The sequence below is a fragment of the Nannobrachium achirus genome, assembly GCF_963921795.1.
Source record: "Nannobrachium achirus genome assembly, chromosome: 14".
Classification (NCBI taxonomy): Eukaryota; Metazoa; Chordata; class Actinopteri; order Myctophiformes; family Myctophidae; genus Nannobrachium; species Nannobrachium achirus.
In genome coordinates this window covers 9362282-9434370 of record NC_137821.1, presented here as the reverse complement: position 1 = coordinate 9434370, position 72089 = coordinate 9362282, and the positions used below count along the sequence as shown (strand labels likewise).

At 40.7% G+C, this 72089-nt stretch overlaps 2 protein-coding genes across 6 annotated transcripts; both read left to right on the top strand.

Moving 5' to 3' along the window:
- The first annotated feature begins 13685 nt into the window (after positions 1–13685).
- On the top strand, positions 13686–27056 carry LOC308298490 (uncharacterized protein). Of its 2 annotated transcripts, none has more exons than XM_080742104.1 (6): positions 13686–13979; positions 20747–20800; positions 22761–22843; positions 23495–23624; positions 23937–24152; positions 25995–27056. In XM_080742104.1, exons 2-6 carry the CDS (start codon positions 20770–20772, stop codon positions 26198–26200), a joined length of 666 nt encoding a protein of 221 aa, XP_080598230.1. In that variant the 5' UTR covers positions 13686–13979; positions 20747–20769; the 3' UTR covers positions 26201–27056. The 2 variants fall into 2 exon arrangements, with proteins under 2 accessions (XP_080598230.1, XP_080598231.1); XM_080742105.1 differs by lacking the exon at positions 13686–13979 and adding an exon at positions 19205–19304.
- A 12510-nt stretch (positions 27057–39566) lies between these two features.
- On the top strand, positions 39567–70619 carry LOC308298565 (GTPase IMAP family member 8-like). 4 transcript variants are annotated; one of them, XM_080742206.1, is made up of 9 exons: positions 39567–39705; positions 44057–44206; positions 47093–47180; positions 50757–50851; positions 57726–58424; positions 63041–63144; positions 64687–64779; positions 66150–66876; positions 67036–70619. In XM_080742206.1, the coding sequence occupies exons 5-9, from the start codon at positions 57728–57730 to the stop codon at positions 67251–67253; spliced, it is 1839 nt and encodes a 612-aa protein (XP_080598332.1). In that variant the 5' UTR covers positions 39567–39705; positions 44057–44206; positions 47093–47180; positions 50757–50851; positions 57726–57727; the 3' UTR covers positions 67254–70619. The 4 variants fall into 4 exon arrangements, with proteins under 4 accessions (XP_080598332.1, XP_080598330.1, XP_080598329.1 ...); XM_080742204.1 differs by having other exon boundaries at positions 47086–47180; positions 50764–50851; XM_080742203.1 differs by having other exon boundaries at positions 47086–47180.
- The last annotated feature ends 1470 nt before the right edge of the window (positions 70620–72089 follow it).

Sequence of the window (72089 nt, the reverse complement as noted above, 5' to 3'; positions counted from 1 at the left end):
GTTATAGCGCCACCAGCGGGTCAACTTTTGCACAACACATTTTTGGAACAAAATGGACCAATCTTTGACGTCAGTAACGTCAAAGAGAGCACTGCCTGCGATCTTGACATTTTGTGCTTTTATAGCCATTGTTTTCTGGCTTGAAGCGAGCCCACAATTGTTTCGAAGGAACAATATTTTTCTAGTTGTGGGCTCGCCTATAAGGCGAGCACACTTTAGATATTGTCATTATTTCTATACTAGTTATACTAGGCAGTCAGTGCAAGTATCAAAAAACTTCAGTTCCTTTCTACTCCTACATACTTAGTGAGAAAATGAAAATAAAAACATCAATGTGTTCGGTTTACAGTGGCGAAGTGTGCTATTATTTTTTATAGCAATCGGCCAAATGGTGGCGCTGTAGGAAGCCTTCGAAAGTGCGAACTTTAAACAGGTATAGCTCATGCTGTGTTTGAGGTCCAGCCATGAAACCTGTATACACTTATGCGTCTCCTCATGCCGAACAACTTTTACCCTCTAACTTTTGACCTCTGACCTTTAGGTCTCCCACAATTCGGAATTATATGAAAAACAGTAAAAATCTATCTCCTCCTGGGATTTTCGCGTCAAGTGCACACAACTTTTTTCACATGAACTTTGGACCAATACGATCAGATTGATCAACCAGATTTTTTTTAAAGTGAAATATAACTTTTTAATAATTCAATCAATATTGCGGTTTTATGCAAATTATTCTTCGGCCTCTAAATCATACATGCAAAGTTACACGTTCATGGCATTTGGCAAAGATGTGGAGGGTTAGTCAAAGTATCACTGAAACCAATTTTATTCCAATCGGCCAAAGGGGGGCGCTATACGAAGCGTTTGAAAATTCAAACTTCAAACGGGCATAATGACTCGTTTCGTTTGAAGACATGCAACTTGTTACACGCGTGCTTTGACTCAAGTGGAAGACATCTGTGTCGTTGTTAAGTAAGCTCCGCCCTTTGATTTTCCGCCATTTTGAGCAGTTTGTAAAACGCGTAAACCCGCTTTTATTCTGGAATTTTCGCTCCACGTGCACAAAACCTTTTTTACGTGAACTTTGGACCGATATCTAAAGATCTGTCAGATCGGATTTCTTTAAAATTGAAACATGCTTTTTAAAATAAATTCAATGAATATTGCAGTTTTATGCAAATTATTCTTCTGCCTCTAAATCATACATGCAAAGTAACATGTTCATGGCATTTGGCAAAGATGTAGAGTGTTAGTCCAAATATCACTAAAACCAATCTTACCCCAATTGGCCAAAGGGGGGCGCTATATCATTTTGAGCAGTTTGTGAAACGCTTAAACCCGTTAGGATTTTTTTTTGCAATTTGCATGAAACATTCTACACACAATCTAAGGACCTTTATCTAATATGCCTATGAAGTGCACACACACACAAAAAAAAGAAAAAATAATGAATATAGCTGCAAGCAGCGATAAAGTGGCCAAAGCCAAAAACACCTCAAATCATGAACACAGCCTGCAATGTGCGTGAAATCTTGCAAGCACATTCCCAATAGGTCAAGGAACAGATACCACCCTTGTTACATTGGCCTGTTATAGCGCCACCAGCGGGTCAACTTTTGCACAACACATTTTTGGAACAAAATGGACCAATCTTTGACGTCAGTAACATCAAAGAGAGCACTGCCTGCGATCTTGACATTTTGTACTTTTATAGCCATTGTTTTCTGGCTTGAAGCGGGCCCACAATTGTTTCGAAGGAACAATATTTTTCTAGTTATTGTGGGCTCGCCTATAAGGCGAGCACACTTTAGATATTGTCATTGTGGGCTCGCCTATAGGCGAGCACACTTTAGTTCTTGTCATTATTTATCTATCATGCATACTGTAGACGGGAACTTCGGTTCCGTTCTACTCCTACATACTTAGTGAGAAAATGAAAATAAAAACATCAATGTGTTCAGTTTACAGTGGCGAAGTGTGCTATTATTTTCTATAGCAATCGGCCAAATGGTGGCGCTGTAGGAAGCCTTCGAAAGTGCGATCTTTGAACAGGTATAGCTCATGCTGTGTTATACATACAGCCATGAAACCTGTATACACTTATGCGTCTCCTCATGCCGAACAACTTTTACCCTCTAACTTTTGACCTCTGACCTTTAGGTCTCCCACAATTCGGAATTATATGAAAAACAGTAAAAATCTATCTCCTCCTGGGTTTTTTTCGTTACGCGCACGAAACTTTTTTTTACATGAACTTTGGACCAATACGGTCAGATTTATCTCGGCGGATTTCTTTTAAAGTGAAATATAATTTTTTAATAATTCAATGTATATTGCGGTTTTATGCAAATTATTCTTCGGCCTCTAAATCATACATGCAAAGTTACACGTTCATGGCATTTGGCAAAGATGTAGAGGGTTAGTCAAAGTATCACTGAAACCAATTTTATTCCAATCGGCCAAAGGGGGGCGCTATACGAAGCGTTTGAAATTTCAAACTTCAAACGGGCATAAGTCATGACTCGTTTCGTTTGAAGTCATGCAACTTGCTTACACGCGTGCTTTGACTCGAGCGGAAGACATCTGTGTCATTGTTAAGTAAGCGCCGCCCTTCGATTTTCCGCCATTTTGAGCAGTTTGTAAAACGCGTAAACCCGCTTTTATTCTGGAATTTTCGCTCCACGTGCACAAAACTTTTTTTACGTGAACTTTGGACCGATATCTAAAGATCTGTCAGATCGGATTTCTTTAAAATGTAAACATGCTTTTTTAATAATTCAATGAATATTGCAGTTTTATGCAAATTATTCTTCTGCCTCTAAATCATCTTGCAAGCACATTCCCAATAGGTCAAGGAACAGATACCACCCTTCTCACATTGGCCTGTTATAGCGCCACCAGCAGGTCAACTTTTGCACAACACATTTTTGGAACAAAATGGACCAATCTTTGACGTCAGTAACGTCAAAGAGAGCACTGCCTGCGATCTTGACATTGTGTACTTTTATAGCCATTGTTTTCTGGCTTGAAGCGAGCCCACAATTGTTTCGAAGGAACAATATTTTCTAGTTGTGGGCTCGCCTATAGGCGAGCACACTTTAGTTCTTGTCATTATTTATCTATCATGCATACTGTAGACGGGAACTTCGGTTCCGTTCTACTCCTACATACTTAGTGAGAAAATGAAAATAAAAACATCAATGTGTTCAGTTTACAGTGGCGAAGTATGCTATTATTTTCTATAGCAATCGGCCAAATGGTGGCGCTGTAGGAAGCCTTCGAAAGTGCGATCTTTGAACAGGTATAGCTCATGCTGTGTTATACATACAGCCATGAAACCTGTATACACTTATGCGTCTCCTCATGCCGAACAACTTTTACCCTCTAACTTTTGACCTCTGACCTTTAGGTCTCCCACAATTCGGAATTATATGAAAAACAGTAAAAATCTATCTCCTCCTGGGTTTTTTTCGTTACGCGCACGAAACTTTTTTTTACATGAACTTTGGACCAATACGGTCAGATTTATCTCGGCGGATTTCTTTTAAAGTGAAATATAATTTTTTAATAATTCAATGTATATTGCGGTTTTATGCAAATTATTCTTCGGCCTCTAAATCATACATGCAAAGTTACACGTTCATGGCATTTGGCAAAGATGTAGAGGGTTAGTCAAAGTATCACTGAAACCAATTTTATTCCAATCGGCCAAAGGGGGGCGCTATACGAAGCGTTTGAAATTTCAAACTTCAAACGGGCATAAGTCATGACTCGTTTTGTTTGAAGTCATGCAACTTGCTTACACGCGTGCTTTGACTCGAGCGGAAGACATCTGTGTCATTGTTAAGTAAGCGCCGCCCTTCGATTTTCCGCCATTTTGAGCAGTTTGTAAAACGCGTAAACCCGCTTTTATTCTGGAATTTTCGCTCCACGTGCACAAAACTTTTTTTACGTGAACTTTGGACCGATATCTAAAGAGCTGTCAGATCGGATTTCTTTAAAATGTAAACATGCTTTTTTAATAATTCAATGAATATTGCAGTTTTATGCAAATTATTCTTCTGCCTCTAAATCATCTTGCAAGCACATTCCCAATAGGTCAAGGAACAGATACCACCCTTCTCACATTGGCCTGTTATAGCGCCACCAGCAGGTCAACTTTTGCACAACACATTTTTGGAACAAAATGGACCAATCTTTGACGTCAGTAACGTCAAAGAGAGCACTGCCTGCGATCTTGACATTGTGTACTTTTATAGCCATTGTTTTCTGGCTTGAAGCGAGCCCACAATTGTTTCGAAGGAACAATATTTTCTAGTTATTTATCTATCAGTCAGTCAGTCAGTCAGACAGTAGACGGGAACTTCGGTTCCTTTCTACTCCTACATACTTAGTGAGAAAATGAAAATAAAAACATAAATGTGTTCAGTTTACAGTGGCGAAGTGCGCTATTATTTTTTATAGCAATCGGCCAAATGGTGGCGCTGCACGAAGCCTTCGAAAGTGCGAACTTTGAACAGGTATAGCTCATGCTGTGTTTGAGTTACAGTCATGAAACCTGTATACACGTATGCGTCTCCTCATGCCGAACAACTTTTACCCTCTGACTTTTGACCTCTGACCTTTAGGTCTCCCACAATTCGGAATTATATGAAAAACAGTAAAAATCTATCTCCTCCTGGGTTTTTTTCGATACGCGCACAAAACTTTTTTCACATGAACTTTGGACCAATACGGTCAAACTAATCTCGGCGGATTTCTTTTAAAGTGAAATATAATTTTTTAATAATTCTATCAATATTGCGGTTTTATGCAAATTATTCTTCGGCCTCTAAATCATACATGCAAAGTTACACGTTCATGGCATTTGGCAAAGATGTGGAGGGTTAGTCAAAGTATCACTGAAACCAATTTTATTCCAATTGGCCAAAGGGGGGCGCTATACGAAGCGTCTGAAAATTCAAACTTCAAACGGGCATAAGTCATGACTCGTTTCGTTTGAAGACATGCAACTTGTTACACGCGTGCTTTGACTCAAGCGGAAGACATCTGTGTCGTTGTTAAGTAAGCTCCGCCCTTCGATTTTCCGCCACTTTGAGCAGTTTGTAAAACGCGTAAACCCGCTTTTATTCTGGAATTTTCGCGTCACGTGCACAAAACTTTTTTTACGTGAACTTTGGACCGATATCTAAAGATCTGTCAGATCGGATTTCTTTAACATTGAAACATGCTTTTTTAAATAATTCAAACAATATTGCATTTTTATGCAAATTATTCTTCTGCCTCTAAAACATACAAGCAAAGTCACATTTTCATGACAAAATAGTGTAGAGGGTTAGTTCAAATATCACTGAAACCAATCTTACCCCAAATGGCCAAAGGGGGGCGCTATATAATTTTGAGCAGTTTGTAAAACGCTTAAACCCGTTTTTATTCTAGGATTTTTTTTGCAATTTGCATGAAACATTCTACACGCAATCTAAGGACCTTTATCTAACATGCCTATGAAGTGCACACAAAAAAATTATAAAATAATAATAATAAATATAGCTGCAAGCAGCGATAAAGTGTCCAAAGCCAAAAACACCTCAAATCATGAACACAGCCTGGGATGTGCGTGAAATCTTGCAAGCACATTCCCAATAGGTCAAGGAACAGATACCAACCTTCTCACATTGGCCTGTTATAGCGCCACCAGCGGGTCAACTTTTGCACAACACATTTTTGGAACAAAATGGACCAATCTTTGACGTCAGTAACGTCAAAGAGAGCACTGCCTGCGATCTTGACATTTTGTGCTTTTATAGCCATTGTTTTCTGGCTTGAAGCGAGCCCACAATTGTTTCGAAGGAACAATATTTTTCTAGTTTATCAGTCAGTCAACAGTAGACGGGAACTTCGGTTCCTTTCTACTCCTACATACTTAGTGAGAAAATGAAAATAAAAACATCAATGTGTTCAGTTTACAGTGGCGAAGTGTGCTATTATTTTTTATAGCAATCGGCCAAATGGTGGCGCTGTAGGAAGCCTTCGAAAGTGCGATCTTTGAACAGGTATAGCTCATGCTGTGTTATACATACAGCCATGAAACCTGTATACACTTATGCGTCTCCTCATGCCGAACAACTTTTACCCTCTAACTTTTGACCTCTGACCTTTAGGTCTCCCACAATTCGGAATTATATGAAAAACAGTAAAAATCTATCTCCTCCTGGGATTTTCGCGTCAAGTGCACAAAACTTTTTTCACATGAACTTTGGACCAATACGGTCAGATTGATCAACCAGATTTTTTTTAAAGTGAAATATAATTTTTTAATAATTCAATCAATATTGCGGTTTTATGCAAATTATTCTTCGGCCTCTAAATCATACATGCAAAGTTACACATTCATGGCATTTGGCAAAGATGTGGAGGGTTAGTCAAAGTATCACTGAAACCAATTTTATTCCAATCGGCCAAAGGGGGGCGCTATATGAAGCGTTTGAAAATTCAAACTTCAAACGGGCATAAGTCATGACTCGTTTTGTTTGAAGACATGCAACTTGTTACACGCGTGCTTTGACTCGAGCGGAAGACATCTGTGTTGTTGTTAAGTAAGCTCCGCCCTTCGATTTTCCGCCATATTGAGCAGTTTGTAAAACCTGTAAACCCGCTTTTATTCTGGAATTTTCGCTCCACGTGCACAAAACTTTTTTTACGTGAACTTTGGACCGATATCTAAAGATCTGTCAGATCGGATTTCTTTAAAATTGAAACATGCTTTTTTAAATAAATTCAATGAATATTGCAGTTTTATGCAAATTATTCTTCTGCCTCTAAATCATACATGCAAAGTAACATGTTCATGGCATTTGGCAAAGATGTAGAGTGTTAGTCCAAATATCACTAAAACCAATCTTACCCCAATTGGCCAAAGGGGGGCGCTATATCATTTTGAGCAGTTTGTGAAACGCTTAAACCCGTTAGGATTTTTTTTTTTGCAATTTGCATGAAACATTCTACACACAATCTAAGGACCTTTATCTAATATGCCTATGAAGTGCACACACACAAAAAAATTATAATAATGAATATAGCTGCAAGCAGCGATAAAGTGGCCAAAGCCAAAAACACCTCAAATCATGAACACAGCCTGCAATGTGCGTGAAATCTTGCAAGCACATTCCCAATAGGTCAAGGAACAGATACCACCCTTCTTACATTGGCCTGTTATAGCGCCACCAGCGGGTCAACTTTTGCACAACACATTTTTGGAACAAAATGGACCAATCTTTGACGTCAGTAACGTCAAAGAGAGCACTGCCTGCGATCTTGACATTTTGTACTTTTATAGCCATTGTTTTCCGGCTTGAAGCGAGCCCACAATTGTTTCGAAGGAACAATATTTTTCTAGTTATTTTTGTGTTCATGCTTTTAGAGCAGAGCAGAGTGCTGGCTGCATGGTGTGGAGGCTATAAGCAACCTGTGGTGACGTCCCTTCACTGGTTGCTGCGGTTTAAGCCTTGTATCGCTAGTCTCCTTTGCTCTGCTTCCTGTTGTTGCTGTGAATGCATGAGTGTAGTAGCTACAGTGTTGCACCCCTGTACACACACCATGCCCTATGTACCGGTAGCATGCCTAGTCCTCGCCGTTGCTTCGCCATTAGTTGACAAATAGGTCTCCTGTCAATTTGAGTACTGGAAGTAGGCCTATTGTTGATTTTATAGTAAAATACTGTTACCCTTTTAAAATACCACATAATACTATGGCAAAACATTTCCTTAATATACTTACCTGGTCCTTCCCACAGTTACACTTCAGAAATTCCTTAGGATGGTGTAGTCTAGTTCAGTGGTTACCTTTTAGATCGAAACCCAAAAGAGAACTGTGATCTCTCCCCCCAGGACCCAAACAGTGAAAATAGCAGATCAAAGATCTGCATTTTTTTTTCTCATGGAATTCCTTTGATTGACAAATGACCCAGTGTTTTGGAACCAGTGGTCTAGTTAGTGACCTCTGTCACTTAAGTTATACAGATACTAGGTTGGTGTTTGCTTTACTTGCCTGTTATGTCCTATAGTGTTAAGGATAAAGCTTGTCTTTATTGTATAAACCACATGGTGTGGTAACGGAAAGAGAAGAAGGAAGTTAAAAACCTCACAGTCAAGCAGTACCTCTGCATGCTTTAGCAGTGAGTTTTCCACACAAATACACATTTTAGTATACTTAATGCATATATTTTAAAGTTGCTTATCACCAACCTCAAAAACAATATAACAATGTAATTTAGAAAGCATGTTACAATAGACCTCATTGTAACTCCTACTTATTTACAATGAGGTGCTTTCTAAATTACATTTTTATATTGTTTTTGCATAAGCTTGCAAAAAAAAACATTATTTTGCGGCATGCAGACCTTTTATTGATTTATGCTTGTTCTTTTGCATATCTTTAACTTGGGTCTGGCCGACAGTGGCCATAATGCTCTATGTAGTTTGTAATCAGCTAGTCTTTTTCTTTTCACAGCTGTCCTGCCAAAGGGCAGCGGGTTGAGGGACAAGTTTGGGGCCGACTTTCTTTCCAAGCGACGGGATGTTACAATGCATTTCAATGAACTGTGATGATTTCTAGGGGGCTGATGTTGATGGAGGCCCAGACAGACAGACACAGCACACACGGGAACGGGCCAGGGGTGCAGGAAGTCAGGTACCTCTGTCGGGAGACTGACCGTGGCTTTGATTGATTGAATATTTTATTAGACATCACATTAGACATGAAATGTCCATTGCTGAATACTCTCAAAGTGGGGTCCAGTAAACATTCCTACAAGCACTTTCAGTGAGGAGCATGAGTTATTTTTTGAGAATGAACATGTCAGGGTTTTGTGTTACTCTGAGCCACAAAGTGGTAATTGGGAAATAACAAAGTTTGTATTTTCTAATAGTATAGGCCTGCCCTGCATGTGCACATTGTTTGATACAGAGAGGTAGGCCTATTTAAAACCAAATACATCTTGCCTATAGAGGGCACTATAATTGTCAGAGCTGGTCTATGATATTACATCACCACTGCACACAAGACAGAGGTATCACAGCTGGGATTAAATGGCCAGCATTTATAAAGACAAATGGAGGTCAATATGTTATTGTGTTGTTATCTTATCCTGCCCGTTAGTGGATAAACCTCTATTAGCCACTTGCATTAATGCAACTTATTGAGGTTGCAAATTGTAATGCACATGGACAGGCAGCTATATGTTGGACCAGACAGCTATGCCCGTCACTATTGTATTTCTGATCTAACCCGGAAATTCCTCCCCATGCATGAAAATAAACATATGGTACATAGGTCGAGTCTGCTCAACATCCTCATCGTGGGCTCATAGTCCTGATGGTGGCGCTCCAGCAACCATCTTACTCTAAATTATGATATTGTTTTTATTAAAAAACAAAAAGGTGTGGTGCTATCAGTTTGCAACTTTTAATCAAAATGTCCTCGCACATTTGTCGCTCAATTGACATGCTTTGTGTGAATTAGGTTGAATTCTGCCTTAACCCTTAAGTTCTGTTCAGATTCACTACACCTTCGTTCTGTTCGGGTCATTTTGACCCGGGGGGTATTTGGTTTTAAAAAAACAACACTAATATAAATTTTAACTTAACAAATCATCATGATACATTGACTTTGACTCAATACCAAACAATTCATATGATATATATGGTAAATGTTTGCATTCTTGCTTTGCTATATCACATTAAACACTGAAAGAGCTAGGCGTTTTTAATGATTTAGCTGAAATTCATGTAAAACAACTACTTTATTTAATACTGGGCAATATTGCTCATGCTTATAGGACAAAATGAAAATCAGACAATATTTTTATGAACAACATGCCCATTAATTGAATACTTGTGGTTCAACAGGACATCATTCTCACATAGAGCTGAACACACATGTGAACACACATGAACGTCACATATGAATATACACTTGAACGTATACACTAGGACAGAGGTTTTCAAACACTTTGGTCTCAGGGCACCCCTGTAAACGACATTTTCATCCACAGCACCCCTGAAATACAGTGTTACTTTACAGCACCTTATGTTTATGTAAAATAATGTAAAATTTCCCCTAAGATACAGTACAGTCACAAGGAAAACTTCAGATAAGTGAGGGGTGAGGGGTGAGGAGGGGAGGGGTGAGGAGGAGAGCGGGTGAGGAGGGGAGGGGTGAGGAGGAGAGGGGGTGAAGGGTGTGGGGGGGTGAGGGCGATAGGAGGGGGGAGGGGGGGAAGGAGGTGACTGTGTGTCTGTGTTAGTATACATGCTTTCTTTTATTTCTGTGCATCTGGGGTGGCGGGGGGGGGGGGGGAGGGAGGTAGGGGGGGGGTTGGGTTGGGGGGTTTGGAGGGGAGGGGGTAAGGGCGAGGTGAGGAGGGTTGGAGGGGTGGAAGGGGTTAGGGGGTGATTGTGTATCTGTGTTTGTACATGATTCCTTGCATTTCTGTGCATCAGGGGTTAAGTGTGGGGAGGGGGGGCGGTGCGGAAAGGGGGGGGGGGGGTTCGGAATGGGGCTTCGGAAGGGGGGTGTTAGAAGTGGGGGTGACAAGTGGGGGTGACTGTGTGTCTCTGTTTTGGCATAATACTGTGTATTTCTGTGCATCTGTGCTTCCGGGTCAAAATGACCCGAACAGCACTTAAGGTTCAAAAAATATGAGGGGGGTGTAGCATGGGTGTAGTGCAAAAATATTTTTTTTACATGTTCATCTCAGAAGAATCTTTAAGGCCAGTGAGTTTCAGGTGGAAACAATTTAAACTTCTACCTTTGTTTTCCAAATGAAAATGTTAAACGGGTCAAAATGACCCGAACAGCACTTAAGGGTTAAGAGATGCTCACTCTTGCAGGGCCGTATCCCTGGCTTCCCAGGTGGTGGGGGGGGGGGGGGGGGGACATATTTGGACCGGCCCACCTTCTGTCCGGGACGGTGTGTGCACGCGCAAAGCACACAGGCGAAAATTTGCTTTGGTTCAGTCTGGTTGGGGTTTCTTTGTGCAATAGTACAATAATGTAACAGTAATATGTTAATTTAGAATCATTTGTTGGGCTTAGCCAGAGTTTATTTACATATATTTTCTTGTCACAGTGTGAGGCAGGATTGTTGGACCCCTGAGCAGAACAGACAGGCAGGAGCAGAGCAGGTCAAATGTATTCTCTTAAACACACATTTACAGGACTGGAACACATGACAACACTTAAGATCTTTGACAGGGAACAAAGAAGCTGTGGGTCTATATATACACTCAGGGGAAACTGGACACTGGTGAACACACAACTACAATCAACACACGATTGGCTGAAGACTAAAAGGACACAGGCGGAGAACAGAACTAATCACAGGGATGTGAGACAGACAGGCAACACGTAGGAGACGGTGGAGGAAGTTGCGCTTCTTTTCGGTTCACTTCACCCGCGTCGGCTACTCGCCAGCGTCAGGGTTACTGAGGTTAAGGCTAGGTTTGGGCATCGTTTTACTGAGGTTAAGGTTAGGGTTAGGGTTAGAGTTAGGCATAGTTTTACTGAGGTTAAGGTTAGGGTTAGAGTTAGGCATAGCTTTACTGAGGTTAGGGTTAGGCTTTGGGTCAGGTTTAGGCATAGAGGTTAACATTCACACCCGCGCGGTCCAAGTGACCGCAGCCGAGCGCTCTAGACCTCCGCTCCAGCCAATCACAGGCCGTGCCTTCTAATTTATGTGGCACAGTCTCCTACGGTAGGAATAACCGCCAACACCAACTAGGCAAAAACTGGAAACACTAAAATACATCACTACACAATAAAGGTATTCGACGGACAGTTCATGATATTGACCTTGGATGAAATTCCTCTGTTACCTCTGTCAGCTGTCACTTAAGTTATTTATACCGACGCTAGGTTTGTTGTCTACTTCTGTCTGTGTCCTATAGGATCTAATGCTTGTCTTTATTGTAATGTAACTAAACCCCAATAACGGAAAGATAAGAAGGAGGTGGAAAAACACTGAGTTTTAATCAAATGTTAAGAATACTGTATACATTTCTACATTGTTTATCATCAACCTCAACCCTCTCGAGTTCTACAGTTTACAAATGATGACCCTTGGGGCAACAGTCATGAACACCTGGCGCAGGGACCTTGAGACTGACATCAAGCAGTGTGGATTGATATGGAAAGAACTGGAAAAGAAGGCCCAGGATAGAGGACTCTGGCGGACTGTGATCAACGGCCTATGCTCCGTAAAGGAGCGATAGGCGTAAGTGTGTGTGTGTGTGTGTGTGTGTGTGTGTGTGTGTGTGTGTGTGTGTGTGTGTGTGTGTGTGTGTGTGTGTGTGTGTGTGTGTGTGAGTGAATGTATGTGAGTATATGTATTGTATTGTATGTTTATTGTATGTAAAAAAATCTATAAAAATCTATTTAAAAAAGACAATATAGTGTAATGAAAGGGAGAACAGGTGCAGACGACTCACAGCAAACAGTATATCTACAACTTTCCAACATCCCATCGTGCATTGCGCAGAAGGCGAGTGGTATTTCCGGCGTCGCGCGAGGTGAGCTTGTATGTCTGCTGTTAACCGGAACCGGAAGTGTCCCGCAGATAATGCTACAAAGTCTTGCGGAAACAGGTGGATAGGCTATACGTAAAAGAAACAGCACGCACAGATTTCTTTCCCTTTGACAGTCAAGATAAGAAATAAACTAAACTTATGATTCACATTTTAGTGCTAACTTAATACGTTTTCATAATTTTAAGATTGAATATGTCAGTAGGCTATGTAATTTCCCAAAAAAATCTATTCCTAAAAACTCTCATGCCTTTTTCTCAGAACTACAATTTTGATTTAGAATGCCAGTGAACTGAGCACTAGAACAAAAATCTCGCCATAAGATAGCGCTGGTTACCAAATAATATGGTGTTCTTTTACAGGAGGCTACCGGTAATAATGTTTTACACACATTAAATGCAACTGTCAAATGCAACTGTCAAGCTTGGCACGGTTATTATAGTTATGTTGCATGTTATGTTTTAATGAATTTGTTTATTTAAGGTTAAGCACTGTTTATGTCTGGTGGACAGTAAGCTAAATAAGTAGACTACACATCTGTAGGTTTACTTCAGTAGACTATTTGCCTTTTTGGATATTCAATGTTGCAGCCTGAAACAGCCTCTCTCTCTCTCTCTCTCTCTCTCTCTCTCTCTCTCTCTCTCTCTCTCTCTCTCTCTCCTGCATACATAATTCCTTCAGTCCTCAGCACATCTGTCGTCTGTCATTTAGCCTACCCGCTTTCGTTGCAGTGTGTGTGTGTGTGTGTGTGTGTGTGTGTGTGTGTGTGTGTGTGTGTGTGTGTGCGCGCGTGTGTGTGCGCGTGCTTGGGACCTCGTCCTCGGGTGACCTCGCTTCACCAGACTTTCCTCAGTAACTAGTCTGATCCGCTCTACAGCCCGCCTTCTAATCCGGCAATTTTCACTCACACATTAGTGCAAGTACTGTTTCCGTATCCGCTCTATACACGGACAGGATCAGCAACCTACAGAGCAAAGATCTGTTTTGCAAGTTCTAGCAAATGGTGGAAAATCCCCAGCCCCACCTACTGTCTGCTCAGGCAGAGCTGACGGTTGAACTTTATGCGTGTCTATTATGCATCTAGCTTAAGGCAAGACCCAACTTTTAACTAAAATCTTTGCTTCTGCGGTTCCCTGGAACAAAATGAAATGTACCTATTTGGCCTCGGACCCCCATCTCAAAATATTTTGTTCCAGGGACCCCCAAAAGTAAATATTTGCGTTAAAACTGTTCACTCTGAATTTGGGTCTTGTCTCATGCTAGATGGAGAATAGATAACCGCTGCTCAAACCAGTTGGAAAACGAAACGGTCGCGAACTAATCTTTAATATTTCTACATCCTATATCTCCTTTGTACAGAGTCTCGATCCGGATTCTCTCGAGTCTCGACATTATTCGGTGAGTAAATAAAACGTAGAACATTTAGGCTACCAATTTTAATGAGCTGTTATTCCTCTTGGATTGTCTGTGTGGGTGAATCAAAAAAAGTAAGTGCGTAGGTTGCCTGCATTTCTGTTTGCCACGAAGCCGCACAGCTCCTTTCACAAATATATTGAGAAACAAATATACCGGTAGGCCTATGTTATGTGCGGCAGTAGCACACATTTCTCCAAGTTCTACAAGCTAAATTACCAGCTATTAAGTTATCTAATTTGACCAATATCTAGGGTGTTGCAAGGAATTAAGTGTGTCCACCCGCCCGGGTGCACATTTTTTCGTGTTTTATCCGGTTTTGGGTGCTTTTTATATCAATTTCTGGTGTTTATTCCCCACACAACAGTCTAACAAGGAGCTGCAGATAGTTGTTACTCACACACACACACACACACACACACACACACACACACACACACACACACACACACACACACACACACACACACACACACACACAGACACACACATATGATTATTATTATTAATATTATTATTTAGAAACACTACTCCGAGTCCACAGGTTATTAGCCTAATAATGCGCCAGTATGAATAAGATAGTGAAATATGAAATAATTAATTGAAAGACTACACACTGTCGAAACGAGTGAGAGAGAGAGAGAGAGAGAGAGAGAGAGAGAGAGAGAGAGAGAGAGAGACGAGAGTGAGAGTGTGAGAGAGAGAGAGAGAGAGAGAGAGAGAGAGAGAGAGAGAGAGAGAGAGAGAGAGAGAGAGAGAGCGCGCAAGCGTCTGTGCGATTAGGCTCATTGAATGAACATGTGCGCGCACAGACGTTGCGCACCAAAAATAGCCAATCTAGCCTACAGTAGACCCTATACAAACTTCTAGGTAGAGATGCAGTAGGCCTACGTACGACATGGATTTCTACACGGAGGGTAGGCCTAATTCATCTGTGTACTGTCCTGCAAACGTTTGTAGTGGAGAGAAAATGCATAATTGACAAAATTATATTTTTTATGAAACACCCTGGAGGCCCAAATGACGCCCCTGCTTATAGTCTGGTTGTTGATTCTTATCTAACACGGTGGTCCAACAGGCCCAAATTATAACTAACCGACCCAGGACCCGAAAATACCTGAAAATCCACTACCATAACCTCACACTAACCTGACGCCTGACGGTCGAATTAATGGGAGGATTTTGAGCGAGCGGACCCCTTATATAGGCTGGATGAGAACAGTGTAGTTTAGGCCTAAAGATGACTTCATGAAGTTAACACCCCCTGGCCCCCTCCCCCATCCCCTCAGGTATAAGGGTGGCTGTGGGGGGAAATTAACCCCAAATAGACTATTGTGGGCTGGATTAAGCCAATGGTTCAACAATATAACCCTAATATGAATAACTATATTATTACTGTAATAATAATTATTATTATCACTATGCCTCTTATTTGGATTTCTTTTTTACTCAGACGAATGCCCTCATTTAATGGATCTTTTCAATATTGTCTACAGATTGAGTGGCATAATAATATGCCCATTGTGGGCATATTATTATCATTATTATTATTACCCTTATTATTACCCTTATTATTATTATGATTTATTTATTTTCGAAATGTGGAAAATAAAGAAACATTTAAATCATGCTTTGGAAATGGATTGTAGAACATAATGTTGAAAGAATACATGATTTAACATGCAAGTTACATCATTCAATATCAGACAAATGTACTTCATCTCTTTATTTCCAAAATGACTTGATATATCCACAGGTTTTGTAGCAGTTGCAGAAATATTAGGCCTGAAATGTCATATTGTTAGTTACATGTATTTGCTCCGCCATTCATACAATAAATTTAGGCTTTTATATAAACATAAAACATAAAATAATTAATTACATAGGGATGGAGCTTGTTAACTTTTGATAATGAGCACCTTATTGGTCCTGTTTTTTGATCCAGGCTTTTATGGAGTCCACTATTGAGCGTTGTTCTAATATTTTGTGATATTATTGTGAAGAGAACTGGTGTCTTTTTTTATTGGCCAGTTGTGAGTGACTGTGAGTTTGAACTATACCTACAAAGAAGACAGGTCGTTGTCATTATTTTCAAGACTAAATCTAGTCTGATTAGCAGTGGTGAGTCAGTCACACACGCACACGCGCGCACACGAGTCTATTATCACACTGTGACTATGGCTCTTCTAAACCACCATTTGATGTTTATTACCGTACTACTACAATACAATATAAATGCATCATACACAGTTACAGGCTCATGAAAAATGAAGTATTGTCAACTGAAAATGTAACACTGTCGACAGTGAAAAACATTAAGAGATAATCTATCTATAAATGCGAGAAGTCTCTGTCTGTCTGTGTGTGTGTCTGTAATCCGCGTATCTCGAGAACCGTTCATCCCACTGGCTTCAGATTCGGCACGCGCGTTCCCCGCCGCGGCACGGAGTGCAGTGCCGGGTCTCGACCCGACCCGACGCGCGGTTTTCCCGAACCGGCGCGAAACGTTCGGAATCTCCTTATGCGGGGTTGATTGTTGACATCAGGCTGTTCCGGAGGAAATCGGCGAAAGCTCTGACTCATTGTGACATCACTTATAAAAGGCTCTGACATCACGTACGCCACATGAGTCAACAAAAAATCTCTGTGAGTGTGTATGTATGTATGTAATCCGCGTATCTCGAGAACCGTTCGTCCCACGGGCACGCGCGTTCTCCATATATGGGCATAAAATGAATGCCCCCATATATGGGCATAAAATGGATTGCAGACAGACAGACAGATACAGATATCTCCATATATGGACATAAATGGACAGAGGCAAACAGATGGTCAAAGATCTCCATATATGGGCATAAAATGGACGCAGACAGACAGATACAGATATCTCCATATATGGGCATAAATGGACACAGGCAAACAGATGTTCAAAACGGGTCCTATGACAACAGGTATAATGAGGTTTGCATTAAAGGGGGAACCGGCACTGTGTCTGCAACACAGTTGGAGGCACAGACAGATACTCCATATATGGGCATAAAATGGACACAGATAGACAGATATCTCCATATATGGGCATAAAATGGACCCAGAACTATAACTGCAGTGATCTCCATATATGGACATAAAATGGACGCCGACAGACAGACAGACAGACAGATACAGATATCTCCATATATGGGCATAAATGGACACAGGCAGACAGATGGTCAAAACGGGTCCTATGAAAACAGGTATAATGGGGTTTGCATTAAAGGGCGGGGCATTCATTCCCTATTTACATTGTTCCGAGTTGGCCAGGTCGCCGACTAGAGCTTCTAGTATTAATAATAACTTAATATTGTCTTAGAGGGGGCAAAGGTTGCATGTGATTTTTGTATTGCTACATGTCTGTAGTTTATGAAATTATTTGATAGCAATGTCAAAATAGCAGCTGATTACTTTTTCGGCTCTTATATCTGATGAAAATAAAGGGGGTATATAACAACCCAGAAACTAATGGGTTGATTTGAATTATTTTGTTTGGTATCAAAGTACAGTAGTTTTCTAGGGTGCTGATGGGGTGACAATTCAAGTTCAGTAACGTGTTCAAGGTCAATTTTGGATCCAGAATTGGCACATCTTGGCCTTGAATCTGAAGTGGCATTTCTTTCTCTGCCTAGTGGGAACGTGCGTGCCCAATTTTACCAAGATTGCACGCTGTGTTCATGATTTGAGGAATTCTGTTCAAAACGGATTTCAGCCAATCAGGATGGAATATGTTAAATCGGACAGATCCATGTTTATCAGAAATTATCACATGACTGTAGAGATACTGTCTACCGATTTGTGGACAAAATCTGTTGGAGTAGTGTCCAAAGCTGTTTTGCAAACAGAGGGGCAGAGTTCTGTATTGGCATCCAGGAAGTGTGTGGCACAGTTTGGCCGCGACGGGTACAAGCCTATCAGACACACGGAGTCACGGACGGACACACGGGCAGACGGACACACGGATGGACGGACAGGGGCGAAAACATACACTGCTGGTGGAGACAATAAACGAAATTGTTTTTGTTTTTTAATCATTATCAAAATACTTACATATATTCTGATAATATTTCAAGACTGACATTTAACAGGGTGTGAACTACTGAATCTCTTCCTTATCAGAACTGTCAGACTATATGCAAGTAAGGAAGCTTGCATAGTCGTGCACATTTCCAAGGCTACAAAATCTAGTGCAGGGGCTGTGTGCATCCTGTGATGCGGTTGTCTATCCACTCTGCACATGGGATTCGGTGCAGATGGCTGAGTTTACAGAGATCATTGTAGGAGCATAGCTGGAAAAGCCTCCCAGCTAATTGTATGCGAGTAGTGTGTTTGAACAAAGCTGCCCATCACCCAGCTAGAAGTTTGGAGGACCGACTGGGCCATGCCTGTCCCAACTGGAAGTTTGGAGTACAGGAGTGCCATGTCCGCAGGCAAGACAATGGAAACCATGGTAACCAAGCTATGGGAAGTCTGATAAACAAGCCGTATCCTAGCATTAACCAGAGTCGTGCATGTGAGTCTCACGCATGACTCTGGAGTCTGGAGTGTGTGTGGTTGTGGTCAGGACGTAGAAAATGAGTGTGAGCCAATCGCAGCGTATGAGGAAAAACATTGGAATTAGGAACTGTGCTCATTGTAGAATTAATGACATGTTAAAAGCAGATGTAGAGGCAAGCCAGCTCAGTTTCTTCTCTCGGTTCAGTATATCTTTTCAAATTCTTTATTGTTGGTAAGAACCAGTAGCCTACTCAACATCCAACGTATACATAGTTTAATTTTCATATCTCCAGGAAGGATTCACAACCACAGCATCTCCATATTCTATATTCAACACTAACACATGTGGATGTACTCAAGAAAGACGCAGGAGCACAAAGCACCAACGAGCTGGTCAGATGTATGGAGACCCGGGGTGACTGGAAGCGACGATGGAGAGCTCGTCTGAGGACGACCTAGAGAGAGAGAAAATAGACGTTTACTACATGGCAAGAGTTGACTGGACTCAGCCTCTCCTCTCTTAGCACAGAATATTTGAAGCGGATCTGGTTCACGTCACTGGAGGTGGTTCCAGACAGGTACAGGTGCTGCAGTCGGCCAAAGAAGAGCTCTGTTGAAACAACAAGTCTGTCCATTTTTTCATTTTGCCATTTTGTCTCCTGAACATTCGGCATCATTCTTCAATAACCTTGCATTCAGTTTTCTACGACCAGCAAGGCACTCACAGTGTCACATCCTGTAAATGTGTGTAGTACCAGACTCTCACAGATGTTTTCTCCCAAAGTAAGGCTATAGCTTGTGTATGTCCACAAATCGTGTGCGGTTTTGTGTACCATGCTGTTTTGGTAGGCTAAACGGAGAACATTAGAAGTAACAATTACAGCTTGTGTAATGTGTGTGTGTGTGTGTGTGTGTGTGTGTGTGTGTGTGTGTGTGTGTGTGTGTGTGTGTGTGTGTGTGTGTGTGTGCGTGCGTGTGTGTACAGTGTGTGTACAGTGTGTGTGTTTGTGTGATGTACGTTATCTGTAAGTTAAGTCTAGTTGTGTGATTTGATCATTTACATGTTGATTACATGTTTTCCTGACTTAAGTTGTGCGCTGGGGTACAAACATGAGTTACTGACTCTTTAAAGTAATGTCTAGCCACAACTTTCCAACATCCCATCGTGCATTGCGCAGAATGTGCAGGCAGCTTCCGGCGCCGCAGCCGAGAGTGATCTACAAGCTCACAACGGTTGCATCTGCGACGCGACGTGAGCTTGTATGTCTGCTGTTAACCGGAAGTGTCCCGCAAATAATGCTACAATAAATTCTCGCGGAAACAGGTGGATATGGCTTCTACATCCTTCCTGCACTTCCTGAGTGTGTGCAGTAAATTCTCATTTCCATTAAAGAATAGACCCACACAGAATACCACATACACCCCCCCCCCCACACACACACACACACACACACACACACACACACAAACACACACAGACACACACATCACCGCTCACTTCAAATTTAGTTAGATTTTTTTCTTCTTCTGAAACCGAATGTGTTTCTGTAATGCACAATGAAGAGGAACTATATACTTCTCTGTTCCCTTTTTTTTCTCAGTTTGTTTTTCATAAACAGTCAGGCGTGCAGTCGCATGCAGATATCACAAACCTAACCTGACTCCGCCAGATGGTGGCAGTAGTGCGTACCGCCCTACTTTACCATCTGAGACCGCTCGGGGAGAGTTGATATCACTCGTAAAGTCCCAGTCCGGACGAATCAGCGGCAGCTACGGGCAGGCTCTGAGCGGCTCTGAGCCAATAGAGTCAGACTGCAGACCACGTGGAAACCCAGGAGGCGGATTCTGGGTGTAACGTCATGCAGACAGGCCAATATGAGTGGTTGGAGTTGGCACTCCCAGACTGTGAAAGAATTAAAAAAAAATGGCTAATAATAAAATTAGTGATAATAATAATTAGAGATAATAAAACACATGATTAAATAAAATATTCGTACATTTCTATCACAACAAATCTATCTACAAGCTCAAAACGTGTTGCATGTAAGCGTGTTTTTTTCTTTTTTTACAAATGTGATCAGGAGTATTTATACTTTGACTCAGGTACTGGGGTTGAGTACTGTGTCCACCACTGTTATTGTATTGTCAAATATACCGTAACAGTAATGACAACAAAACAATAACAGCAGATTATTGTGACTTACTGTAATGTTTCTGTTTTACAGTTCAAACAACAGCTGTAGGCAGGATGTCTAGTGGAACCTCAGCTTCAATCAGGGGTGAGTTCTATTAGAACACATGAAACCAACAAACTGATACTGGTTTAGTCACATCTGTGATCGGTATGAATATTATGTATGTATTGTTATTTTTCCAACCAGGGAAGAACATCAACCCATCAGAACTGAGAATTGTTCTGATAGGGGGAGGACATAAAGGTGTACCCAGTGGAAGTAGCTCAGTAGGGAACATCATCCTAGGCAGAGATGTTTTTAAAACAAACATAACAACTAAGAGTGTCATGAGACAAGAGTTAGTGTCAGGGAGACAAGTCAGTGTAGTGGACACTCCAGGATGGTCTGATTATCCCCTAGATCTGACCTCAAAACAAACTCAGTTAGAAATCCAACAGAGAGTGAATCTGTGTCCTCCAGGACCCCATGCCTTTGTCCTAGTGGTGAGACTGGACGTCCCAAAAGTAAGAACAGGTATGTCAGCAGTGGAGCATGTGAGATTTCTCCTCAGTGACATAGTGTGGAAACACACTATTGTGGTGGTCACTGTAGCTGATAAAAACATCATGAGACCTGATCTCATTAGATCTGACCCTGAATTAAGATATATTACTGAGAAATGCGAAGGCCGCTTCCATGTTCTTAACATTAGTGACAGAGGAGATGGTAGTCAGGTCACAGAGCTGCTGCAGAAGGTAGATCAGATGGTGACTAGAAATGGTCACTATGAGACAGATGTCTCAGAGGAACTGAAGGAGTTACCCATATACCCATATATGGGCATGTTTTGACATAACATTGTTGATATTCATGCAGGGGTCTCCATATATGGGTAACTGGTCTGATATACATCACTAGCCAGATGGTGAGGTCGCATGTCACCCTGAGGCGTCTTACTAGTAGATGTATTATTGTATTGTTCCACTGTTACATAACTCTAGCTAATAATATCACTGCGTACAACCTCTAGTGGAGACACCTTAGTGTTAATTTAACTTGTATCAATGTGATTATAATTACCTGGACAGTGTTGCTTTGTTCCTCAACCACAACAAAAACACATGTTAAAAATGTTTTAAAATGGCAGATCTACAAGCTCACAATGTGTCACATCTCATTTTGAGCTTGTAGATCAGCTGTTTTAACTAGTTATTGTTTTAATCATAATTGTTTAAATTAAAAATGTATCAAAGTGAAAGTAATCAATGTTTTCTCTGAAAGACTATCAGATTATTATACATTTTGACAACTGAAATGAGACATTACACATAATGAGTACTTTTACTTTTGGTACATTTTGATACCAATACTTTTGTACTTTTTAGTTATTATTTTTTTATTCTGGACTTTTACTTACAGAGTATTTTAACAGCTTATGTTTAAATTGCAGAATTGATACTTTTACTTAAGTAAAACATTTGAGTACATTTTCCACCACTGTCTATAGCTATAGTGAGTGAAGCGAGGCAGAGCGTCCTCCGTGTCCCAGCGCAATCTTATTTGGTGGGGAAACAAGGAATTTTGACACTTTGCCACAGTCAACTTTTCATCGTTCAGGTGTCTTGTGTACGCGGTGTGAGTTAGAGGCGATTCTGACCATCCTACCAGAAGGAGTTTGTTAAGTACGACCCGTGAAAATGATTTGAAAAATCTCTAAAATGCCGGAATGCAGAATATGTCCAAGCTATAGTCTCAAATCTCTCTAGTTAATTGCAACATTACAGATAATAATATTAATGACTAATATTAACAACTAGAAAAGGTGTGACATTTTCAGGGATTAATGAATGAATACATTTTCAATACATTTACACAATTGGACATACCGTTATGAGAACATAAAGTATACCAGATGAGTTAATGCATTACTTCTACAGTTCTGTGGTCTGTTCAGTCAGAAATGTGTATATGTAATAAATTCCTACATACAGTATGACTCTGTGAATCAAGGCAGTAAATTGTCAAATCAGTGTTATGTAAACTAATTTCAGTTTGTGTTTATCAGGAAAACGTCGGTCAGGAGAACTTCAGAGCGTATCAGATGTGATAAATTGCATACTGCAGGAGATTGCAGGACATGAAAACAAGGCAAGTAATATAAAAATCACATGTGTGAAGTGGGCGGTGCTCACACCACACTTCACACTAGAAAATACTGTTCCTGAAGAAGCAGTGTGGGAAACTTGGTACACTGTACATACAGTATGTGCTCATCATTATATTGACCAATCAGAAAGGGGACATACGAATAGGGACCTACATATACACACGGACAGTGTATCAAATACTTATTTTCCCCACATGGACATACACACAAAGTCACGTATTCGAGTGGCTAGCACAGCTCAAAAGAAAACATAGGGGTCAGGATGTTAGAGAGGATTTCACATCACTCGATCGACCATAATAGATCACCATGGTTACACCAGAGGCTAAGCTGACGCTGACACAACCTATTGGATTCCATATTCGGACAATTGTGACCCATAAATGGAGCAACAACCTATTATAAACTACTTAACGATACTGTGTAGCTTGAATGAAAGGACAGATCTACAGTACAAGTCAACAATGTGTCCCAAGACAACATTGCGTGTGTGTGTGTGTAGTGTAATCCAATCGGGGAAAAAATATTTTTGTGGGTGAACTACTCCTTTAAATCTAGAGCAGAATGACAGATGATCAAATAGAATGAAGGTTTTATTATTATGGCTGATATACAGTAAATTCATATTCCAGGAGAGCTATGTTGCTGGAAGAAAAAGTCCAAAACAGAAGTTGAAAGACTTCTTTCAACACTTTGTGTCTGGCCCCCCTGATGTTCCTGATCCAGAACCAGAAGAACCACCCCTGCCAGCTGTCAGAAGAAGTGAGTTCTGTAATTGATCTTTTTACAGACTTCAATGTGATTGTTCTTATAGTGACTTTTCTAAATGTAAAAATGTCTATTAGATAAACTGTGAGATGGAGATAACTTTTAACTGTTGTCAAAAGTTAAATAAAGATTCCTCTTTCAGCAAAAAATGCTTGTAAACTCTAAATCAACACCTTGTAAAATGTTAATATTGACAGTATGTTTGTAATGTATTATTGTTGTTATTATTATTGATAATTGTGATAACGATCTGTTGCAGTTATTGATCATTGCAAACGTCTTGCTGTCTGTTATCCTCTGTTCCAGTGAGTGGTGGAACACCATCTGACAAGTCACTCAACACAAAGGTCTCTGATTGGCTGCTGAAGAGCCATGAAGCTCCCAGCATGACAAAAGCTGACTCAAGAGAAGATTGGTTGCTCAGAGACACATTCACTGCAGAAGAATGTACAGGGACAGAAGAACTAACCCTTCCAGCTGTCATGAGGAGATACCATAGCATAGATCTCTATCCTCCAAGTAGTGAGTATTGATCTTCTAACAGACTTCAATGTTATAATTCGTACGGTCATTACACATCGGCGAAGCACCATGAATAAACTACCCGAAAATGATAAATATTCCGCCAGCGATTTTTTATGCGTTTGTGTCTATACACATCTACCGCAACATGAATATGCGTATAAAATTTGTCAAGTTGAATAAAGTTATTTGTTTCGGGTGGGCATCACACAACCCATCAGAATAGAGACGCCACCACCTGAAGGGTTTCCCAGCAGCAGCCAGGCAGTTTAGTCTGAGAAACGTCACATCTTGTCTCCATCCGTGTACGGTCTTTTACGGTCTATGGGTTTGACGTTCTGACATCACACTCTGACATCACTGTGATATCAGGGGAACCACACTAACATAATCTCTTTTATATCTAACAGCCCATATCTAACAGGACTTCATATGGGAATGCACATATATGGAGGCCACTTCGGCCACATACCACACTAATAGAATCCATATACTGTATGGCCAAGACATCCCATATCTGTGGGGCTGGTTCTACCGACAGGGATCTCCATATATGGGCATAAAAGGGATTGTCTGTATGATGTCAGACGCTATGTGAAAGTCCTATGACTTTATCACATAGCATCTGACATCATACATAAGCATGTTTGGGGTCTTGCAGCATTGATTGATTGAAGAGTTTATTAGCAGTTTGCAATAGGAAAGAGTACTGTTTCATGACAGCACAAATCACTGGTACAAGGTCAACTAAAAGGAGATCCTAGTAAGCTTTATGGCTTATTTACACAGAAACCACTATGTACTGTATCTCATATAACATTGAAAGACAGATGCATAATGAGATAATTAGCATAACTAGTCAAATATGCTAATTATCTAATTCATTATCTCATTCATTAAAGAACAGAGTACTTTGCTTATAAGATAACATCGATTACAAAAGCAGAAAAGAAAATAATGAAAGAAAAAACAGGGCGATAAAACAATAGATGGGGGCTTAGTCAAGTCACTGGCAGCAGCCATCTTCTGAAGGTGACTTTTCAGACCAATTTTGAAGGAGGCTAGGGACTTGCACTCCTTTAAGGCCTGCGAGAGGGCGTTCCACATGTTGGTGGTATAGCTGGAGAACGAATTAGAGCCTTTTATTGTGTTAAATTGTGGTTGAACATGATTAGTGGAGCTACCTCTGGTGTTGTGATCGTGGACATCCTTGACATTTTGGAAGTAGTTTGTCAGGTACATGGGTACGGTATATTGGAGGTGTAGTGTATCTTGTACACCAGGCCCATGAGGTGGGCCCAAGAAAGAAGACCAAGCACGACCCTAATCAGTTTGTTTTGATTAGAACAAACTAATATATTCATATACTAATATCTCCATATACAGTACATTTGAGTACTTTTTCCACCATGCTTGCAGGCAGCAAGCAGCTGTTTATATGTTTCTGCTTCAAAACTCCCTCACCTTGCTAAAAGGTACTTATCAGTTCACTAGCGAATGTCCGCAAAAGAACAGCAACTTTTTCGCTCCATGGAAATTTGTTGCCGATGTGGAAGCTTCCACTGACTTCATGAGGTTAAACAAAAGGTGAATTATTCGCCTCGCAAATTCGCTTCCAATATGTAAAGACCTTTACAGTGACTTTTCTAAATGTAAAATGTCTTCATTACTTAAACTGTGAACATTTGATAACATTTAACACTTTAATATTTAAAGTTTAAATATTGACAATATGCATTGAAATATAATAATAGTCATATTATTATTGATCATCATGATAATGATCTGTTGCAGTTATTTTATCATTGTAAATGTATTGCTATCTATTGTCTTCTGTTCCAGTGAGTGGTGGAACACCAACATCATCTGAAACAGGAGGTTCATGTTCCCGTTCCCTGTCCCTGTCCTCTGACAAGAATTTATCTTGGCTGAGACATCGCAGACCAGTAGCCTCCTCTTCAGGTTATGACACCATGAGTGCATGTGACACCATAAGTGAAGCTCCCAGCCAGTCAGACATTGAGTGGTGGAACACCAACATCATCTGAAACAGGAGGTTCATGTTCCCTGTCCCTGTCCTCTGACAAGAATTTCTCTTGGCTGAGACATCGCAGACCAGTAGCCTCCTCTTCAGGTTATGACACCATGAGTGCATGTGACACCATAAGTGAAGCTCCCAGCCAGTCAGACATTGATGTGGTGAGTGTGAGAGATGAAGATGTTTCATAAATGAACCTAATGTGACACTGTCCATTCATGTTACAGTCTTATGGACATGTGCCATCTGTATCAGCTATCTGTTCATATGCTGTGTTAAAGTTAATTCACTATATCATGTATCCATTTCATCTTAAGTGACAGTCGTCTATCTGTATGCCAGGAAGTTAAGTACCTAGGTCCACAATTTTCACAGATAATCTACATGATGATAGAAAAATCTCTACACAGAGGCAGAGCTGACATTTTTTTTGTCTGTGTTTTTTTTTTCTTCTTCTTTTTAAATGTTAAGTGTTTCTGGATTTTAGTTGGAATTGAATTGAATATACAGTACATACAGTACATCATTTGAAACCCTCAACAGTCAATGAAAAGAGTATATGAAATGTTTTCTGTAATGGTGTGCTGCATAGATTGTCACTGATTATGTGTATTTCTTTTTATCTTGTGACTTTGAATCCCACTGACCAATTAGGTTGATCATTTTATATGAATTGAGTACAAAAGGACCCTAATTTAAACAAGTCATTGATCTTTATATTACTATTGCTATGCATTTGATGTATTCATGTTGGTGTATTGACTTGCTATTCTACATCACTCCAGATTAAGAGTGTCTGCTAAAAGGGTTAGGGTTAGGGTTATCAACTTGTTGATATATGTTCTGTGGCAAAACTTTGTAACTGTATGTAAATTAATGAAAAGTAAATACAAATATATTTAAATAAAGTATTATATAACTCCATATGGTGATTTATACTGAGGTGTCCATACAGAACACACCACTGCATGTTCTCTGTGTAGTTTTCTTGATTGGCTGCAGCCTAAGGCAAGAAGGCAACTTCACTGGTACAGTACCTATTTCTTTTTAAATGTGTTCACTTTAACTGTCCTTCATATTTGAAACCCCTCTCTGGAACCATATAAATGACCATATCCATATCCATACACAACATTCCTATTTTTACTGTTTAAAAGTTCCACTACAAACCTCCATCTGACTGGAAGAATCTTCCTCTTTCACTCAGATCTGTTACCTCTCTTGGCTGCTTCAGGACTTCCTTGTATTCACAGCTCAAACAACATGTTCATGCCTTTAAAAAATCATGTATTTATGTTTATTTCTGACTTTGATACTCAGTATTCAAAATTAGTTGAGAACTGGGCTTTGGGTGGGAGAGGAAGAGGGTGAGCAAGCTAACTATCTGTACAGCTCTTGGCCCACCAACCAGAGATCAGGGCTAATATCAAATCCTACCATAAGATGGCGCTGGTTACACCCATATGACATGTGGTTTGTGAGAACTGCTTTGAGTTCATGACCTGGGTGACAGGAATGGGCCGGCCAAATCACTGGAACTAGCCTACTTTTTATTCAGCAGAAACTGACCACAAGCTCTGACCATAGGACTCAAGAAAACAAATAATACCCTTGCAACAACTATATTAATGGCAACATTTCCTACAGCTGTATGTAAAAAATTCAGAACTAACACTTTAAAGCTTGATGACTTACAGTATGTTGGCTTATGTTCACCTTTTACTTGTGATTATAACCAAATTAAGCAAGCAGTTTTGTTCAGTAGGGGAAAAAGGTGTAATACTTCCTAGAATGCAATGAGATCTATTAAATAGAAAGCTTTGACATAACCAGTAGGATCAGAGACGGCTACTTCAGACAAACAGGTTTATGAGGAATTGACACTAAAAGCATTTGCCTACTACACATACGCATGCAAGCAAGCATGCACGCATGCAACTGAAATCAATATCTACAGCAGTACCAAACTGCAAGAGCGATGAGCCCCCTGTAGAGACCACTGGGAACTTTCCACTCTGTTTCAATGCAAGAAGAGCTTTATTACACAGGAAAATGTGGTTTGTTGGTACATCACACCTCAAATTGTTCGCACACATCTCAATGTGTCATGTTAATTTCCGCTTTTTGACAGTAAAAGAGTAAAATAAACATAATATAGAATAGAGTTGTATATTTATATTGTAATACAAAATATGTTTTGTTCATAATACCTGTTGAAAACTGAAGCTATTGTGGATGCAACTGTAATAATGTATAATATTGGCAATATAGAGCATTGTTTAAAAAAAAAATCTGAACAAAAGACTCAGCAAGCTAAACAAGTGAGAGACAAATCATAATGGTGTTTTCTTTTTATCAGTCCACAAGCTAGTCTATGTATATTTTCTGGACATGTAGACGATGGTCAAGATGAGGACGATGCAGAGAACAACTCCAGTTCTGCTGATGGAGAGAAACACCAGGATCCTCATCTGGTGACAACAGTTCTCTTCCTCAGCATCCAGCCTGTTTGAGGCCACATCACAGTGGTAAGTCCCAGCAGTGAGGACGGTACAGGTCAGATTCACAGAGTCTCCAGGCTTCTTCTCTGGAGGCTGCTGGATGATACCTTCGAAGCTGGATGAGGAACCTTTGACATGAAGCATGATTCCTTCTTGGAACTGAATTTCAGTAGCCCGCCACTGCCCACAGGAATACACTGCAGAGTCTGACGTTTGCACATCCGAGATCTTGAGATGATTTATTCCTTCTCCTGTGACCACCGAGAAACGAGAATTGTAAAATGTCTTGAACAAAGTAGCAATTTCTCACTGTACTTTTACCCAGAACGACATCGTCTCAGGTTTATCTCCAAAACGTTTCTTGTACCAGTAGTAGATCTTGAAGTGATCTTGAACGAAGCAGTTCATGGTCACGGTGTCACCGACATTCTTCTGTTGTTCGACCGACAACTGAGCAAAATTAACTGTAAACAGAAGTATATACATATGCTTCATGAAATTAACATATAAATAGCACCGCTCACTTCACACTAGGTGTGATTTTATTAAAGGTGCTAACCGCTCCTACATCTGGCTTTGCATGTGTGTATGTCTGTACCGCACACCTTGGCATTGGCCAAGCTTTGCAGGATGTTTTGAGCATGTATAAAAAGGCGCCGCTCACTGCACACTGGGAGTGCATTTTTGAAGCTTGTGTAGTTTAAGTAGGCTGGAGTCTCGTGCAACGCACAGGTTCTGGACCTGGTGAGAGCAGGAGTGTACCTGGTGAGACGTAGAAGATGAGCTTGGACTACTGAGGATACGTCCCAGGTGCATCCATGCAATGTTTTTGCGTTATAGCTTTATGTTCACCTTACCCATTTGATTATAATCAAGCTCAAGCATGTTGCAACCAAATTAAGCAGCAGGCATACCTTTTTGGAATTTCAGTGCAGGGGAAAAAATGGTATAATACACACGCACGCACGCACACACACACACGCACACACTACAGTACATGCATCGCCATACTACTTTGTCAAAGTGCTGGCTGCAGGCAGACATGGCTATAGCGGTGATGACCCCCCCCCCCCCCCCCCAGGGATGTAGAGACCACTAGGTACACTAGTAAGTCTTAATAGCAAGAAGAGGTTTAATGCACAGGAAAATGTGGTCGGTTGGTACATCACACCTCACATCGTTCTCATGCATCTCAATGCACACAAAAATTACACCTGCGCAAAGTAAATGAACATTTGAAAGACAATAATTCAACAACATGAATAGAAGAAATGCAGAAAGAAATATCATATGATATGAACTTTTTGACAAAGAAATATTAAATAATAAAGTCAGTAATTTAAACATAATAAAGAATATAGAATAGCATTAAGTATAATATGTTTTTGTTCATAAAGCCTGTTATAAACGGCACTCCTAGCAGTCACAGAAGCACTCCATGCTGCCCAGGCTGCATCCCACTCTGCAGTCCTGATTCTTCTGGATCTATCAGCGGCATTCGACACAGTGAATCACCAGCTGCTCCTGGACACCCTTGCTGACCTAGGCATCACCGGGACGGCACTAAAGTGGCTCTCCTCCTACCTGTCGGACCGGACCTACCAGGTCTCATGGAAAGGTTTGCTTTCATCCCCCCGAACCCTCCAAACGGGAGTCCCCCAGGGATCCGTACTTGGCCCTCTGCTGTTCTCCCTGTACACCAAATCCCTTGGTGCTGTAATCTCTGCTCACAATCTATCATATCACTGCTACGCTGATGACACTCAACTGTTTTTGTCCTTCCCCCCTTCTGCCACCCAGGTGGAAGAGCGCATTGCTGCATGTCTGGCCGACATCTCACAGTGGATGTCAGCCCACCACCTCAAGCTGAACCCGGACAAGACGGAGCTACTCTTCTTCCCAGCTAAGTCTTGCCCCATGCAAGATCTCACTATTTCCATAGATAATGCATTGGTGACTTCAGTTCCGACTGCTAGAAACCTTGGTGTGGTCCTGGACACCCAGCTATCATTTAAGGCACATATTGCATCAGTCACCCGGTCCTGTAGGTTCACACTCTATAACATCCGTAAAATCAGACCGTTCCTCACCCAGGAGGCAGCGCAGCTCCTCATTCAGACATCTGTCATATCAAAACTCGACTATTGTAACTCTCTCCTCACTGGTCTCCCGGCATGTGCACTCAAACCTCTCCAACTGATCCAAAATGCCGCGGCACGACTGGTCTTCAACCAGCCTAAGTTCTCACATGTCTCTCCCCTTCTCCGCAGCCTCCACTGGCTCCCGGTTGCGGCCCGCATGGAATACAAAACACTGATGCTGACCTTCAAAGCAGCCAAAGGTATGGCTCCTCCATACCTCCAAAAGCTGATCAACCCCTACACCCCCACTCGTTCACTTAGATCAGCCAACACAGGGATGCTGACCGAACCCTCGCTAAAAACTCCAGGGCAAAAATCCACTCGTCCGAGACAGTTTGCCCTCTTGGCTCCCAAGTTGTGGAATAAACTCCCTGTCGCACTTAGAACAACGGACTCACTCGCTACCTTTCGCCGTGGACTGAAGACTCACCTTTTCAGACTCCACCTAAACCCTTAGCACTACAGTAAAATCAATGACCATACATGAAGCTAGTTAACATTTGTTTGTTAGGTTTCTTTAGAACTTGATTATATTGTGTTTTTCTCTAGATAGATATCCATTTACATTGTTATATTGCTGTTAATGTACTGACCTATTATCTTGTTTATTATTGCGATGTTGTATCTGCTTATTGTAAGTCGCTTTGGATTAAAAGCGTCTGCTAAATGCCTAAACTGTAAACTGTAAACTGTATAAAAGCTATTTTGGATGCAAATGGAATTATTATAATATTGGCATTAGAAAACCTAATTAAACAATAATTGAAATGAAGGTGTATTTTCTAGTCATGTAGACGATGACGAGACACCTCATCTGGTGACAACAGTTCTCTTCTTTAACCTCCCCACCCACAGTCTCCCCACGTGAGGCCACAGAATGGTAAGTAGGCCTACTGTAGGCCTACCAGCCAACCAACCAACCAGTTTGTCTCTTGAGTGGAAATAGTTTGCGGATATAGACAGCATCTTCTGTGTGGCTGTGTGTGATTGGCCAAATGGATTGCTTTGTCTTGTGATGATGTCACGAGAGACTGGTGGTAACAAATCTATTAGTGGCCCAGGGTACATTCTACAAAACCTGGTACATGATAAATTCAAGCATACGATGAACAGTACTTTAATACTCCAACACAGAATTCTAGCACCAAGTGTACAGTATATGATGCATGGAAGCTATTTAGATATGTTATTTTAGATAGCATATAAAAAAAATCGGTGTTGAACACTACCCATTCTGTAACTCCTCTTTGGATAAACATTATTCTGCAGCATGTTCTTGTTCTTTTGCAGGTCTTTAACTTGCTATTTGCCTAATTACTTTTTTTTCCTTATTTGTTGTATCATTTGTTAGCTCATACTTTCCTGTAGCCTATATATATTTTTTAATTATTATTAGAGCAGAGTGCTGGCTGCTTGTTGTGGAGGTTATAGGCAGCTGTGGTGACGTCCCTTCACTGGTTGCTGCGGTTTAAGCCTCGTATCGCTAGTCTCCTTTGCTCTGCTTCCTGTTGTTGCTGTGAATGCATGTGTGTAGGTAGTAGGCACAGCAGTTGCACCCCTGTGCACGCACCATGCCCTAATGTAGCATGCCTAGTCCTCGCCGTTGCTTCGCCAATAGTTGACAAATAGGTCTTCTGTCAATTTGAGTACTGGAAGTAGGCCTATTGTTGATTTTATAGTAAAATACTGTTACCCTTTTAAACTACTACATAATACTATGGCAAAACATTTCCTTAATATACTAACTTGGTCCTTCCCACAGTTACACAGTTACAAATTCCTTAGGATGGTGTAGTCTAGTTCAGTGGTTACCTTTTAGATCAAAACCCAAAAGAGAAACGTGATCTCTCCCCCCAGGACTCAAACAGTGAAAATAGCAGCAGATCTACAAATCTTTTTTTTCTTCTTCTTCTTTTTTTTAATGGAATTCCTTTGATTGACAAATGACCCAGTGTTTTGGAACCAGTGTCTAGTTCAGTGTTTCTCAAATGGGGGTACGTGTACTGCAGGGAGTATGTGAGAAATGCCCCCCAAAAAGAAATATATACGTAGGAAATCATGATAATATCATTCATAGTTAAAGAATTCAAAACCATTGATTTAGGAGGGGGAAAACATTTACTGTTGACACATGGAGAAACTTGGTGTGAGCCTGATAGTTGCTAACCCAAATGACATGGTACAAGGCAACTGGGATGTGCTTGAAATTTGTTTTGATGTTTTAAAGTTATTGACATAAAAACTGGACTGAAATGTTTTGGCCACAGTGTTGAAAAATAAATATGCTCAGAGCTCAGGAAACACACTTCACTCCATTTCTTATTTGTCATTTGATATTCTTGAAATGGTTTTAATTACAGTTTTATGAGCAAAATGTTGTCGGGTAAAGGGGGTATTCAGAAATCAAGGAAAGGGGATACTCAAGCCAAAAATGTTTGAGAAACACTCAATTCAAGTCTCCATGGGGGGAGTAATCAATAGAAGAAAAAAAACATTTTGGGCACTGTTGTCAGTGGAAATAAGTACATTCCTACAAATCTGTAGCCTACTTAAGGCCTACTTAACTTCAGTATAATTTGCCTTTTTGAATATGTTGCAGCCAACGTGTGTATAGCATAAAGGGCAAATTATACTGAAGTGTTTTTCCTGCATAATTAAATAACTGATAAATCAAGTCTTAAGTCCTAAGCACCTCTGACATCTGTCATTTGCCCGCTTTTGTCCGGAGTAGTACCAGGTGCAGACAGTGTGTGTGTGTGTGTGTGTGTGTGTGTGTGTGTGTGTGTGTGTGTGTGTGTGTGTGTGTGTGTGTGTTGAAGGAAGTAGGTTGTGGAGGTTGTGGCTGGCTGGCCTGGTGCCATCATGTCTTTTTTTTTTTTTTTTTTTTTCGCCTGGCGCCAGACGCCATGTTTACAGCTGCTCGTCCTCGGGTGAACTCGCTTCACCAGACTTTCCACAGTAACCAGCCTGATCCGCTCTACAGCCCGCCTTCTGTATCCGGCAAATTGCACTCACACATTAGTGCAAGGACCGTTTCCGTATCTGCTCTAGACCCGGACAGGATCAGCAATCTACAAAGGAAAAATCTGTTTTGCAAGTTCCAGCAAATGATGGAAAATCCCCAGCCCGGCAGCCCCACCCACTGAAACATGACACAGACCTCAAACTCGCGTAGCCAGGCTTACTCATCTGCCAAGAGAAAAGCAGTTTACGTCTACGTAAATGTTCAGATTGCAAAAAAGAAGAAAGAAAGTGCTTGCTGAAGGGCAGAAGGCTCTGGGATCATATGGCATAATATAGTACGCTCAAGCAGAATTACCCGTATCTTCTGTATTGTTTAATAGAAGCATTTTAATCTGATCAGCTGAAATGTGGCTTAAGTTACTGGGCCTGGGTGCCACCATGAGGCAGATTCTTGCAAAACACAAAGCGGTACACACTATCTCTACAGTCATGTCATCGACATGGATTTGCCCCATTTCCCATATTCCCTCCTGATTTCCTACCATTGCCTTCTAAAGTTTGTGTATGCGAACTGACGGTCGCATATCTCCCGATTTAGGTTTATTTGTTGTAACTGTGTCTGGCCCATACTTTCTATTATTATTTTTGTGTTCATGCTTTTAGAGCAGAGCAGAGTGCTGGCTGCTTGTTGTTGTCGTATCGCTACTCTCTTTGCTGTGCTTCCTGTTGCTGTGAATGCATGTGTGTAGGTAGTAGGCACAGCAGTTGCACCCCTGTGCACACACCATGCCCTACTGTAGCATGCCTAATCCTCGCCATTGCTTCGCCATTAGTTGACAAATAGGTCTTCTGTCAATTTGAGTACTGGAAGTAGGCCTATTGTTGATTTTATAGTAAAATACTGTTACCATTTTAAACTACTACATAATACTATGGCAAAACATTTCCTTTATATACTAACTTGGTCCTTCCCACAGTTACACAGTTACAAATTCCTTAGGATGGTGTAGTCTAGTTCAGTGGTTACCTTTTAGATTGAAACCCAAAAGAGAAACGTGATCTCTCCCCCCAGGACTCAAACAGTGAAAATAGCTGCAGATCTACAATCTTTTTTTTCTTTTTCTTTTTTTTCATGGAATTCCTTTGATTGACAAATGACCCAGTGTTTTGGAACCAGTGGTCTAGTTCAGTCTTTCTCAAATGGGGGTATGTGTACTGCAGGGAGTATGTGAGAAATGCCCCCCAAAAATAAAGATACACTTAAAAATCATGATAATATCAATCATAGTTAAAGAATTCAAAACCATTGATTTAGGAGGGGGAAAACATTTACTGTTGACACATGGAGAAACTTGGTGTGAGCCTGATAGTTGCTAACCCAAATGACATGGTACCAGCCAGGCAACTGGGATGTGCTTGAAATTTGTTTGAATGTTTTAAAGTTATTGACATAAAAACTGGACTGAAATGTTTTTCACAGTGTTGAAAAATAAATCTGCTCAGAGCTCAGGAAACACTGTTTGAAACTCTTTCTCTTCTATTTGTGATTTGATATTCTTGAAATGGTTTAATTGCAGTTTTATGAACAAAATGTTGTCGGGTAAAGGGGGTACTTCAGAAATCAAGGAAAGAGGATACTCAAGCCAAAAATGTTTGAGAAACACTGGTCTAGTTAGTGACCTCTGTCACTTCAGTTATTTAGACAGATGCTAGGTTGGTGTTTTGCTTTACTTGCCTGTTATCTATACTATAATTTTGCGAATGTCTGAGTGAGTGTCTGAGTGAGTGTCTGTCACAGCGTTTCTCCTCAGTGGCTGGAGCAATTGATCTGAAATCGCATCACCATAAGCATATGAACACACCTGACATAACTGTGAAGCCCGTTTGTCACTTTCACAAATCGTATGCTGTATATTAGCATTTTTATGGTGTATCTACTATCTATTCTGCATCTAGCATGAGGCACATCTATTCTGCATCTAGCTTGAGGCAAAATGTTTAACCAGCTCTGTGTGTGTGTGTGTGTGTGTGTGTGTGTGTGTGTGTGTGTGTGCAGGCAGGCGGGTGTGTGTGCAGGCGGGTGGGCGGGCGGGCTGGGGGGGGGGGGACACTGGGGGGGGGGGGGGGGGGGACAGTATCTCTGTAGCCATTAAACGAAACGGGTTTCTTACATTGATGCTCCTACATCATGCAAGCACCAGTTGAAGTTACTTTCCATCCCTCATATACTGTGTGCACAGTGCACATCCCATAACCCACACACTGCACATCATTTTGGAGCTCATATCTTTGAACGGGTAAGGGCTAGTGTCCTATAGTGTTAAGGATCTAAAGCTTGTCTTTATTGTATAAAACCACATGGTGTCGTAACGGAAAGAGAAGAAGGAAGTTAAAAACCTCACAGTCAAGCAGTACCCCTGCATGCTTTAGCAGTGAGTTTTCCACACAAATACAAATTTTAGTATACTTAATGCATATATTTTAAAGTTGCTTATCACCAACCTCGTAACTAAGTAGGAGTTACAATGAGGTCTATTGTAACATGCTTTCTAAATTACATTTTTATATTGTTTTTGCATAAAACTGCCAAAAAAACATTATTTTGTGGCATGCAGACCTTTTGCATCTCAAGTTTGGGGGCGACATTCTTTCAGAGTGATAGGATATGTTACAATGCATTGCGTGTGTGTGTGTGTGTGTGTGTGTGTGTGTGTGTGTGTGTGTGTGTGTGTGTGTGTGTGTGTGTGTGTGTGTGCGTGCGCGCGTGTGCCTGGCCTGAACAACAGTGCCCCTCCCTTAACGTGTGTGGTCAGCAAAGGTCCCGGGTAAACAAACTGTCCCGGGTAAAACGGGACTGTCCCGGGTAAAACGGGACGTCTGGTCACCCTAGCTTTGCTCCAACCAGACCTGAGCTTTTGTTCTGAAATGAATTCATGTTAATTAAATTACATAATTCAAAGTCAATTAAAAAAAAACAGATGATCCATAAATTATAATTACCTATATGAATGATCACCATTAAGCCACTTTAAACGCAGGCCTATTTAATCGATCGTTCTGGCAAAGGACGCCTTGTGACAGACCAGGGGGAAAACGGGAGGCTAGAAACTGCGAGTGGAGCCGAACGTCCACCCCGCCGCGTTCACTCCTCCCCGCCGCGTTCACTCCGCCCGCCGCGTTCACCCCGCCCCCCTGGCTGGCAGCTGCAGTCAGGGATACTTGGAAATGGCCAGCATTTAAAGACAAATGGGAGCAATATGTAATTGTGTAGTTGTCTTATCCTGTCCTCTAGTGGATGGAATGAACCTCTATTAGCCACTTGCATTTTTGCAACTTATTGAGGTTGCAAATTGCAATGCACATTATTTAATGGACGGGCAGAGCTATGCTGGACCAGGCAGCTATGCCTGTTTCTATTGCATTTCTGATCTAACTAGGGCATGCCTTCCCTTGCATGAAAATAAACAAAACGTGGCACATATTCCATAATGTCCAACATCCTCAACTGGCATTGTGGGCTAATAGTCCTGAATGATGGTGGCGCTTCAGCAGCCTTCTAAATTATTATAATATAGATTGTTTTCATTGATAACAAACAAAAAGGTGTGGTATACTATCAGTGTGCAACTTTTAATCAAAATGTGATCCCACATTTGGTGCTCAATTGACATGCTTAGTTTGAATTCTGCCTGAAGAGATGCTCACTCTTGCCTGTACTCTTCTGTTGTGTCTGGTCTTTTTCTTCACAGATTTCTATTGTGTCCATGCTTTCAGCAGAGCAGAGTGCTGGCTTGCATGTTTTATGTAGCCTGGCTGGATGCCAGGCTAGTTCCTCCGTTCCGCGATTTGTTTTGTCTATATGCAGAGCAATCTGGCTAGCCATCGTCAAGGAAAAGGTCAGTCGTTCTTTTGCAGCAATGCGGAAGTCTGTAATCGAGAGACTATAATGTGGAGAGACAAAACAAATCGCGGAACGGAGCGAACAGGCTGGCATCCAGGCTATGTTTTATAGGCACCTGTGTTGAAGTCCCTTCACTGGTTAAAAATAACTTGCTTTCCTGAACAAGTACGTCCTAGGCATTGTTCATGCCAAATTTGGTGTTTGTATCACAAAGTGAACGATTCTTTCACTAAATGGACTTTAAAAGGGGAAGACCACCCATTTTCAATATTAAACTATGTCATTAATATACCTTAGAGGAGTTGTCAGACACACACACACACACACACATACATACATACGGATACACACACGGCCATGCTATGGAGACGGTGTGACCACCGTACACAAAAAAAAGTTCCCCCTCTTCTGTGTTGCTTAGAACTGGAAGATTGATTTTGGGGTTATTGTACAACGGTGTGATGTCATCACATTGTGATTTGCAATAGAAACCCCAAAATCAATCCTCCAGTTCTAGGCAACACAAAAGAGGGGGAACTTTTTTTTAATTTCCACACCCTAACTAACCCTAACTCCTCTAAGGTATATTAATGACATAGTTCAATATTGAAAATGGGTGGTCTTCCCCTTTAAGCTGCTTGACTAAAGAGAGTATGTTTTGCACACATGGACAGACATTAGGTAATTTTAAATGCAACTGTCAAGCTTAGCACTGCATGTATGAATTTAATGAATTTGTTTATTTAAGGTTAAGCACAGTTGTCACTTGTCAGTGGAAATAAGTACATATAATTGCATATAAAAGTGTTTTTTTCCTGCATATTTAAATAACTGATAAATCAAGTCTTTAAGTCCTAAGCACCTCTGACATCTGTCATTTGCCCGCTTTTGTCCGGAGTAGTACCAGGTGCAAACTCTGTGTGTGTGTGTGTGTGTGTGTGTGTGTGTGTGTGTGTGTGTGTGTGTGTGTGTGTGTGTGTGTGTGTGTGTGTGTGTGTGTGTGTGTGTGTGTGTGTGTGTGTGTGTGTGTTTGCCTGGCGCCAGACGCCATGTTTACAGCTGCTCGTCCTCGGGTGACCTCGCTTCACCAGACTTTCCACAGTAACCAGCCTGATCCGCTCTACAGACCGCCTTCTGTATCCGGCAATTTGCACTCACACATTAGTGCACGGACCGTTTCCGTATCCGCTCTAGACCCGGACAGGATCAGCAACCTACAAAGGAAAAATCTGTTTTGCAAGTTCCAGCAAATGATGGAAAATCCCCAGCCCGGCAGCCCCACCCACTGAAACATGACACAGACCTCAAACTCGCGTAGCCAGGCTTACTCATCTGCCAAGAGAAAAGCAGTTTACGTCTACGTAAATGTTCAGATTGCAAAAAAGAAGAAAGAAAGTGCTTGCTGAAGGCTATGGGATCATATGGCATAATATGGTACGCTCAAGCAGAATCACCCATCTTCTGTATTGTTTAATAAGAAGCATTTTAATCTGATCAGCTGAAATGTTCTAAAAAGGTTTTAATGAATCAGAGTGCAGTACACCTCACAACCGATGGGGTCGTGTAGTTGAAAAATCGAAGAAAATGGACCCAATCAGATTAAAAAGCTTCTTCTTAAACAATACGGAAGATACTGGTAATTCTGCTTAAGCATACCATATTGTAACATCCCTGAGCCTTCAGTAAGCACTTTATTTTTGAAATTTGAACGTTTATGTAGACGTACGTGGCAAATTGGCTACATTACTCCACGTCAGGTTGAGGTCGATCCATGATACGTGACACGACCGTAATTTTTCAGGGCTACACGCCCAGTCGCCCACAAGTTGATCCGATCTTTATTCTTTACTCCTGAGTCCTGGACTGGATTGTCACGGCATTATTCGGATAATATTTAAGTGAAATAATTAGTGAAAACGTCGTTCGTCGACTCGTGGTACATACTCCAGTTTAATGAGCTGTTATAATTCCCCTTGGAGGTTGTGTGGCAACGTGGGTTAATCAAAAAGTAAGTGCGTACTGCCTGCATTTGTGTTTAATTATATTTTACCGCCACGCTAGCCGCGCAGATCCTTTCAACAATTAATTGCTAAAAAGAAACAAATCCTATGTTATAGAATATTATGTGGTGGCAGTTCCACCCAGATCTCTGCAAATTTCCGTTTATTACTGACATAATGGTCGTTAATTGTCTCTTATCTAACATGACGGTCCTAACATGACGGTCCGAAAGACTGGCTCCATTATAACGAACTAAACTAACCCTATCCCTTAACCTCTCGTAGTAGCCAAACTAGCCATCCCTAACGGTAACCTCACACTAACCTGACAGTCTTAATAATGGGATGTCGGAATGAGCCGACCCCATATGCGAGGTGAGAAGAAACAGCGAAATGCTCCCGGTGAGAACAGCATAAAACTAAGATGACTTTGGAAGTTGAACTACTCTTGTCCTGTGATCTTAAAGATAGGCCAATGATGAACTCAAGACAGATTCAGAGCCCCCCACTCTCCCAGGGATGATACAGGTTGAGTGGGTACCTAAACAGTGTGTGGGCATATTAATGCGCATTAAATAGGTGTTTTTTTTCTTCCTACAAAGTGTGAAAAATAAAGAAACTTTGGAAATGGATTGTAGAACATAATGCGTAAAGTATATAGGCCTACATGATTTGAACATGCATGGCACAGCATTCAACTAGAAGCAGTGCTCTTCCGAGCACAGGTCTCCACCAGGCAAGGCGTCCGCGTCCTGGTGTACTACTTACTGTATAATAGGCCAATGTAAAAAGGGTGGCATATGTTCTTCACCTTAGAGCTTTCATGGCAATCGGACGCTGCATGCATGATTTGAAGCATTGTGTTCCAAAAATGTGTTTTGCTAAAGTCTACCTGCTGGTGGCGCTATAACAGGCCAATGTGAAAAAGGTAGCATTTGTTCCTTGACCTAGTGGGAATATGTGTGGCAAATTTCACAGTAATCGCAAGCTGCGTTGATGATTTGAGGCATTTTGTTCAAAAACGGAGCAATCCTGCAAACTTTGGAAGCCAATATTAGCCAATCAGGATGGAATATGAAATATCAGACCGATCAGACTTGATCACATGACTATAGAGATACCGTGTACCGATTTGCGTGATTTTTGGAGAAAATCTGAAGGAGTAATATCCAAAAATGTGTTTTACATAAGTCGGCCCAAAGGTGGCGCTATAAAAGGCTAATGTGAAAAATGCAGGGCAAAGGTTTATCCTTAGCCTCTAGGGAGTGCGCTTACAAAGTTTGAAACTGATCGGTGGAGTTATAGGTAAAACCACAAATCGGCCTGTTATAGCGCCACCATGAGGCTGATTCAAAAATAATTAAGTGGCATTTCTTCCTCGGCCTAGTGGGAACGCGTGTTTGCGATTTCATGATAATTGCACTTTGCGTTTGGGATTTGAGGCATTTTGTTCTAAACGGCTCAATCCTACAAACTTTGGAAGCCAATCTTAGCCAATCAGGATGGAATATGCAAAATCGGACAGATCTGTGTCGATCACATGACTGTCGAGATACTGCCTATCGATTTGTAGGATTTTTGGACAAAATCTGTAGGAGTAGTGCACAGAAATGTGTTTTGCGAACATCGGCCACTAGGTGGCGCTAGAAAAGGCCCATTTGAAAAATTTAGGGCAGAGGTTCTAGATTGGCATCCAGGGAATGTGTGTGCTCACTTTGGCAGCGACCGGGCCAACGGCGACTGAGATTAGGTGCACACAAACTGCGAGGACGCACGGACGCACGGACGCACGCACGGACGGACGGACGGACGCACGGACGGACGGCTGGTGGAGACAATAAGACATAAATTTCAACAATTCCCAAAATGACTGGATAGGCCTATATAGATTCTGTAGCAATTTGTAACAATTCAGGCCTGAAATTTCATTAATTGTTATATGTATTTGGCCTTCATTTATACAATAAATGTAGCCTTTATACAATCAAACCTAAAGTAAGATTCTAGATAAATACATTTATCTAGAAAGTGTGTTGTCAGGTGCCCGCTCTTCCAGTTAACCATAATCAGCAGTGCCATTTGGGTGCCATTACTCTTTACTATTTAGTGGCTTTCAATCAAGGTTTTCTTCAGAATATGTATGACACTGATGTTGACACTATGGCACATTAGGAGTCCACAAGTACAGAGGTTCTCAAACCTTGTACTCTCTCTACAGCAGGGGTTTTCAAAGTGGGTGACTGGGCACCCTGTGGTGCCGTGACGGCAGTCCAGGGGTAGCCTAGCTGAGCTAGACATCCCAGCCATGTTAAAACAAGGAGGGGAAATATACGCAGTTACTAGTTAGCTGCATTGTATATAGGCTGGCCCCAGGCTAGTCCAGGGGTGCCGCGAGATAATTTGATAATATTTGAAATGTATTTGGACATTTAAAAACATTAAAGATATTAGTATCATTTTAAACTTGAAGTACAAAGTTATTTTCTGTAAGTTCTAACCAAAATGGCGATTATCTAAACGTTTTCCTCTTAACATAATCGCTAAAATATGCTATAGGCCTAAATATAAGGTGCTGGGAGTGAAAATTTTGAATATAATGTAGGGGTGCCTCGGATGAAAAAAATCACACCCGTGTGAACTGAGCGGTGGTTTACCCCCCCCCCCCCCTTCCCCCCTGTGTGTGTGTGTGTGTGTGTGTGCGTGTGTGTGTGTGTGTGTGTGTGTGCCTGGTCTGGCCTGGCCTGAACAACAGCGCCCCTCCCTTAACATGTGTGGTCATAAAAGGTACTGCAGGCCTGCAGGCTACATACAGACAGACACACACACACACACACACGCACGCATACACACACGGCCACGTATAGGAGACGGTGTAACCACCGCTCAAAAAGATATATTTATAGGGGTGCCCCGAGCCAAAAAAAGTGTGGGAACCTCTGCTCTACAGACCTGTACCCTTATAGTAAGGGGAACATAAGAAAATCTGCAAAGTAAATCGTTACCAAGAAATGTCTTCACCAATGTGTTTCTAAAGGTGTGTAATAATATGTACTAAAAGGTTGAATTTCAACTCCCGGGGGAAACCTCATAAAAAAATGATACGTGATTACTATACAGGAAAAAATACAAAAAATAAATCTGCTTTAAGTAACATGTGAGGGGTCAAACTAGGGGTTTTTCATGATGCTGAATCCATTATAAGCATTTGTTTTGCACGAAAAACATTCCATGGGCTACAAATGGCCCCCACAAAACAGTGAAAAGTTATGATTCATCACTAAACCATCGTTTTGTGGGTCCGATTTGAGCCCAAGGAGTGTTTTTCGTGCAAAACAAATGCTTGCAATGGATTCAGCATCATGAAAAACCCCTAGTTTGACCCCTCACATGTTACTTAAAGCAGATTTATTTTTTTGTATTTTTTTCCTGTATAGTAAATTAATGGGACACAAACACAAATCAGTTTTTTATGAGGTTTCCCCCGGGAGTTGAATTTCAACCTTTTAGTACATATTATTACACACCTTTAGAAACACATTGGTGAAGAAATGTCTTGGTAACAATTTACTTCGCAGATTGGTCAAATATCTTATAAAATCCCCTTACTATTAAGGAACCCTCAACCCACTTTGAGGACCACAGCACTTAGTATACATTTAGGGCTATAGCTCTGTTTCTGGTAATCTTTGTATGTCCATGGCAAAAATAGACATTTGCACAAAGATGTCCATGAACCCTGGTGTGTGTGTGTGTGTGTGTGTGTGTGTGTGTGTGTGTGTGTGTGTGTGTGTGTGTGTGTGTGTGTGTGTGTGTGTGTGTGTGTGTGTGTGTGTGTGTGTGTGTGTACACGTGTGTGTGTGCGTGTACACGTGTGTGTGTGTGTGTGTGTGTGTGTGTGTGTGTGTGTGTGTGTGTGTGTGTGTGTGTGTGTGTGTGTGTGAATTGAATGACAACTGACGCAGGAGGAGACTGGGAGGTGAGGGAGTTTTTTTTACTGACAAGCTGTCAGTAGTTTAGCTAAAGATTCACGTGAGAGTATGTTAGTGTATGGTCATGATGAATGAGCATGGGCTGGTTTACCTGCATAGTCTGAACTATTAGATCATGATTGGACAGTGAATGAGTGTGAGACCGTTCTGACTGCATAGTTGCAGTCAGATCATGATTGGGCGAAGAATGAGTATGTGACTAGTTTGAACATAAAATAAATAAATACATATTAAAAAACTGTTGCCCAGAGAGAGTTGTCAGGTGCCCACTCTTCCAGTTACCAGTAACAGGCACATAGTGTGGATTAAAATATTGCCTGGGCCAATCACATTCTCTAATGGGTGCTGTGGCTTTGTTTTGTTTGTTAAGGTACAGCCTACTCAGTGTTTGATCAACACAACACACCTGACATTCACAAACAGACGGGTGGCGCACCTGAACTACTGCATTACTGAAAAGAAGACCGTTCCTTGTTGACATTTTCAAGACATTGACTAATGTCTGGTCTGATCAGCAGTGGTGAGTCAGTCACACCACACACACACACACACACACACACACACACACACACACACACACACACACACACACACACACACACACACACACATGCATGCACACACACAGGCCTATTATCACATTGTGACTGACTGGGCTATGGCCCTTCTAATCTAAACCACCATTTGAAGTTATTTATTTGCATGCAGTGCAACGATCCTGACAAGTTTCGACATGACTGCTGATAGAGGCGGGTTCGACATGGGAATAGCTTTTACTTCCTGCACTGTTCTCAAATTTCCTGCACAGAATAGATCCCTATGTAATCCCCACACAAAATACCAAGTGTTTTATTTAACCAGTTCTTGTTTGGGTGTGTTTTTCTTATGAAACGGTATGTGTTTCTAATGCACAATGAAGAGGAACTATGCTGTACTTCTCCTTCCAGCCTCTATCTCTGTTCCCCTTTTTCTCTGTGTTTTTCATAAACAGTCAGGCGTGCTGTCACATGCACAATACCACAAACCTGTTGAACCATCAGAACAAATTTAGTCACATGAAAGAACATGATGACTCTTTAGTAGAGAGTTGGGTTGTGTAGTTACTAACGTGTTACCTTGCCCCTTGAATATGCAATAGTTACTCCATTGAATAGAAATGGACTTAGGCTACATTGCACAGTGAAACAGCTGGTGTTATTTGCACACAAACAAAGCAGATTATGACAATGTTTAAAATTACAAGCATGGTATTTGTATTTATTTTACCTCAGTCTATTGTGCATCAAATACAGAACATGTATGATGTACAAATTAAATATACATGAATTGTATGAGGACATGCAGTCAGATATATGAGTAAGTAAAATAGTGCATGGAAAGAACAAACAAACAAAACAAGTACATCAGGTTATGGTCAGAAGTGCAGCTCTGGTCAGAAGTGCAGTTCTATAGGTGAATATGTACATACACCAGGGCACATCAGTTCCTGTTCAGCAGTCTGATGACCTGGCTGTGGAAACTGTCTGGATATAATTTTCAACCCTAATCTCTTGATTCATGTCTTTTTTTACTCAGCTAACACCAGCCCCTTTTCTGTGTTTATTGTTCCTATAAAATATAATCTGGCTAACCAAGTTCAGAGGTAATTTCTTGTTAACATTTCACGCCCGAATCATCCAGTGGAAGGCGTTAGGAGTTATCGGTCTCAACAGAGTAGTGTAGTCATGATTCTATTACACAACAGAGACTGTGTGCCAAACAAATGGTTAGAACAGTGTAGTGTTGTGATGAGTCTATTACACAACAGCACGTAGATATTTGAATAACCTACAAACAAACCGGTTAACTCATCTATACATTGGATTTGGACATGTGATTATTATTGTAGAATCCATACGCATGTAATATGCCAAGGCTGGGACACAGCTTTATAGCAGGGGTTTTCAAAGTGGGTGGCTGGGCACCCTGGGGTGCCGTGACAGCAGTCCAAGGGTGCCGCGAGATAATTTTGATAATATTTGAAATGTATTTGGACATTTTAAACTTTAAGTACAAAGTTATTTTCAGTACGTTCTAACCAAAATGGCTATGATCTAAACGTTTTCCTCTTAACATAATCGCTAAAATATGCTATAATTATAAGGTGCTGGGAGTGAAAATTATGAATATAATGTAGGGGTGCCTGAGATGAAAAAAAAAAAACGAATTATAGGGGTGCCCCGAGCCAAAAAGGTTTGGGAACCTCTGCTTTATAGACATATACAGTACAAAGTAACAAACTAAAACTCACAACAACAGTTGGCAGATGGATGTGGGTTGTTGTTCTTTTGTGCCACAGAACCTTTACACTTTGCCAAACTTGTAAACTTAATTCGCAGAGTCTGAGTCATTTTGATGTGGGGAAAAAATTACAAAGTTTCCCTTTTGATTCAAAAAAGAAAAGGGAAAAAGAAACCACTTCAGTCTTGAGTTTTCAGGTGCCCACCCTTCTTCCACTTACCCATATCAGTTAGTGATTTATGATTAACTCCATTATGAGAAGGCAATCCTTTACAGTTAAATATAGTAGAAAAAAGGGGAGGAGAAGTGGCTGCCGTTTAGCCTCGTGAACCAGCCTCAATTCAATTTACTCAGCTAACACCAGCCCCTTTTCTGTGTTTATTGTTCCTATAAAATATAATCTGGCTAACCAAGTCTAAAGGTAATTTCTTGTTAACATTTCACGCCCGAATCATCCAGTGGACGGCGTTAGGAGTTATCGGTCTCAACAGAGTAGTGTAGTCATGATTCTATTACACAACAGAGACTGTGTGCCAAACAAATGGTTAGAACAGTGTAGTGTTGTGATGAGTCTATTACACAACAGCACGTAGATATTTGAATAACCTACAAACAAACCGGTTAACTCATCTATACATTGGATTTGGACATGTGATTATTATTACTTACCCATGTCAGTTAGTGATTTATGATTAACTCCATTATGAGAAGGCAATCCTTTACAGTTAAATATAGTAGAAAAAAGGGGAGGAGAAGTGGCTGCCGTTTAGCCTCGTGAACCAGCCTCCCCCGAAAATCAAAATTAATTTGAATTAATTTAGATTCCCGGGGGAGGCTGGATCACAAGGCTAGCTGCCATTTGGAAAGTCCTGACCTTTTCACTTTCAGCAGGCATAGTACATGTACGGTATACCACAACCCCATATAATGAGTTTTTCTTTCTTTTTTTGAGACCCCTTCGCCGCATGCTTGTCAGGACCACATTTACATTGGCCCAAATATCACCTAATATGGTACTGCTGGGTTACGGGCTTCAATAATAGTAGCAAAATGTCAGCGTAGAGGATAGGTCTATACCTGCATACAATGTGTAACCTGATTATCCTCTGTTTCTTTAAGTATACAGCCTGCTCATTGTTTGATCAACACAACACACCTGACCATAGCGACCAACAGACGGCTAGCACACCTGAGCCACATCTACATTAGCAGTGGTGAGTCAGTCAGTCACACACACACACACACACACACGCACGCACGCACGCACGCACGCACGCACGCTCGCTCGCACGCACGCACGCACGCACGCACGCACGCACGCACGCACGCACGCACACACACACACACACACACAGGCCTATTATCATACGGTGACTGAAGGGCCATTTATAGTTACGTATGGTTGATTTTGTGTACGTTATTGGGTGAGAACTATGTACGTTAATTACGGCCCCATGCATAGTAGACATGCACGTTATTTATGTGCCGACCCGCTCTCCGCTCCAATTCTGCTCCCCTTTGGGCCGCGCGCCACATGAAGGTGGTTCTCACACGTGTAAAAAACCGAAGCATTTAGTCAAAATAATGTAGAACCACAGATTTTTGACCCGCCGTGATTTTTGGTACAGTATAAATAACAGTCTGGACTGGATCTGCTGTCTGTCGTCTGTCGGCAACATTTATCACGGTAAATGCAACTCCGCGAGGGTACACATTTAACCACATGGATGCGGCCCCGGAGTAGGCTAATTATAACAAAACACACGTACACACCCGCTCATATATTGAACATAATTCCCAAGTAATAAATGAGCCGCATCATCATCTCTTCTTGTGACTTGTGTGCCTCGCTGTCTGTGGCTGTGCTCAGCTGATGACTGTTGATGCGTGATGAGGAGTCGAGGCATCCTCTTCAGTGTTTGTGTAACAACCTTTTTTCCGTTTCTTGATAAAATATATTATTATGGGACACACAGTTTGAGAACCGCTGTTAGAGCAGAGTTAAAGTAATTTTCATCACTACTGCGCCTATGTTTTATAACGGTGGTCACTGCACCCATCTCGCTTTTGGAGGAGAGGCGACCCGAGTATAGTAGGCCTAGTGGTATTCGCGGTAAATGTAAAACTCCGCGAGGTACAGATTTAACCACATATATGGATCAGGACCCGGAGTGATTATAACAAAACACACCCGCATATAATTCCCAAGTATGATGAGCCGCTGCAGCTAATTAATCAGCTCTTCTTGTGTGCCTCGTCTTGTTGGCAGCTGTTGGTGGAGGATAGGCGGTGTGTGTGTGTGTGTGTGTGTCAAGCCGTCCTGTTGCGAGTTGCGACATTCCTTTTTTACCGTTTCTTGATACAATATATTTATCATTTGGACACATAGTTTGAGAACCGCTGTCATAGAGCAGAGGAAAAGTAATGTTCCTCACTACTGCGCCTATGTTTGACAACGGTGGCCGTGGGTACTTCTTGCTACGGATACATCTTGTACGTTGAGTCCGTCCAGTTGGGTGCTGTCCGTAAGCGTCCGTATACGGAGATAAATCATCCGGAGTGTTACGTACTGGGAGTCAAACCGGACCAAACGGAGTAAAGTTCTCTCCCCCTCCGTTTCTTGTGTATTCCTGCGGTCCTTATGTACTACTATGCATGGTACTTGACTGGGCTATGGCTCTTCTAATCTAAACCACTATGTACTGCGTCTGTGTATTCAGACATAGAGGCGGGTCCTTTTGAGTATAGATCCCTACATGATCCACACACAAAATACCAATTGTTTTATTTAACCAGTTCTTGTTTTTTAGTTTTTTTCTTATGAAACAAACAGAATGTTTCTAATGCACAATGAAGAGGAACTATACTGTACTTCTCCTTCCAGCCTCTATCTCTGTTCCCTTTTTTCTTGGGTTGTTTTTCATTAACAGTCAGGCGTGCAGTCACATGCACAATACCACAAACCTGTTGAATCATCAGAACAAACTTAGTCACATGAAAGAACATGATGACTCTTTAGTAAAGAGTTGGGTTGTGTAGTTACTAACTTGTTACCTTGCCCCTAACATGCAGTAGATATATTCAATAGTTACTCCATTGAATAGAAATGGACTTAGGCTACATTGCACAGTGAAACAGGTGTCAAGTCACACTATTAGCTCACAAACACAAACAAAGCAGATTATGTCACTGTTTACAATTACAAGCGTTTTATTTGTATTTCTTTTTTACCTCAATCTATTGTGCATCAAATACAGAAAATGTATGATGTACAAATTAAATATACATGAAATGTATGAGGACATACAGTCAGATATATGAGAAAGTAAAATAGTGCATGGAAAGAACAAACAAACAAAACAAGTAGAACGGGTTATGGTCAGAAGTGCAGCAGGTTAATATGGACATACATCAGGGCACTGTCTGTTCAGCACTCTGATGACCGTAGTCCCTGGATTCATTTATTTTTTCATTCAGCGAACCCCAGACCTTTATTGTTGGTTAATGTGCAAGGTACCTATAACTGATAAAGCTTCACATTTTGAGCAGCAAGAGAGTATCTGGCTAACCAAGTCTAAAGGTCATTTCTTGGCTGTTAACATTTCATGCCCCAAATCAAATTCCTTTTCTTTTTCCTTTTTTTCTTTCTTTCTTATTCTGCAGTCTGACAACTGTCATGGAAAACATTAACCTTACTTCAGTATAAAGGAAAGAATTTGAGCCTGCCCCATGCAGCCTTGTGATTGTCAGACATGTGTCTCTTTTATGTAAAACAAATAGCTGAAGGTGTGGTTAGTGGACAGAGGCATACATGGCTCAATTTAGAAATAGAACTTTATTCTGGCAGGCTACCAACAGGTGAGAACATGGCTTGCCTATTGTGAGTTGTAAATAGACCTGCACAGTGAGCAAATGTCCATCCAGTGAAAGGCTCATAGGAGTTATCGGTGTCAACAGAGTAGTGTTGTCATAATTTTATTACACAACAGAAACTGTGTCCCAAACAAATGGTTAGAACATTGTAGTCTTGTCATAATTCTATTACACAACAGCACGTATATATTTGAATAACCTACAAACAAACCGGTTAACTCCTCTATATTCTATACATGTATTTGTACATGTGATTATTAATGTAGAATACATATGCATGTAATATTCAGAGGCTGGGACATACAGTAACTCTATAGACATATACAAAGTAACAATTAAAACCCACAAGAACAGTTGGCAGATGGATGTGGGGAAAAAATGTTGATGTGGAGAAAGAAATTACAAAGTTTCCCTTTTGATTTAGCTGAAAAAGAAACCTCTTCAGTCTTGACTTAGTTAGTTAGACATTTATGATTAATGAGTAATTGAATGATTAATGACAACTCCATTATGAGAAGGCAATCCTTTACAGTTAAATATAGTAGGAAAAAAAGGCGGGGAGAAGTGGCTGCCGGTTAGCCTTGTGAACCAGCCTCCCCCGGAAATCTGAATTCATTTGAATGAATTTAAATTCCCGGGGGAGGCTGGTTCACGAGGTTAGCTGCTGGTTGAAAATTCCTGACCTTTTAACTTCGGCAGACATAGTATATACCACAACCCCATATTATGTTTTTTTTTTTTTTTTTTGAGACCCCTTCACCGCATGCTTGCCAGGACCACATTTACATTGGCCCAAATATCACCTAATATGGGGCTGCCGGGGTACAGGCTTTAATAATGGTAGCAAAATGTCAGCGTAGAGGATAGGTCTATACCTGCATACAATGCGTAACCTGATTGTCCTCTGTTTGTTTAAGTATACAGCCTGCTCATTGTTTGATCAACACAACACACCCGACCATAGCGACCAACAGACGGCTAGCACACCTGAGCCACATCTACATTAGCAGTGGTGAGTCAGACAGACACACACACACACACACACACACACACACACACACACACACACACACACACACACACACACACACACTGTTACGGTCACTAAACCCTCGAACACCAGTGGCCATAACATAATGAAAGGACAGAGTCAAGTCTCAAAATGCATTGCATTTTATTATAAATTCTCAATACATACATTAAATGGTTCCTTTAGCAACAAGATACTAATATACAAGTAAGGGAGAAAGTGGAGAACCAAAACTGAGACTTAACTAAATCCTATCGAGTCTGGTGGGCCAATCACTATGTAGCCTCGGAAACCCAGACTTCTTTTGGTGATCGGAAGAAAAAGAAGTCTGGGCAAACCCCCCTATAACTGTGCTGGCTCATGACATTTTAATTGTATAAATAAATGTAGCCGTTCAGATATCTTATTTTACATCGGTATTGTTCATGTGAACTGGTTTGTTTAGGCTTATCCATTATAATGATAAAATCACTATGATTTATCAGTCGTTTTCCACCAAGGATCACTTCCTCATTTACTCAAAGTAGACAGCAGGGGGAGTCATGTCCCTCCTCATTTACTCAAAGCAGACAGCAGCAGGAGTCATGTACCCCTCTGTGTCATTTAGAGACGTCGGAGGACGCGGCGAGATCCGCCGGCCAACAAATAATGCCTGCGTTCCCTCAGAGTGATCACTATGTGACCGCCGTCCCACCAGACTCCCATAATCTACCAAATCAAAGTAATAGAAACTAAACTAAACAGATAGAAATAGAAACTAAACAAAGTAATAGAAACTAAACTAACCAGAAAGGAAAACGCCAAACCATACTTACGGCCAAGCCCATCATAAATGAACTATAAGCAATATACAAAAGTACACTAAGGAATCATGTTGTTGGTGTTCACTGCTGGAGTGCTGGGGAGATTCCTTGAGGGCTGGAAATCAGCTCCTCTATAGCCTGGGGCCTGAGACAGGGAGGGGCAGCCAGCAACCTCATGTGAGTGGCAGGTTTGTCTAGACAAGCAGGCAAGGCAGTGTAGACACCAGACCAGAAGACACATACACATTAGTGAACACATAGTAACCATCTGAGGAGTAAGGAGTGCATAATGTGCAGGCACATAACACACACACACACACACACACACACACACACACACACACACACACACACACACACACACACACACACACACACACACACACACACACACACACACACACACACACACACACACACACACAGCCTTTGTATTTAATTTGTATTAGAAAGGAATGTTGATATCATGTGAACAATTAAAGGTCAAATACAGTCTACCTGATCCTGAACGGTTGATACAGTTAAGAAATTGTATTAAAACAGTGGTTCAGAAACAAAATCAGAATATCAGAAGACAGGGATTCAGGAATAATTTCATAAGGTGTGGAAATCTCAAGTTGGTGCTGCAAAGTTGTATGAACACACAAGAGGGATACAGGCTCCACGGTTTGAGGGTCTTAAATTATGCTGGGAGAAGGATTTAGGCTTTACAGATAACGTATGGCAAGACATCATTGTCACAATCATGAACTAATAAATATATGTTATTGGACTCCATCATGTAAGATGGCTAAACTAAAGTTGAGCAACACTGACCTCTGCTGGCGAGAAGCAGCTTGGCACATTTATTCATGTTCTATGAGTGTGAGAAGTCCCTTCTGGGATGAAATGACCCTTTATTTAAGTAAAGTGCTGGAAGAGTCAATATAGGCTATAAAAACATCCTGCTTCATGCATGACTGGAATCCTTCCAAAAGATTATGGTACCATATGGTCCTCATAACTGGATGTAGAATAGGTTTTAAGACAATGGAAGTCAGCTGATGTAAAAAATAGTGTCTTATGAACAGGTGGTATATAATATAACGGGACAATAAAAGTTGTTTTTACAAATATGGGGCGCCTTCCTTAAGTTGTGTAGAGGATACAGGTCCCTTGCAGGTTTCAGCACCATGCATCTTTCTTTCCCCCCCCTTTTTTTTAAGAAGGGAAAATAGAAATGTATAAAAAAGAAAGGAAATGTACTGTAACGACATGCAGTCAGATTAATAGAATATGTACAGACATCAGGGCTCAGTGGATGTTCAGCAGTCTGATGACCTGATGATTTGTTTGACCAAAATACAGGAATACAGGGACTATGGATGAAAATGTGTCACTCTGAAAACCCCAGCACATTTACAGTGTTAATGATGTGCACAGTTCCTGTAAAAAAAAGAAATAACTGCTATCTGGCTAACCAAGTCTAAAGATCACTAGGCTGTTAACATTTCACACCCCAACATCTAATCCCTTCTCTTTTATTGTGCAGTCTGACAACAGAAACTGTGCGCCAAACAAAGAGCGCTTAGATATTTTAACCTGTTAACTCTCACATGTAGGCCTACATGGAACTACTATTATTGTAGAATCTGTATAAGCATGTAATTTACACGCTGTTGACATCTAACCAATAAAACCCACATCCCTCAGCTAACAGTTGACAGATAGATGTGGGTTGTTCCTCTTTAATGCCAGAGAACCTTTCCACCAACCAACACCTTTGGCCAAACTTAAGCTTCATTCTGATACGCTGAGTCATTTTGGTTTGATTAAGTAGAAAAAGCAACCGCTTATTTATTTGTTTGTATTTTGCCTATCTATCTATTTCATATTTAGAATATATAATATATATCAAATTTATATAACATGTTTTAATTTGTCCACTCATGCTTTATATTTTTGATTAATTTTAACAGACCCTTTCCTATACAAACCCATTTGTAACTTCAAACTTCTTTTTAACTGTGCTGAATTGTGCTGAATTGTGCCGTAAATTTCGTAATTTGCGCTGGTATTATTTCTGCAATGGCACCACCCGTGATTAATAAAGTTACTATCTTCGTTTCTTACGTCTAAACAACAAGTTTTCAAGTAGTAGTTAAAAGCATATAGTATCAAAAATGGAAATACTCAAGTAAAGTACCTCAAAATGTACCTCAAATCAGTATAATGCAAGAGTAAATGTACTTAGTTATACTTTACACCTCTGCTGATAACCAAAAGCAACAGTATATAGGCCTGCTGAAATGTTCCAAAGTAGCGGGTGAAATTGTTTAAAGGGATATTCCACTTTCAAAAAAACTCTGCCTTGCATGGGTCTGCCTCCCCAGGCCCAGGGCCTCTCCCCACACACACACATTGTAACTTCAAACTCCATTTTAACCATGATAGAATCATTAAAAACACCCATTATTTTTTCTGGTGACTCATACTACCCTCCTAATACGTGAGCAGCCCGTGTTTTTTCAATAACCTTTTCCATTTATTTTTTATAATTTTGTTTTGTATTACATTTTTCTCATTTCCCCAAAGAATTATTAAAAATAAATGAAAAAGGTTATTGAGAAAACACAAGCCTGCTCACGTATTAGGAGGGTATGAGTCACCAGAAAAAAATAATGGGTGTTTTTAATGAATCTATCATGGTTAAAATGAAGTTTGAAGTTACAATGGGTGTGTGTGGGGAGAGGCCCTGAGCCTGCGGAGCCTGATAACATTTACATCAAATATCTAAATATTGAATGAAGTAAATTAAAAACTGTCCAGGGTGTTCATAAAAGCCCTTTAATGCAAACTTCCTTTACAATGGCTACAATGGCTTGTACGTGTACAGTATACTGTACAGAAAATGGTATCTGTAACATCCACATAAGAGTGGACAGGTCTGTGTAAAGATAATAACATGTTATTGTCAGAAGTGCAGCATGTCGTCAGGGTTCGGTGCCTGCTCATTCTGATTCAAACTGTGTTTGTTTCTGTGTGGAGTTTGCAACTAACTTACATCATCACTAACATGAAACACCATGAAAACATTACATGGGCCAACCGAGCAACAGAGCCACTACATTGCCACTACATTGAGTGACGGCCACTTATATAATAATAATAATAATAAACTTTATTTATAAAGCGGTTTTCAAAACTTTGTTACAAAGTGCTTTACAGTGGCAAATAAACATGAAAAATCATAAAATCAATAAAAGTATAATAAAAAACAATAGACAATTGATCTAAAAGAAGGCCTTGGTGTAGAGGTAGGTTTTTAGAAGTGTTTTAAAGGATGTTACTGAGTTTGTGTGTGTCCCTCAGTTCCTGGGGTAGGGCATTCCAGAGGCGAGGTGCCTGGGCTGTAAAGGCCCGATCACCCCTGGTGACAAGTTTGGCTGTGAATGGAGTCCGGAGACCCCTATTTGCAGACCTGAGAGTGCACACAGGCTCATATGGTTCCAACATGTCTAAAATATAACTGGGGGCCAGACCTCGCAGGGCTTTAAAAGCTGTAACTAAAAATCTTAAAATCAATTCTAAAACTCACTGGCAGCCAGTGAAGTGAATATGACGGCACATCGTCACATAGCCTACATACAGTATGATATGATTTGACAACAATCAACCATGAATGGATTAGGAGAAATACCAACACTAAGCTCACTGCTGCATATATATATTACCACTGCTTTGGAAAAAAAAAAAAAAAAAAAAAGAAAGAAAGAAAAACAAAAATAATATTAAAATTAATATTGGCGAATACTCGACTTTGATGTACAGTATTCAAATAGTGATTTGGTATTTGAATAGTCAAATACTCGAATATTCTGTGAATGCCCTAGTGCCTAGTCCAAAACATTGTGATGTGTAGCTCTGTGCTCAGAAATAAGTTTAGCTCCTTCCTCTCTGTTTTCGTTATCATAATTATGTTATCAAGATCTTTGTGGGGCATCATCGTGTTATACACTCTACACTACAATATATTACACTATAGGATGACTTGCCATGGAAACTGTAAACAACCCAACCACCTGGATGTGGACTGTCCATTTTAGAATGTTGCATCCACAGTTTGGGATTTGGGGGATTCTGGCAGGGCTGTCATGATTATGAAGATGACTATTGATTGTCTCCGCCAGGCCGAAGGCATGGGGAGACTATGTTTTACACTGTGTCCATCCATCCGGGTGTCCGTGCGTCCGTCCGTCCGTCCGTCCGTCTGTTACCAGCTAATCTCCGGCACCGTTGCCCCGGTCGCTGCCAAACTGCACACACACTCCCTGGATGCCAACTCAGAACCTCTGCTTGGAAGAGCTAGTTGTCTCTCAAATAATTGATATTAGCGAACATTATGAATAAAAACAATATTTCTGTTTGGCTTTTCGGCTTCTTAAACATAAATAGCTCAAACCTGTGTCACAACTTTTGCTATTTCCACATTTCTTTTGTAAATATATGAAATGTTTTCAACATGGAAATGATTATGATGATTATGCAAAAAGATATTATGATTAGGTGACTCGCAGGGACGGACTGGGACTTAAATTCGGCCCTGGCATCTTAGCCCAGACCGGCCCCCACAACCAGCGCACGCGCAGATACTCTACCAACTCATCGGGTCGAGGCACATATAAATACAACTTTTACAGAACAACATAAATGATAACTACACAACCCACAGACAACTACACAATCCATAAATTGTATACCAGATGATTAAAGTAAAATGGGGCTTAAAAGCAGTGAATCAATGAATGAGAATAGTATAGTATCTGCATAGTTGCAACAGCAACACGCAGAGGACAGTTTACAGTTTTATATTTGATTAATTGTGTTCATAGATAGAACTAAAGCAGCAAGCATTTCTGAACCATTTTGCTGATATAAACCTTTTTCCTTTTTATTTTTTATTATATGTATATTTACTCATATACTGTACTTGAGTTATTTGTACTTTAAATGAGGTATTTCCAATTTCCAATACTTTTACTCCACTACATCTCGGCTCCAAATATTATACTTTTACTACACTATAATTATTTGAATACTTTAGTTAGGCTACTATTTACATAATTATATTTATATAATTATTACAAAAACATAAACAACTTCAGCCCTACACAGCCTACATTTTGGCCTTTTGATGTGGTTGCAATGTGTTGTGTTGCAACACATTGCAAGCTTGTAGATCTGCCATTTTCAAACGATTTGTGTATATTTGAAAACTTGAAATGGGATTCTGCATAATGAGTACTTTTACTTTTGTACTTTAAGCAGCCTACATTTTGATTACTATTTGTAACAGTATTTCTACATCGCAGTGTTGACAATTTTACTTAAGTAAAACACTTGAGTACAGGTACTTTTTTCCACCACTGGTTGCGATATGATCATCACGAGACGAGTTCCACTGCCATGCTTGTGTTGTTGTTGTTGTTGTTGTTGTTGTTGCTTAGCAAATCACTTCCTCCTTCACGTGATGTTGGCAAATGGCAAATGACAACTTAGCAAGCTTTCCTAAAGTAGGCTTTGAACTGATCATCCTCCTACTTCTAAATTTTTGCTTTCTGACTCTCTCTCTCACACAATCCACACACGCAACATACGTTCAGTGAGTCTCTCTCTCCTCTGTTTCAGCCGGCCCGGTGCAACAAAAGGATTAGCCATTTCACATGAGTGACATACCAGTGGGCCAATTATATTAGATATTATTTTTTTGGGCCGCCCACTTGGAGATGCATTACCATAATAACCAGAGTGGCCGCACTGCCAGAAATTAGTTACCGTAATTATTCTAATGTGTATATTACCGAGAAGGCCAGCCCCCCCTGGTGACTTGTTGCCTTCAAATCTTGATCAGAGCAATGGTCACTGAGTTATGGTGAACAAAATAAGGTCTACATTTGAAATGTTAGACTGCTGTAACACTGTTGTAGTGCCCTATATGTGTGTCATTTTTAAATGTATTTAGTAGATATAATACTACTTGGGGTTATGCTAACTAAACAATGTTTCTCTGACAGGAATGGCTTACCTCAGGATTGTATTGTTGGGAAAGTGGAATTCTGGAAAGAGTTCAGCAGGAAACACCATTCTGGGAGGAAGTGGTTTTAAAGTTCATCAGTTAGGTCAGAGGTCAGTACAGTGTGAGGTCAGACATGGTGAAGTAGCAGGGAGACGTCTGACAGTGGTGGACTCCCCAGGCTGGTACTACAGCTCACTGCTCACCCCAGAGATGGAAAAACTGGAGATCCAGAACAGTGTGTGTCTCTGTCCTCCTGGACCACATGCTGCACTTCTGACGGTTCCTCTTCATGAAGAATTCACCAAAGCAGAGAGAGTTGCAGTAGAGGAACACATGTCACTTCTGCCACAGAGTGTGTGGAGTCACACTATGGTATTGTTCACCTATGGAGACCATCAGGGAAAAAGAAGCACTGAGCAGCACATTATGGCTGGAGGGGAAGACCTCATCTGGCTTGTTGACAAATGTGAGAACAGGTTCCATGTCTTCAACAATGACAAGAGAGATGACACTCAGGTCACACAACTGCTGGAGAAGATAGACCACATGGTGGCAGGAAACAGAGGTGGTCACTATGAAGTTGATGGAGATGTTGCAGAGAACTTGTCAGAGAGGAAGAGGAACATAGAAGAACATGTCTACACATTCATGACCAAGACACAAATACAGAGTTCTGCTCTGAAAGCTCTGTTTGAAGGTACATAAAATCTGTCTGTCTGTCTGTCTGTCTGTCTGTCTGTCTGTCTGTCTGTCTGTCTGTCTTTTCTTGTGAACAGTATCTTACTGTTGCTTGTTAATCCATAACCCAGGTTCATTATTAAGTGTGCCTGCCATGCAATGCAATGGCAAAACACTTATTGTAATCCGCCATACTTAAGTCGGTCGGTCGGTCATGTTCTTGCAAATTTCTGCACGTAAACTGCCGCACAATTTATGCCACCAACGCAATATATACATCAAAACGTGCGGCTCGGCCGGGAATAGGTTGTTATTACTTTTCTTTCCGATCCGCGTTACCATAGCGACGTAATTTGCAAAAAACGACGCCCAAAAACCCCATTGACTTAGAATGGGGGAGATTTCGGCACGTAATAACAGCCGCAAGATTTATGCCACCCCCGCAATATATACATCAAAATGTGCGGCTCGGCCGGGAATGGTGTGCTATTACTTTTCTTTCCGATCCGCGTTACCATGGCAACGTAATTTGTAAAAAACTACACTCAAAAAACCCCATTGACTTTGAATGGGGGACTCTGAAAAAAACCCAGAAACTTTGGCCCCACATTACTCTGACATACTTTTGCCTAGCAACGTCACTTAAACTTTAAAATGCACACACAACTTTGGTCTTTTTCCGGCCAATAGGGATGAGCTGTAATTGATTAAGCCCCGCCCCCTCTGTAACAGGAAGTGCCCTTCGCCAAACAGAAAGTGCCTCTTTAACTCGTGAACCGTTTGTCGTACAGACACGTGGGTGGTGTCATATGACTTGATTAAGAGTCCTTAACCTTAATTGGGGCCTATTTCTCTAAACAGGAAGTGCCCCTCACCAAACAGGAAGTGACCCTTTATCTCGTGATCCGTTTGTCGTACAGACTCGTGGATGGCGTCAAATGACTTGATTAAGAGTCCTTGACCTTAATTGGGGCCTATTTCGCCAAACAGGAAGTGCCCCTCACCAAACAGGAAGTGACCCTTTATCTTGTGAACCGTCTGTCGTACAGACGCCTGGGTGGCGTCAAATGACCTGATTAAGAGTCCTTGACCTTAATTGGAGCCTTTTTTCGCCAAACAGGAAGTGCCCCTCACCAAACAGGAAGTGACCCTTTATCTCGTGAACCGTCTGTCGTACAGACGCGTGGGTGGCGCCATATGACTTGATTAAGAGTCCTTGACCTTATTTGGGGCCTATTTCACCAAACAGGAAGTTCCCCTCACCAAACAGGAAGTGACCCTATATCTCGTGAACCGTCTGTCGTACAGACGCGTGGGTGGCGCCATATGACTTGATTTAGAGTCCTTAACCTTAATTGGGGCCTATTTCGCCAAACAGGAAGTTCCCCTCACAAAACAGGAAGTGACCCTTTATCTCGTGAACCGTCTGTCGTACAGACGCGTGGGTGGCCCCATATGACTTGATTAAGAGTCCTTAACCTTAATTGGGGCCTATTTCGCCAAACAGGAATTGCCCCTCACCAAACAGGAAGTGACCTTATATCTCATGAACCGTCTGTCGTACAGACGCGTGGGTGGCCCCATATGACTTGATTAAGAGTCCTTAACCTTAATTGGGGCCTATTTCGCCAAACAGGAATTGCCCCTCACCAAGTCGTACAGACATGTGGGTGGTGTCATATGAAAAACGATAATGTTAAAGCTTATGCAAAACACGCCAATGTTAAAAAATGTAACACTAATGCTAACACCAACCGCTACACAAGCTTGCACAGACTTAGCGAGCTGCAGGCACACTTAAAATTTCTTAAAAATGTTCTTTTCTAGTAATAATAATAATCTTCCCACAAATTTCAGCACGTAATAACTGCCGCACGATTTACGCCACCGCCGCAATATATACATCAAAACGTGCGGCTCGGCCGGGAATGGTGTGCTATTACTTTTCTTTCCGATCCGCGTTACCATTGCGACGTAATTCGCAAAAAACGACGTACAAAAACCCCATTGACTTAAAATGGGGGAAATTTCGGCACGTAATAACTGTCGCACGATTTACGTCACCACCGCAATATATACATCAAAATGTGCGGCTCGGCCGGGATTGGTGTGCTATTACTTTTCTTTCCGATCCGTGTTACCATGGCAACGTAATTCGTTAAAAACTACGCGCAAAAACCCCCATTGACTTTGAATGGGGGAAACTTTGAAACTTTGGCGCCACATTACTCTGACATACTTTTGCCTAGCAACGTCATTAAGTGTGCCTGCCATGCAACGCAATGGCAAAACACTTATTGTAATCCGCCATACTTAATTAATGATAATAATAATGATCCCACAAATTTGGTGCGGTAATAACTGCCGCACAATTTACGCCACCGCCGCAATATATACATCAAAACGTGCGGCTCGGCCGGGAATGGTGTGCTATTACTTTTCTTTCCGATCCGTGTTACCATGGTGACGTAATTCGCAAAAAACTACGCCCAAAAACCCCATTGACTTTGAATGGGGGACTCAGAAACTTTGGCGCCACATAACTCTGCCATACTTTTGCCTAGCAACGTCATTTAAAATGTAAAATGCTCACACAACTTTGGTCTTTTTCCGACCAATAGGGATGAGCTGTAATTGATTAAGCCCCGCCCCCTCTGTATTCCTATTGGCTGGGCTTCAACAGCCAATACTCCAGTTCACAGCATGGTACTGTCTTGAAACTTGGTGTCTGGACTTAAACGGCCAATAGGGACGTATTACTTAAGCCCCGCCCCTATTAAGCCCCACCCCTATCTTCCTATTGGCTGAGCTTTAAACGGCTATATCTCCAGTTTGCAGCATGGTACTCGAAACTTGCTGTGTGTACTTAGATGGCCAATAGGAATGAGCTATAATTGTTTAAGCCCCGCCCCCTCTGTCTTCCAATTGGCTGGGCTTTAAACAGCCATAACTCCACTTCCCAACACATTACTGGTCTCAAACTCAGTGGGTGGTCCCACAGTCCCAACCGCTACACAAGGTTGCACACAAATAGCGAGCTGCAGGCACACTTCAAATTTCTTAGAAATTTTCTTTTCTAGTTTAAACTTTAAAATGCACACACAACTTTGGTCTTTTTTCGGTCAATAGGGATGAGCTGTAATTGATTAAGCCCCGCCCCCTCTGTAACAGGAAGTGCCATTCGCCAAACAAGAATGTGCCTCTATATCTCATGAACCGTTTGTCGTACAGACGCATGGGTGGTGTCATATGACTTGATTAAGAGTCCTTAACAGGAAGTGCCCTTCGCCAAACAGGAAGTGCCTCTATATCTCATGAACCGTTTGTCGTACAGACGCGTGGGTGGCGTCATATGGCTTGATTAAGAGTCCTTAACCTTAATTGGTGCTTCCTTCGCCAAACAGGAAGTGCCCTTCGCCAAACAGGAAGTGCCTCTATATCTCATGAACCGTTTGTCGTACAGTCGATAATGTTAAAGCTACTGCAAAAAATGCTAATGTTAAAAAATCTAACGCTAATCTAACACTATGCTAACACAAACACCAACCACTACACAAGGTTGCACACACTTAGCGAGCTGCAGGCACACTTAAAATGTCTTAGAAATGTTCTTTTCTAGTTATTATTATTATTATATGTATTTGATATTAATTATATCTATTAATATCAAATATCTAAATACTGAATCAAGCAACTTAATAACTTGTCTGGTGTGTTCACAAAAGCTAGAGTAGATGTTAAAAGGGAAATAAAAAGGGAAATAAACCTTAAATTACAATTTTGAAGATTTACTTTACTTGAGTATTTCCTTGTACATTATACTTCTACTCCACTACATCTAAAACTGACATATATATGACAGCTATATATTGTATATATTGTTAATAATTAATCAAATTATTAACCTAAAATCTTGGAAAACAATTCACATCTATAAGCTCACAACATGTCACATTGCAATTTTGCATTGCATTGCAAAGCTTGTAGATCTGCTATTTTTGACAGTCAAAATATAAAATAGGGCTTAAGTCGTTAATGATCAATAATTATAGTCCAATAACATGTAAAGGGCATTCTGTATAATGTGTGTGTGTGTGTGTGTGTGTGTGTGTGTGTGTGTGTGTGTGTGTGTGTGTGTGTGTGTGTGCGTGTGCGCACGCGTGCGTGCGTGTGTGAAAAATAAACATGAATCTAACATTATCAGCAGCAAAGATCATTTGTAAACAAGCTAAATAATAATGTACACAACAATGATGATAGTGCTGTCAGTCAAAAAATCTATAAAGCCATCAAAGCTGCACTTAAAATGTACTAATACTTCCAAGCTAGTCACAATTCTCTCTAAGATACATTTATAAATCCACATATTTAATTGCAACACTATAGATAATAATATTAGAAACTAATAGAAAGGTGCAACATTTTACATCTACAGGGATAAATAAATACATTGTCAACAAAATTGGTCGCATGAGAACATAAGGTATACCAGATGAGCAAGGCATTACTACTACAGCTCTGTGGTCAGTTCAGTCCGAAGTTTTTATCATCATTCCCACAGATGAATCTGTGAATCAAGGTTTTAAATAGTGAGATCCGTGTTGATTGAACTAATGTTGAGTTTGTGTCTGTCAGGTGAACATCAGAGTCTATCAGATGTGAACCTGATGTTGGTTGGTGGAGACGAGTCTGTAAGAAGAACTGCTGGAAATCTTATTCTGCAGAATATAGAGTTCAAGGTGAGTAAGTCATATTATATTAATTGGATGTTATAATGATTACAGATCTAATATCTATGTTTTCTGATGTATCTGCTGTCATGAAGGGATACATGTTGTCATAAAAAAACTCCCTTATAGTAAGGGGAACATAAGAAAATCTGCAAAGTAAATCGTTACCAAGACATTTCTTCACCAATATGTTTCTAAAGGTGTGTAATAATACTGTATGTACTATAAGGTTGAAATTCAACTCCTGGGGGAAACCTCAAAAACCTGTTTGTGTCCCATTAACTTTACTATACAGGAAAAAAATACAAAAAATAAATATGCTTTAAGTAGCATGTGAGGGGTCAAACTATGGGTTTTTCATGATGCTGAATCCATTGCAAGCATTTGTTTTGCACGAAAAACATTCTGTGGGCTACAAATGAAATGGCCCCTACAAAACGGTGTAGTGATGATTCATCACTAAATCATCGGTTTGTGGATCTGTTTTTAGCCCAAGGAATGTTTTTCATCCAAAACAAATGCTTGCAATGGATTCAGCATCATGAAAAAACCCTAGTTTGACCCCTCACATGCTACTTAAGGCATATTTATTTTGTTCTATTTTTTTCCTGTATAGTAAATTAATGGGATACAAACACAAATCCGTTTTTTATGAGGTTTCCCCCAGGAGTTGAATTTCAACCTTTTAGTACATATTATTACACACCTTTAGAAACACATTGGTGAAGAAATTTCTTGGTAACGATTTACTTCGCAGATTGGTCAAATATCTTATAAAATCCCCTTACTATTACCTTTACATGGAATAGAATTTCAACACTTTGGGTGCTCAGTACACAGCTATATTTCCTGACCATCCAATACAACTAGTAGTCATAACTCGCGATTAGAATGAACCAATATAGAATGAACCAATACAGAATTAATGAAACAATATATTTTATTATTGTAACATGAGAATAATTGCAAGTGTATATGTAATATTTAATCTTGGCGTTCAGGCTCTGCTACTCTTTTTCTCCCTGCTCAGCACAATTAGAAAACCATCATTAACCATTAAGAGCAGGGAGATCTATATATAAATATATATATAATAACAACCTCCCCATGGGGAACAGAATTAATAGCAGAGCCCACTGGTGGTGCTGGGGTGGCGGTGGGAGCAAACAAAGCCTCACAAACCAGAGGCATGCTCAGAGGAACGCAGGATGAGCACAGGCTCAGGTGACCTTAAATACCCACCTAATTGGTCAGCTGATTGCCGCGTCACAGAATGACGTGTGGGTCTTGCTCAATACTGAACACACCCACATAGGGCAGCACAGTGTGAACTTCTAATCTAATTTAAGTGTATCTGCCAGAACTCACCTCGCAGGCTACGGTATCATTAGTAGCATGGTAGTCTAGACCAGAGTGGCTAAACGACCTAATGATAGTGACAGTGTACTGAAAAGGACAGATCTACAAATCAAAAATGTGTTGCATCACGACACGCTGTGAATTGGTACTGGCACAGTTCTTGGGCCCTAAGAATTCCTTGCATTTCAATAGAGCGCCGCCCTGGTTGGTCCATTGGTTGGAGAGCAGTCTGGGAGGAGCACAGTTGGAAATCCCATTCAAGTGAATCGACCTACTTACTGCAAGGTGAGTAGGCCTAATAGTAGCGGTACACAGTATCTCTAAAGTCATGTCATCAACATGGATCTGTCCCATTTCCAATATTCCCTCCTGACTACAATTCACCAATCACAACTCCGCCCCTCCAAACGCTGTCTCCGCCTATGGACTGTATTGTCCTAAACGACAATAACCCATGACTACAAACACCTTATTTGTTATTGTGACCTGGTGCAGCTTTGCATTTACTCTTAATTTTACCCGACAACGCCACCTCTATTAACTCGGATCACAAAGCCCTGCAGCCGACAACACCCAGCGATTGTGTTTGTGCTGCCAGCTGAGCATTAAAATACTAACCCCATAGAGTATATGACTAACCCTCATTGAATGGAATGCGGATTATGTTAAATAGCAACTGATTAAGTAATGTACATCTGTGAATGTCTGAATGAACAGGGGTAGCGACGCAAAGTGTTGTATTTCAACTCTGCTTTCGACTGCAGGCTGTGGGCAGGGGAATCACAAGGGGGGGAAAAGTGGGACTGACTTACCAGGGCCCAAGGTGGAAGGGCCTTAATTATTTTAGACTTTATCTATTGAAAAATAGCAGATATACAAGCTAAGCTCACAGCGTGGCACCAAGTGCCGCGCTGCAAGCTTGTAGAGTTGCTATTTTTGAAATCCCATGATGAAGAACATTCATGTGGGCCCACAGCGAATCCTTGTACCCAGGGCCCAGAATTTGGTGCGACACCCTTGCCTCTCCCTCTCCGGCTCGGCAGCTAAACTTGTCAGGAATCGCAAACATTTCACACCAGAGATATCAAATGTTATAGATTTATAAGCAATCGGCATGATAAGAAACATGTAGCCTACATTTGAAGCAGTTTATTCTGGTTGGTTGTTTGTGTAATGGAGAGTAATAGCCTCTAAACAAATCAGTGAAAACGGCTCTGTAGGTCCAGCAGACAGGCGATTTCCTCATTCTGCTGCTGCGTTCTTATATATTCCTTTGTCGTATTGTTTTAAAAGTTTAAAGGTCTACATATTTTTCCAGTGCATATCCAGGCCTTGTTGACGGATTGGACGAGATTTCGAAGCTCTGGGTCCAAAACGGAATTAATATTTAATGTGTAAAATCCGCTGTATGTCCATTCAAGTGAATGGTGCGGCTGTGATTCTGGTCGGAGGTCTAGGCGGAGAGATTGATCCATTACCTTCTAAAGTTTGTGTATGCGACGGACGCTTATCTCCCGATTAGGGAATCTTACTGGTCTTTATTGCAGTAATGTGCTTATCCCCAGTCCTAGTGTTGACCTTAAATCTAGGACAGAATGACAGAATGAAGGTTTTGATAGGTATGACTAACATACTGAACACCCCACATATTCCAGACTAAACTGACAGAATGTGTCAGACAACATAGCTGTGTTGCTGGAAGAAAGGTGAGTGTGGTGATCTGTCCAGATTGGTCGACTACACCTCCATCACAGAAGACCAAAGACATCCTTCAACAGGGTCTGACTTTGTGTCCTCTTGGACCCCACGCTGTCCTGGTGAATGTTCCTGTCTGGTCCAGTTTCTCTGAAGCTGACAGGAGATCAGTGGAGGAACACATGGAGCTGCTGGGGTACAACGTCTGGAGACACGCTCTGGTCCTGTTCACACAGGGATGGTGGCTGGGAGAGAGACGTGTTGAGGAGTACATCGAGTCTGAAGGAGAACCTCTGAGGTGGCTCCTGGAGAAATGTGGCTACAGGTACCATGTTCTCCAGTTCTACAATGTGGATAGTTCAGAAGTAACAGAGCTGATGGAGAAAATCGACGACATGGTGACAAGGAACAGCGGACTCTTTGGACCTTTAGAGTCAAGAGAGGACAGGTCTGTCAGAGACACAGGACATGAAACAAGATTGAACAGAAAGTCAGCATTCACTGCTGAAGAATGGAACAGACGAGAAAAAGAATGGAAGACAAAGGAGGAGAAGAGAGAGAGGGAATGGAGGAGGAGAGAGGAGGTGCTGATAGACAGGATGTTGAAGTTTGTGGCAACTGAGCCAGAAGTACCAACCCTGCCAGCTGTCAGGAGAACAAGGAGCATGTTGTGGTCTCCTCCAAGTAGTGAGTATCAGTGTAATTGATAAACCCAGTAATATGGATAAAATGAACTCATTATAAAATGTAACTATTAATGTAATTTTCATTGGTAATGTCTCCGATAACTATTATTAAAATAACGATCACTTTTAATGTCTTGTTCTTTGTTGTCTTCTGTTCCAGTGAGTGGTGGAACACCTTCAGAAGCACGAAGTTCATACCCCTGGTCACCTAACAAGATTTATGATTGGCTGCTGGAGAGACATCCTGGAACAATAGCATCATCTTCAGGATATGACACCACGAGTGAAGTTCTCAGCCTGGCAGACATTGAGGGGATGAGCCTGACAGATGAAGATGGTGGATGCCAACCGCCGCAAAACAACAAAAAGAAGAAGTAGAGATGAAGATGATTCTTCATTCACACTGGATGCTTAAATCTGTACATAACCATTTTAAATAAACTTTTTAGAAAAGTGTTCAAGCTGAAAAGATGCTCTGGTCATGTGATTAGATGTCATTCTGGGATTAGCTTTTATTGAAGGTTCAAGGTTGTGCTTTATTGTTATAGCTTGTGTACACAGTAAGAGTAAAACTTATTTGGTTTGACAAGCAGCAGCATAAATAATAACAGAATAATATTAAATAGATTTAAAGAAGAGAGAGTGCAAAAAAGAGCAAAGAAAAAAAGGGCATCATCAAATGTGCATATCATCTTAGTAGGCCTATATTGTGTGTATATATATATATATATACAGACGGACAGACGCCATTTGTATTGGGATGAAAACAACATGGCTTTCATGATATTGTATGACGTTGCAAGATGATAAGATAAGATAAGTGTTGATGTAGAACCTTCTTCCAACTCAACAGTGATGTACACCATTTCAACACAAGACAGGCAAATCATCTACATCTTCCAAAGTTTCGTACCAGTCTATGTCAGTTTTCCATCAGGTTCAGGGGGGCAAAGCTATGGAACAGTCATATTGCAATTTCATCAAAGTCTACTTCACTCAATCAATTCAAATATAAGCTTAGAACCCACTTGATGAAATAAAGTCTCAGTCTCCACACCCACATACACTTGCACCCACACCCACACCATTTTCTTTATTTTTTTTAATATACTTTTCATACTGTATATTCATTTATTGTATTATTTTATGTCGCTATGTTATGTTATTTTATTTTATTTTATTTCTATGATTATTTAGTACTATGCTGTAAAATGAGGTGAGATTACTTCATAAACCCAACTGGGTTTTTTTAAATCTTACCTGCACAACCCAAGTCAATATAAATTGTTTCAAATGTGTTGTTTTTTTAAAAATGTGCAAATAAAAAAATAAAAAATAATAAAAAAATAAGATAAGATGTATGCAGGTGTATGCAGCACCACACACCCACTTAATGTTAGGTGTTTAATGACATGGATCTGTCCGATTCTCCATATTCCATCCTGATTGACTAAAACTGTCTTCCAAAGTTTGCAGGATTGGTCCTTTTTTAATAAAATGCCTGAAATCATGAACGCAGTGTGCAATTTTGGTTGAGGAATAAACGAGGAATAAACGCCACTTAAAAAAATCAAATCAGCCTCATGGTGTGCAATTCATATTTTTACCTATAATTCCACTGATCAGTGTACAACTTAGTAGATGCATTCCCTAGAGGCCAAGGAAAAACCTTTGCCCTGCATTTTTCATATCTGCCTTTTATAGCGCCACCTGGAGGCCAACAAAACTTTTTTATTCCTATTATTCCTTGAGATGTTATCCAAAGATCATGCAAATCAGTACACAGTATCTCTATAGTCATGTGATCAAGACAGATCTGTCTGATATTTCACATTCCATCCTAATTGGCTAATATTGGCTTCCAAACTTTGCAAGATTGGTCCATTTTGAACAAAGTTACTTAAATCATGAATGCAGCTTGTGATTACAGAGAAATTCTGCACACACATTCCCACTAGGTCAAGGAACAAATGCCACTCTTTTCACATTGGCCTGTTATAGCGCCACCAGCAGGTTGACTTTTGCCAAACAATTTTTTTGAACAAAATGCCTCAAATCATCCATGCAGCGCCACATTGCCGTTAAAGGCCAAAGAGGACATGGCACCCTTTTCACATTTAGCGCCAGCAGGACCTACCTGACCTGGAGACCTGTGCTCGGAAGAGCACTGCTTCTAGTTTATAGTCAGTCAGTCATATCAAGTTCTCCTCAAAACTTTGGCACCTTTCTACTCCTACATACTTACACCGAAAATCGATCTTACTGTTGCGACGTGTGCTATACTTTTTACAATAATCGGCCAAAGGGTGGCGCTGAGCATGAGGGTGGCTCATGGTCTGTTTGAGGTACAGCCATGAAACCTGGACACACATATGCGTTTCCTCATGCCGAACAACTTTGACGCTCTGACTTTTGACCTGTGACCTTTAGATCTCCCATCATTTTGAAGTATGAAAAACAGTAAACAATTACCGTTTTTTTTAAATGAACTTTGGATCAATATGGTCAAACTGTCTGGTCTGATTTTTTTTTCAAGTGAAACATATTTTTTTTTTAACCCTTTCCAAGCCACGGGGAGCCTCTTAATATTAAAACCGTTTTATACCGGACATCTGAGCAAGGAGTCTCAGCCGCGCCGTCTTTTACCGTACTGGGTCATTAAAACCGAAATAAATGATTTTTATCCGAAAATCGGCGATCGTCTAACCTTCCCTCACCACTCGTGCATCAATAGCGCATGGCTGGTCTGACATGAAGCAGAAGTGACGTCAGGTCCACTCCTTCTCAGAGGCTCCTTGGCAGCCACCCATTTGCTGTTTATACACAAGTGCAGAAGTGCTTCTACAGCAGCAGGGCTGCGGGCTATGCGAGCGAAACTGTTCATTTCTACTCTTGAGACACACATGGATTATTTGAGGCGACATTTACGCAGTGTTGTAAAGTAACGAAGTACAAGTACTTCGTTACTGTACTTAAGTACAAATTTTGAGAATTTGTACTTTTATTTATATTTTTTCAACCCTGAACTTTTACTTTTACTCCGTTACATTTAAAAGGAAAAATCGTACTTTTACTCCACTACATTAAAATTGGACACCTCGTTACTCGCTACAAATCGAAAATCTTAATATCAGAGCAGTCTGTCTCATACTGTTTGATTAGTACGGAGACACAGCAGCAGCGCTGCCTCAGTCTATACATGCACAGTAGCGGACGCGGGGCTCCAAAAAAAAAAAGGAAAGGAGGCGGGGTTGCTCACTGCTTGCAAAATGGACACGCCGTCACAGAAAGACGACAAAGTGTACAGTTTGCCTGCGTTCGACTGCTTCAACAGTAAAGTCATCGCTTCACCGTTCAATCATGTTCAGAGGACACAGAATTCCATGGGAGCAGAGAGGAACAGCACTTGAACGCATAACATTTTAATCCCTTTTAGAGAGCAAAACCATATAAATAAACCGCAGTTTTGCTTTAGCAGTGAGCTAAATCCTTAGCAATGACCAGGTCATAGGGTAAATATTTTTGCCTTGAAGTAGCCTATGAAGGTTAAAATTAAATAGCAGATATTTGACAAAGGTTTGCTTTTATGCCTTGAAAATAATGAAAGGCAGTCAAAAGTCTGTTTTGCATTTCTCAATTCACTCTAGGACCCTTAAATTAATATGTTTTGACTACTTTGAAAATAGCAGATATATACACACTCTTTAGTGATATGTTGTGAGCATGTAGATCGTCTATTTTAGCCTGTGTACTGTATATTAAAGTGGTTCAATAGTTATCAATTATATTATATATATATATATATATATATATATATATATATATATATATATATATATATATATATATAGTATATATATTTTTTTTTAAACTGTAATCAATAATCAAGGATTTTTGCCCACGTTTTTATGGAGGGTCTAATTTTTGTACTTTTACTTGTACTTGTAGTTTTTACTTTTACTTTTATACTTAAGTACATTTTAACACTATGTACTTTTGATACTTAAGTACATTTAATGAGAGCTACTTTCATACTTTTACTCAAGTAATAATATTATCGGTGACTTTTACTTTTACTTGATTAACTTTCAAGTGGAATATCGGTACTTTTACTTAAGTATGGGTTTCCAGTACTTTATACAACACTTACGTGAACGGATCGCGCACGCGAAACGCACAGGGACATGATGCGTCGGCCGAATCCCCCACTCTAAGCCAATGCAGATTGAGAATTTCATTGGGAACTCTGGTGAGTATACAACGGGGGATCGCGGTATGGTAATGGGGGATGAAGACCATGTGATATAGCGCTGGATGTCTGGTAAAATGAATGCGGTTCAGATCATAATATAATAATAGAAATTTCACGGCTAATCTACCAACAACTATTCTATTTCGGCTGGCGAAGTGTTAATAATTCAATGAATATTGCAGTTTTATGCAAATTATTCTTCTGCCTATAAATCATACATGCAAAGTCACACGTTCATGGCATTTGGCAAATATGTAGAGGGTTAGTCCAAATCTTATTCCAATTGGCCAAAGGGGGTGCTATACGAAGTGTTTGAAAATTCAAACTTTAAACAGGCATAAGTCATGCCTCGTTTCGTTCGAAGACCTGCAACTTGCTTACACGCGTGCCTTGACTCAAGCGGAAGACATCTGTGTCTTTGTTAAGTAAGCTCCACCCTTCGGTTTTCCGCGATATTGAGCAATTTGTAAAACGCTTAAGCATCCCTATGTATTTCCTATTATTCTATTACTATTTTTCTCTATATTACTATTTTCTAGTTATCCTTATTACGTTACTATTGTTAGAGAGATAATAAAATCCTGCTTTCCTCAAATTTGACAGGTGAACAAAGGGTCTATTGTTCTATCAATGCTAGAGGTCAAAGGTCAAGTTCATGGGAAAGTAATAAACAAAGCTCAAGGTCAACAGGTTTATCATTGTTGTAGGGTTAGGGTCAAACATCAAGGTCATGGGAAAGTTCATGGTAAAGTTCATGGGAAAGTAATAAACAAAGCTCAAGGTCAACAGGTTTAACATTGTTGTAGGGTTAGGGTCAAACATCAAGGTCATGGGAAAAACTGTATTAATGTTTAAATGTTGTGATCAAGTTTATGGTAAAAAATATAAATGATAATGGGTTAAAGTCTATGGGTTGGGAAGTGTGAATTTGTGTGTTGATGTTGTGTTGTTTTTTCTTCACA

Bases quoted from the DNA above. Each gene is read 5' to 3' on its own strand.
- LOC308298490 (XM_080742104.1), top strand. From the start codon at position 20,770: ATGTCTAGTGGAACCTCAGCTTCAATCAGGG. The intron at 22,844-23,494 runs GCAAGTAATATA...TTCATATTCCAG, and splicing joins TTGCAGGACATGAAAACAAG to GAGAGCTATGTTGCTGGAAG. The intron at 23,625-23,936 runs GTGAGTTCTGTA...CCTCTGTTCCAG, and splicing joins CCTGCCAGCTGTCAGAAGAA to TGAGTGGTGGAACACCATCT.
- LOC308298565 (XM_080742206.1), top strand. From the start codon at position 57,728: ATGGCTTACCTCAGGATTGTATTGTTGGGAAAGTGGAATTCTGGAAAG. The intron at 58,425-63,040 runs GTACATAAAATC...TGTGTCTGTCAG, and splicing joins TCTGAAAGCTCTGTTTGAAG to GTGAACATCAGAGTCTATCA. The intron at 64,780-66,149 runs GTGAGTAGGCCT...CACATATTCCAG, and splicing joins ATCGACCTACTTACTGCAAG to ACTAAACTGACAGAATGTGT.